We start from the raw sequence: 72,089 nt of genomic DNA, 5'->3' as shown, positions 1-72,089 counted from the left end.
GAAAACAGTATTTCTTTAAAACAATTAAAACAGAGTAGAATTCATTTAAAAGTAAACTATTAGGTTTCATTTTTAGGAGACATCTTAGCAGGGTTGTGTATCTTTGTGGGTTGTTTTTTTTTTATTACTTTTTTTTGAAGTTATTACCCATGATGAGGTGGGATTTTTTTCAGTGATGCAGCTTTTCTTGTGCCACCAATACTCCTGTAAATATCAATTCATATATATTCCTGTGGAAAACCAAACAAACTCATTGGCTCACCAAGTTGAACTTAGAAGGAATCCTTCCTTTGGTCTGTCAGTAGGGCCCCATCTGGGGTGAACAAATATCAACAAAACATCCTCCACCCTGAGTTTGAATCCTGTCCTAGCTATTTACAGTTCTGTCACCTTGGAGAATTACTTATCTCTTGGAGATCTTATAAATGGATCTGGGGCTGGAGTTCTGACCCAGGATCTTGTACATGGTTGGCAAGCCCCCTGTCACTGAGCTACATTCCTAGCTAGCAGAGAAGATTTCTGAGTTGAGGATTGCTAAAGGACTAAATAGAAGGGTTGTCATAGGTGTATAGAGCAAATGCCAAGAAAATGTTATATATTGTTAGATAAAAGGCAATAGAAAAAAATTCACTGCATGAAACACCAAACCCCAACTCTAAGCAGCTTGTCTATTTGCACACTAGAATCTACCCTCAGCCTTGTCTTGCTAAGAGAAGTTTATTCTGATTGGCATCTAATGAGGAGCTGCTTTTATTCCTACCCATGGCTAATGGTGAATTAAACCAACTTTAAATTGAGTTCAGAAATAAAAATGTCTTTCTTCCTCTCAGCTTTTTCTCTCTTTGTTATTCAATCACTAACAAGAGGTTTGGAGTATGAGTCTGCATATTTGAAGAGGCAGAAATCTGATTTCCACAACTGGTGTTCAGTCTCAAAGGAAAAAAGTTGGTGTAATTACAAAGCAGAAATGGTGGACAAATCCTACTCAAGAGTTCAGGCTGGATGCAGCTTAAGCTACCTACCCAGATGAAGCCAGAGTTGTTGGAGAGTCAGCAGGGAATTTGACAAATGTTCTCAATTGCAAATCTACACACAAACCTTGGTGTGTGCTCAGGTTGCTGGGGTCTGAATGACAGACCACAACCTTCAATCAGAAGGCATGAGAAGGGAAAGGGGAGCCTTATCCAGGGCTCTGATGGAAGACTTTGCAACAGAGAATTCCAACACAACTACCAGCTGCTCAAGGCATTTCTTCCGTCCCAGCTATAAACCTGTAATTTTCTAGAAATCTCACCACAAACTATGTTTATAAGAAAAATGTTTGTACCTATTATGTGACCCTAGTGGCTCCTGGTTTCAATCTATAAGATTATGATTGTATCCAAGGCATCTCTAGAGCCACCTCACATATTAAAAAACAGAAGATGAAAAAAATAGAGAGAATTTCTTAGCAACCTTTAAATATTTTTGTGAATTTGTTCTTTTTTATTTAAAAAATGTATATGGGTGTTTTGCCTACATGTATGTTTCTGTACCACATGTGTGCATGCAGTGCCTGTGAAGGCCAGAAGAGGACACTGGATCTCCTGGGACTAGAGTTACAGTTATTAGATGCATTGTGGGTACTGGAAATCTAATCCAGATCCTCTTGAAGAGCAGTCAGTGCTCATAACTGCAGAGCCCCAGCAATGTTTTTTATAAGTAATGTTTTTATTTATCCTCTGAAAATTTCATATATGTGCACAATGATCTTGGTCACATACACCTCATATTTCCCCTGCCCAAGTCCCCCAAGGACATCCTCCAACAAACTTCCCTCACAACTTCATTTATTTATTTATAATCCACCGAATCCAATTAGAGCTGCTCATATTGGCATGGGTGTTGGGCCAACAACTGGGACATTGTAGTCTACTAGTGGCCATCCACTCAAAGAAAAATGACTCTCATTCTCCAGTAGCTTTAAACTGCCAATAACAAGGATAGAGCCCCAGTAGTCTCTCCTGACTCCATGATGGATTTTTAACTGGTTCAGGTAAACATAGCTGCTGTGAGTTCATTTGTGCAATATCCAGGCCATCTCCAGAAGATGGCACTTCACAGCTCTTCTCCCCATCCTCTTTCCATATCATCTTCCTAGCTGTTACTTGAGACTCAGGATTGGAGAAGGGGTGGGTTGATAATGGTGTTCCTTCTGTGGCTGAGTGCTCATGGCTGCTTATTCTCGGCATGCTGAATAGTTATGAATCTCTGCCTTAACCAATACCCACCACAATGACAAGCTTTTCTGAGCAAGGTGGAGAGCATCTTGGATCTCTGGATATAAATGTAAATGTTTGGAAGGCAGTTTGATGATATGGCTACTTAGAAAAATCTAGATCCTCCTCTAGGGACTATGCTTTTCCTAGCCATGGGCTTTGACCATTTTATAGTACCAGAATGAATTCCTTCCTATGGAGCAGTCTTGCCACTATTGCATCAGTCTTGGCACTATTTTACCAGTTTTGCCAATATTGCACCAATCTTGCCAATATTGCATCTTGGCCAGCAGGTCAGTATTGTGGCATGCAGAGTAGAGTGCTTGATGAAAAATGTTTTTTTTCTCACTTAGAAACTGGCATAGCACCTTCCAGAACTATGAAAACTAACCCCTGGGAAGACAGTTTCCTGTTCTTTTAGGAGCCTTTTGATATGTTGCTTGATAGCCATAAAAATGATATATATGACTAGTGTTAAGACAGTGTTCTCACTCCCTTTGAGGATCCCACACTTGGATGTATCTTACGTTCTTCTCACCACCTTTCTTTATTCTTCTTGCTTAAGCCTTTATTAAGATACCTTTAGTAAAATTCTGACCTCTACTTTTCTGCATCAAACCTATGAACTCCAGTTTGGACTCAGTTGAGATCCCTTAATATATAGGGAGTCTCCTCAGTCCACTGAGGGTGACAACAGGAATGTGTGTCTTTGTCCCCTTGCCATTGACAGATGAATAATGCAGTTGGCTCCAAGAAATTATAGAGTAAACATCCTGGCAAACTGAAGCATGTATTCCCTGTGCTGAAGATACTTTGAGATGGTTAAGGACAGCAAGCATCTCTTCTTCACATGCTTATGTTCTATTTGTAAATGCCCCAATTTTCCACTTAGATACTTGTGGTCTTACTACCCACTCTTTGGCATTCTTCACATATTCCAAATACGAGTTCTAGGTCAGGCTGTGTTGAGAGCACTTTCCAAAGCTTTCAGTGCTACTTTCCTATTGCTGTTTTTCAAAGAGCAAAACCGTTAAATTTTGTTTGAGAGAGTTCAACTTATTAATTTTGAACAATATACCTTTGAGAAACAGAATTTGAATGGTGGGGAATGTACTGTGTATGTTTATCTTATTGATTGTTAAATAAAATACTGTTTGGCCAATGAGACAGCAAGTTAGACAGGACTAGGAGTCAAAGAGGATTCTGGGAAATGTAGTAGAGAAGTGGTGATCCAGGCAGGAAGTGACATAGCAAGGAGACTCATATTTAAGTGAAGGAGAAACAGGAAGGGCCCCCTTTTCCCGTTTGCCTCCTCCAGCAGCAGGATGTGAGCCACCGGCAAGGAGGAATGCCAATAAGGTGTCCGATAAGATAAGTCTTATAACATATATAGATTTATGATAGTTAAGACTGCACTAGCAGATGGAAGTCCTAGTCATTGGCCAAGCAACTTTGAACCTATTACAAGTTTCTGTGTATTCATTTGGGCCCTAACTCAGGCAGGCGGCTGGCGTAAAGCTCACACATGGCGGTGGGGCTCGGAGGCTTTTCATGGAAAGATTTATCTATTGTAACATTTGAAGAAAAGTTCTTCAACAGTCTGTGGGTAGTCTCAAAGAGTGTTGTAATTTGAACATGTCCCCAGAGAGTTCAGATGTTGGGAAGTTAATGATATTTTGAAGTAGGGATATGAAGAGGCAATTAGAACTAAATGAAGTCGTGAGAGTGGGGAAAAGAGGGAGCGATTTGAGGTAGCTTGCTGGCTTTGCCTCTTACCGTGATGGCCCCTACCATGTAACAATGAGACCAGGCCAATGCCAAGCAGATGTTGACACCATGTTTGGATTTTACAGTTCAGAACTGGGTGCAGAATAAATATCTATTCTTTATAAATTATCTAGTCTCAGGTATTCAGTTATAGCAACAGAAAATGGACAGAGACACTGAATATTTGAAGAAGCAGAAAGCCATTAAGAATGAAGTAGTATCTGGGCAATACAAAATGTTCTAAATATTAGAGTCACAACATTAATCCATTTTTTCTCTTTTTTATGTTTTAACCAAATAAGAAAATTTAGGTACAAAGAGGGTAAGTGATTTTCTCATAGTGGTAGTTTGAATAAGAATGCTCCCATAGGGTGGGCCTAGGCCATATCCCAAAGAATACCATAGACTCTGATGACACCCCATGGAAGGCCTCACCATCCAAGGGGAGCAGAAATGATATGTGATAGGTAGGGTTTTAGTTGGGGGAGGTGGTAGGAGAGGACAGGAGGGAGAAGGGAACTGGGATTATCATGTAAAACAATCCTGTTTCTAATTCAAATAAAAAAGTTGGAAAAAAAACCTTTGAAAATAAAAAAATGTAATATTGCATCAAAATTTTAGAGTAATAAACAAAGCATTCTGTTGTTTATCTAGCAATATATGAGATGAGTATAAACATATATTAACTTATTAAGTAGCACATAAATAACAAAAAAAAGAATGCCCCCATAGGTTCATCTGAATGCCTAGTTACCAAGGAATGGCACTATATGAAAGGATTAGGGGGTGGTCTTGTTGGAGGAAGTGTGTCACTGAGGTGGGCTTTGAGGTTTCAGAAGCCCATGCCAGATCCAGTGTCTCCCTCTCTGCCTGTGGATTTGACATGGAACTCTCAGCTACTTCTCTAGCACCATGTCTGCCTGCATGTTACCATGCTCTGGTTCATAATAGCCACAGCCTAAAACTCTGAAACTGTAAACAAGCCCTCAAATAAATGTTTTCCTTTATAAGAGCGGTCACAGTGTCTCTCCACAGCAATAGAACAGTAAGGCACTCAGTGAGCTGTTTAATAATTGAATCAGGATCAAATGTGGATTGTCTGATTCTCAGGTATTGCTCAATGAGATGGCTGGTCTTTCTATGTTCCTCTCTGTCTCTCTGTCTGTCTCTGTCTGTCTCTGTCTGTCTGTCTGTCTGTCTGTATGTATGTCTCTCTCTCTCTCTCTCTCTCTCTCTCTCTCTCTCTCTCTCTCTCTCTCTGTCTCTGTGTGTGTGTGTTTCAAAAACCAGTTTCTCTTAGCAGATGTTAAAAATTTATGATGGAAATTTTCACACATGTCAAATAATCGAAGATATAGGAAACTTGTGAGCCTTTAGTAACTCCAACATTAGTAACTGCCAACTCCTGCTGAATTTTATCCTTGCCCACATCTCTGCTCCTTTTATTGTTTTAAAGTAAACCATAGACATCATATTATTTCTTTCCTAAATATTTCAGTATATATCTCCAAAAGCTCTTAAAAACTCATCCCAATGCCATTATTACCCCATACAAAATTTGCATGAGCTCCTTAGTGTCAGAGAGTTTCAGGGGTACCTGCTGATTTATATGTGACAGCTCCCTACATCTGGCCATGGAAATGCTGCTCATAACAGTTGCAGGGCACTACAGATGGTGTGTACCAGGATTGACAGATAAAACAATGCTTGGTTGATGAAATTTGAATTAATTTTTGGTATCATGATTTTCAAAGTATTTTGTGGGACATATTTGTTCTAAAATAAGTATTTGCTGTGTATTAATAATTCAGGTTTTAGTGGGTGAACCATATTTCTATTTGGCAGTGAGGGCTAGTCTTAACACTACCAGGGAAGGGGATCAAAGCCTTCCCCAAGAAGGAGATGCACCTATAAAAAAGATATAGACACACAAATGTATGTGTAATATAATAGGCAGTTGGGATATGGAGCTCTGGGTACTTTGCCCTTTTGTTCCACCTCCCACAAGGCCTATGAAAGCCTTTTATCTCCTAGTTACCTGAGAAAGCAGAAATTCGTGTAGACAATACAGCTACTACTGTTGGAATGTTTGCTATTTGCCAAATGTCATTAGTTTGTCCCTGTCACCTAAGTCTCCTAATCCTACCACCAGGTCCCTGAGGCTGGAATTCTTATTGCAAAAATAATCTAAAGCTGGGTGAGTTGACATGGTCTTCTTTCTCATCCAGTTGTGCTAAAACCAGATTTCAGGCCCACTTCACACAGTTCAAGAATTGTGATGCTGTTAGTTGTTTCTGACCCCAGAGGGACAAGCTGGAGATTTGCAGGAGTGCACATGTAAGGTCATTTGATAGAGTCAGGCTTTCATTCTCCTGAACTCTTAAATCTGAACTTTGTGATCCAGGAGCCACTGTATTTCCTAACATGCTTAGCTGGAACGAAGACATCATTCATCAGGAGCCCAAGCCTGGCATGGGAAGGGATCAGGGGAATGTGTTGAGTCCTCTCTCCTTGATCTGACAGAGCTCAAGCAAACTAAAGGGTAGCAAGTCAGAATTGGGGGTTTCATTCTGAAAAATGGAAAAGTAGTGACTGGGAAAAAGCACAGACTTTGGAAGACATACCTTGTGTCTGTTCTACATTTGCAGTTGTATGACTGGGCAAGTTACTTGAAGTCTATGAACTTCACCTTCCTATTGTCAAGAATTGTATGACAGATGTACTTGAGACAGTGGTCCTCATGTTTTGTAAGGAATGTGTTTTAAAATCTCATGGAGGTACAATGTTAACTTGATAGTTATTACTATACCACCACCACCAACACATCATTATAAACCACCACCACCAATAGTAGCACCATTAGCACAAGCTCCATCATTAACACCATCATAATTACCACAACGACCATACTAACAATACTATCACTACAACTACCATACCAACGATACCATCACTACCACCATCAGCAACAGCAACACCACCATCACCTCCACCATCACCACCACCTTCACTACCACCACCACTTTTTTATTATTATTACTAAGAAACTGAGAATATTGACCTAGCTTATTCTGCATCTCTGACTCTGTGTATTGTTTACTTTCCCTATTTATTTAAACACTTGTTAATTTGTGTCATGCCCTTAGTGAAAATGAAAAGAAGAAACTCAGAGTCTCTTGAGGCAAATTAAAACAACAAGGTCACAGACTACAGGGATAGACCGAAGCTATTGGAGTACTGAGGAATAGTACTACAAGCATCAACTGTTTCAAGCCATAGGAGTAATATAGAGGTATAGGAGCAATCTGGTTTCATTAATTTTCTTCATCAGACTGGAGCTTGGTTCTTGTGAATCTCAGAGCCTTTTAAAAAGATATCTTTGTGTGTGTGTGTGTGTGTGTGTGTGTGTGTGTGTGTGTGTGTGTGTGTGTGTATGTGTGTGTTTGTATGTGTGTGTATCACTTGTGTATTCATGTGTAAGTACCATGATATGTGTGGAAGCGAGAGTATAACCTTAGGTGTCTGCCTTGTCTTTCACCTTGTTTGAGACAGGATGTCTTATTTGTTGTCTGTATGTGTCAGGCTAGCTGACAAATGATCATATAGATCAGTGGTTCTTAACCTTCCTAATGCTAATGTAACTCTTTAATACAGTTCCTCGTGTTGTGTGACTTGATGGAGGATGTCCTTCTGTATGCTGTGTATATGTGTTTCTCTTATTGGTTGATGAATGAAGCTGTTTCAACCAAAGGACAGGCAGGACAAGGTAAGGCAGTAAGTATAGGCAGGGCTATCAGACTAGGAGAATTCTGGGAAGAGGGACACAGAGAGGAGCTACCAGAGAGACACCATGTAGCCACTGAGGGAGAAACATACCAGAGCATTATGGGTAAGCCACAGCTTTGTGGAAATACACAGTTTAATAGAAATGGGTTAATAATTAAGAGAGAACTAGCCAAGAAGAAGCCTGAGCCATTGGCCAAACAGTTGATAATTAAAGTAGCCTCCGTGTGTTTATTTGTCTGGGATCTACTTGGGAGGAGGCAGTGATGGCTTCTCTAAGGTGAACAAAGTTGACCTCTCTATTAGAGCAACCATGCACATGTTGTAGAATCCTAGAGATTGGTGGAGCTGTAGGTATGCCCCAGACCAGAGGTCAGAAAACCATAGCTCATATGAAAATACAGGGTTTCATCTGATTCTACAAATAAAACCTTATTGGAACACAGTGGTCCTTTGAAAATTGTCTACAGATGTTTTGGGAATATAGCAAAAGAATAGGACTACATGGCCTTATATAAGCCAAAAATATTTAGTATCTGGTTCCTTTTAGTCCATTGACCAATAACTGTAATGAGAAACTCCAGCAGTTTGTCATGAAATACCCTTAGTTCTTCAGGCTGCTCTGTGCAGACAAGGTTCTCTGGTCAGTGCATTTCAAAAACATCCTGCCCTACCCACCCTCTGGACCTTCACACACTGTTCCACCACTGTGGGGGCCACCATCTACAGTCCATCTATAACCTCTGCAGGTTCTGCATCTTACAAGTTCGTGAGGCTTTTACACAAGGTGTTCAGTCTATTCTTTGTTTTCTTTCCTCCTCTCCCAGCAGGTTCCTGCAGTGGCCTGCAGGTAAAGCCAGAAATACCCAAGAGACAATGCCTTCTAAAACAGATTGCAGCCAGTAATTTAGAGTGATTGTGAGAAAAGTCCAAAGCTTTTTCTGTGTTGGCTGGGGAACTCCAAATTGTGCTCTATACAGTCTCCTGGGGCTAACCCAGGATTGAGCTCCAGGTGCCCAAAGTGATAATCCGATTCATTCATTGGCCCTGTGTTGCCTGACTCCACTTCCCATGGGGGATGGCTGTAGACTGCCTCTGGAATAAACTGTTGTGGGAGGAATCTGAATTTGGATCCTGACTAATTTAAAAGTTTGAGAAGTTCTGTAATAAACACATATGTTTTCTTACTTGGTACTTAAAGTGCTTTCATATCTGGCCTGTGTTCCATTTCGAAGACTGATTTCTTATATCTCCCCAGTATCTTTTCCTTACACAATGTTGTTGTCATATTTAATTCCTGTTTTCTCAATGTATAGAAACTTTCAGGCTTTTTTGTTGTTGTTGTTTTTCGAGATAGGGTTTCTCTGTGGCTTTGGAGGCTGTCCTGGAAATAGCTCTTGTAAACCAGGCTGGTCTTGAACTCACAGAGATCTGGCCGCCTCTGCCTCCTGTGTGTGCCACCAACACCCGGCCAACTTTCAGGCTCTCAATGATACCATTATTTAGTTTTGTTGCCTTGTTTATCCCTACTCATCTTTTGGATCATAGACAAAATCTTATGGAAAGGAGGAAAAACTCACTCAAAAGCCAGGCTGAATTAGTCATGTGCTGTTCTCACCACAGAAAGTCTCTCATATGCTTTTTATGTAGCAATAGGTTTCATTATGACTTAATGAAATATGTGTAAATGTTCGTCATTCTTATGTATCCCCTTTCCCATTGTCCTACCCCATCCTCAGCTACTCCTCTTGCTCATTCCCTTCCTCCCACTCCTAAGTAACCTCCTTTTCCCTTTAGGGTCACATTATTCTATTACCTTCCCTCCCCCCTCTTTAAATATGTGTTTTATGAATTCTTCAGGAATTTCATATCTGAGTTCAATGAAGTTTTCTATATTCATCTTCTTTCTTCTCCCCAGCTTCTCTATCCCATAACTACCATGCCAACCTTGTGTCTTTTTATGTTCTCAGTTTTATAACCTCAAGTATCCAATTCCCCCATATATCCATAGATATGGGCTTATCTTTGGGAGCATGGTTGACCTATCAGATGCCACACCCTTAAAGAAAACAGACTGTCCCTTCCCCTGAAGCTATCAAATGTTAATAGTGCCTCATCTGGGGGGGGAGCAAGCCCCTCTTCCTGTGTGCTGTTGCATTAACTGACTGATCTTGTGCAGGTGTTGTTATGTATGCAACCACAGATGCTGTGAGTTCATGAGAGCAATGGTCCTGTCACTTGTTTTCTTCCAATCCTTCTCAGACCTTTGGTATTTATGTTTTTTCTGCCTCGTTTTCCATGATGGTCCTTGAGGCTTGCAGGGATGTAATCTGTTAAAACGGTCATATTTATGGCTAACGCACTCCACAGAAACTTAGTCTTTCCACTTTGGCCAGTCTCAAGTCTTTAAATCAACTGATGTCCATAATACTTTCCTGATCAGGTCAAAGGGCTGCAGTAATCTATGAATGTACAGATACAAATTTAGAGAGCAGTTTGAGACTCTGTCCATTTGCTGGAATAAAGTAGTAAGCTTACCACTGGAGCCTATGAACTCCCCAGATATATGTTCTTAAGCTAGATTTTAGGCACAGCCTTAAAAATACAATAATAAAGTGGTTGGTTACTCCCATAACTTTCTTGCCACTATTGCACTCATGTGCATATTTTTCATCCTTATTATTATAGCTCACATTGATTACTGCTGGGGAAGATTGTTGATAATGTTTCTCTGCCAGCACTCTGCATAGCACCTTCAGGTTTTGTTATAGATATCTAAGAAAGGGGCTTCTAAGTCAACACCAATTTGATTTCTACATGCTTTGTATCCAAAATCACACATTTTGGACACAAAGCATGCAGATGGTCTTACCATCTACTTACCATCTATTTCAGGTGGACCAATAAAATTATTTCTCAAGAATAGCGTGCATTGTTTTATGTGTCTCCAGGATGTGCACGGCCAACAATTTGAGGCCAACAATTACCAACACTCACTTTTGGTAATGTACTTTTCATTTGGAAACCCATGGCTTTGGGAGGAACATCATCCACTGTGTAGTGTGGCTCCAATTCATTTATTCTTATAAAGTAAGCTTCAATTTGGCTGTTTTACTTTTCTTTATGGCAAAATAAAATTCCATCATGTATATGTTTAACATTTTTATTATCCACTTATCAGTTGATTGATATCTTCTTCATCACAATATTAGTTACTCTTCTATTGCTGTGATAAAATGTCTGAACAAATATTAACTTAGGGAAGAAAGGGTAAAATAATGCTTACAGCTCTGGGGGTTGGAGTTTATAATTTTGGGGAAGGTATGGTAACAGTTGTGGAAAATATAGTGGCAAGAGCAAGAAGCTGGACAATTACATTTTCATCCACACACAGAAAACAGAGAACAGGCAATGGAATAAGGCTCTAAACCCTCAAAGGAAGATTCTACCCCTTAAAGGTTCTGTAACCTACCCAATAGTGGCACTAGCTGGGGACCATGTGTTTAAATACTAAGTAAGCTATGGGAGACATTTATTATTAGGACACAAAGAGTCCCCTTTTCTTTATTCATGAACCACGTATGTGTGTATATGCGTGCACATGCGCATGCACGCACACACACACACACACACACACACACACACACACACACAGAGTTCTACATCTAGATTCATTATGAAAGAAAATATGATATTTTTATCTCTCTGAGTATGTCTTATTACACTTAACATCATCTCCAAGTTTATTCATTTCCTGAAAATGTCATGATTTCATTTTCCTTTAAGGTTGAATAAAATTCCATTTTGTATTATGTACCACATTTTCTTAACACATTTGTCTGCTAGTGGACACCTAGGTTGGTTCCACATTTAGATATTATGAATAGAGCAGCACTGAACATGGAATGCATCCCCATGGAACTTCTTCAATAACGTAGTGTGTGTCTAGACCTCTCTTAATCATTAAAGATACCCATTGGCCACACAGCTGGAAGGTTCCACAATCCATGTGGCCTTTGTTTGGGGGCACAGGTACCACACAGCTTCTGTGCAAGGTCCTTGGCCAAATTGAGGTCAGTTTCTCTTGGTCTTTTCCACTGTCAAACTTTACTCTGAACTGTGGAGGCCAGTTTATCATCATATGCAAAGCAAATTCTCCTCCAACTTTTAATTTATAACCAGTTACTCTAAGCAATTTTCCATGCACTCTCCCACCTTGGCTATTATCTGGAAGTCTTCTCTTGTTTCTACTCTTTTTAGAATTGGGCTCAATATCTCCTGAGTGTTGCAATAGCTGTGAGCAAATCCTTCCTTGTCCATTGAATTTGGGATTGACTTTAGCTCCATAATGCAAGCTGTCCTTTGCCATAGCAAATAAAACAAAAATCTGTCTTGCCTATTTTATCAGGTGTTTTAGTACAAATCCTGTTTCATTGTAGGCCTGTTCCTTCAATTGAATCCTGAGCAAGTCTGTGGGGGATGAAGACTTTTGAGTGGCTGGAATCTACACTTACCATCCCCCACCTGGTAGTCAATCTCACTGCAATAAGTCTAAAGGAGAGATATTTGACACATGTACCTTTTATAACTAATTCCTTAGCACTCCCCTTCAAACCCGTTAGACCCTCCTGCCCATCCATCACCCAGAAATACAGCCATCCTGCCTTCTCCACTCCTATTCCTGCTTCCCTGTATTGGCTCTTTCTACTTTGAAGGGATGGTTGTTCTGCCTTCTCTGTCTCACGGTCCCTGAATATATATCTCCCAAAGGACTACAAGGAGTATCTGGAATTTCCACTAAGCAGATTTTCCTAGATGTCAGGAGTACTTTTTGAATTTATGTGTTTGCAGTGCTGTCAGTGGAAGAGCTTTCTCAGTTTGGTCTTCTATCTAAAGCAGACTGTCCTTAAGGATTTAGGTGTAGAAGGTGTATTAGAAGGCAGTATCAGAAACACAAACTGAAGAAGATGGGAAATTGAATCAAGGAAGAGAAGAAAGTACAGTTCTGATATCTCAGTGAGCAGGCTGTTATCACATTGGGGATCTGGGAAGCTATGAGGGTTTTACCTCATAATCATAATGTGTAGAGGCAAGAAAAATTACAATTGATTTTTCACCTATGGAAAGCAGACCTGGAGAATTTGCACTCCTTTCACCTCTGCTATAGAGTGAACTACTTGGGCCCCAGAGAAGAACAGATATCTGTATTTGAAGTAAGTTGTTAATGCACTAAAAACAACGTACTTTGGTTTACTGTCATTTCAAGTGTGCTGAGAAGATATGGTATGGGCATTAGCATTATTTCGTAACCCAGTGACATTCAAAATATTTAACAACTTGTATGACATGGACACAGATCAATCTGAATAGGTGTTAACTATAGACATATGGTAGGATATGCCAAGGAATATAAGATATCGGACTAAGGATACACAGGAGAATTGGAATCTCATTCCTCATGCTAGGATTCTTCAAGAAAAATATCATTTCTAAGTTCACAAACAATGCCATAGCTTTTGAGTTATGTCTAAATCATCTCCAATCAGAGATCTCAGAAAGCATTGCCATCAAGTTGGTTTTATGTGTTACCTTGGAGTGAAGGCAAAGTCAGCTGCTTTTCCAAGCCTTGTAGCTTTTCTTTAGCTTAACTTCAAAAGAGTTCTAAGAGCCAAGAAATTCTGCTTCATTCCTGGATGATGACTTACAGTTTTTAACCTCTCCTTCCAGTGGGATTTGTATGAGAAGCTGAGTGGAGAAAAATATAGAAAGGACCACTCTTGAGTGATGAGCTCTATTACTGTGCAATTTAATGTCTTCACCATCACTCATGCTTTTGGGGGCGGGGGACTCAAACTTACTTTGAAGAACAAAGTATTGGAGAAATCAAAGATCCTTAATAAATCCACTGTTTCTTCTTTTTACATTTTAATTTCATTATTGATCTTCACTAAGCCCTTCAGAGATTCCCCTGTGTAACCACAGCTTTCTCTTCTCAAAGACTGACTTGGAAACAGTAGCCAGTTTCAAGCATTTACAGACCATTAGACATGTAGCAGCCTTACAACCAACTGAGCACCCATCCTCTTCCTGATGGTGGAAAGTCCAGAGAGTTTCTATGAACAATCTGTCCTGACAGTGGGCTGCAGGTATATATGAGGTGATAGTGTATTTTGGGGACAGAAGGCCAAGAAACTGAATTGAGCAGCACACAAGGTTGTTTGACTAAACACAGATCATCAGATTTTCAGTGACATTATCATATATATTTATATCTATCTATATCCATCTATATCTATATATCTATATCTATATATCTATTTCTATCTATATCTATCTATCTATCTATCTATCTATCTATCTATCTATCTATCTATCTATCTATCTATCTCTTGTACTGAGAGCATGGTTGGGTGTCTAAGTACCTCAATCATTAGAAACAGAATACTCATATCGCTTTTCTCTCAGAGGTTCCCTGTTGGCAGTTGGCTGTGGGTAACTCTCAGCCTGGGAGATTTCCCACTCTGTGAGGATTTCGTTGGCTTCCTTAACTATCAAAAGGCTTTATTCTTTAGGTCTGTTGAAATAAAGATATTTTATCACATTTATTTATTTGTGTGTGTGTGTGTGTGTGTGTGTGTGTGTGTGTGTGTGTGTGTGTGTGTTGGGAGGTTTAAAGTCTCATGAACTCAGGTGCCAGGGCAAGCACATGGAGGTTCGAGGACGACTCTTGTGAGTCAAGTCTCTTCTTTGACTGTATGGGTTCTAGGAATCGAACTTAGGCTATCAGGCCTGGCAACAATTGTGTTATCTTCTAAGCCAGCTCATTGGCTTGAGTCTTTTGTAAGACCATCTCTCACTTTGTAGCCTGGAATAGCCTGGAATTCACAATCCTGCTGCTTTAGTCTCCTTGATGCTGGGTTACAGTATGCACCACAACTCCTCATTTCTCGATAATATTTGATCCAGTTGCTGATTCTGAGTTGGGAATGACATGGTAGCCTGCTCCCCACATCAGTCTCTCCCTGGCATCACCTGGCAAATGCCATTGTCTTGCAAATATTTTTCCTTTCCAAGAATTCTGTATCTAATTTTTCTCTTAACTATGGCCTTCTTCATACCATTTGTATTTTCTTTAAAGTAAAGCCATGTGCAACAGATGACATATATTATAAGTATTCTATTGCCTTTCCAAATAAATGAATCTTCAGGAAGCTAAATGAAACAACACAGAGAAGAGGCTAGGCAAAATGTTATGTTATTATTCCATTGGCAAAAAAATGCCTCATTATTTTTTTGGTTCCTAGACACACGAAATACTCTTTTTCTTCTCCTTTTAGTTTTAGAGAAAAATTTCTTGTAGTTTTGATGGAATTGTAAATAATCAGCAGAATTTCTTGTTTCCATTCATGGTATCATAGAAAGAAGTGACATGCAATAAACCTGGATTGTAGTCCTGGATTTGGTCCACCACCTAGTGCACTGTGGCCCTGAAGAAGACATTAACACTTCCCTAATGAAAAAGAGATAGCATTGTCAGTCTTCTGAAGATGTGTCAGGAATCAAGCGAAAGACCACACAGTAATATATGAATGTACTAGGTGTTCAGGAAGGAGCTATTTGTTAATTAAATAATAATTTAATCAATTAAACAAATTTGTCTCATAATATCTTTTAAAGAAAATGCATTTTGTTTTCAACCCCAAATTTGAATTTGAAAAAAATGTGAGGCTCACTCAGAGAAGTGGAGAACTTTGCCTGAACCACACAGCTCTGAGTAGCAGATCTGGAACCAGAATATTCTTTATGTCCCTGTGTCCTTTGTTGTATTCAGTAAACCAGTATTCATAAGACCTTTTATTAGCTTTACTAGTGCCAAGGTTCAGCTGACTGTCAGGGCTCCCATTAGTCTTCTTCCAGCTTTCTCCCCTTATACATGACTATTTAAAGCACAAGTCTTAATCTTATACTTGGACCCACTTTTAGACACTAAAATAAAGAAAATTAGGGGTTCCAAGATTTCATATGTTCTTGTCATGCTTAGGAAATTACAAGGGTGTCACAGCCCTTATGTAGGGATGTCTTAGCTATAATTAATCATGGGAAAACCTCCCAGGGCAACTCAGGTTGGTTTTCTTTATACAATGACAATGAACAAAAGGTTTTCCTGCTAAAATGAATGAAATTGTTCCATCAAGAAACTTAATTGGAGTCATAGATGGGAAATGAATAGGGTGGTCTTTCTAGTGCAGGCTATGGATTTTCTTCTAGAAATTCTTATAATTTCTTCAGTTAATCTTCTTCTCACCTTCTCTCTTCCTTCCTTGACATCCTGCTCAAAGATGCTCTTCGAAGAACTGACCCCTGAGGTTCCTCTTCAGTAGGCATGTGACTTGTCTTCCTGACCCAGAATAACAACAGGACCAGGAACACTTGCTACTCATCCTTATTTAATTGAATTCTCTTTCTGAGGACTGGTGTTGGGGTGTCAGAGAACTGAGCATTTCAAGAAAAAAGAAGTCAGCAATAATTATGCATTACTTGGCTCTTGTATGAAGAACAAGAAAAAACTGGTTAAGAGATTAAGATAGATGACAGATAGATGATAGCTAGGTAGATGATAGATAGGAGATAAATAGATGACAGACTGATAGATGACAGAAGACAGATAGATGATAGATATGCACACAAAGACATACACACAGACTGAGGAAGAAATGTAGATAGTCTGCATGCAGAGAGTGAAAAGGGAAACCTTTTCCTTTCTATTTTTATTTCTGTTTTTAGTATTTTGTGGGCTTTCATTGCACTCTGCCCCTTTCATTATAGGCCATTGCTCCTCTATAAATTCACCCATTCTTTTACCCTTGTTTATATGGATAATCACAGTGGATATTGTTCCTTGCAACTGAAGGTTTCCAAGATTTATCTGTGTCACATACTCATCTGTGATAGTCAGCAACATTTTCAATATGGCACCATTTAAACAAGCAGAGCTCATGCTCCTGGGACTAGATTCAAGAAGTGGATCTACCTCTATTATCTGGTCACCATATCCCTTGAATTATCTGTCACTGATGCCTCAAAATACATGTGCTTTTGTTCTGTTTTCAATCTTTGCATCAGACGAAAATAGATTCTATAATTGATAGCCCTCTCAGAGGAGTGTGGCTTTCCATCTGCGATAGAAATCTGAAAACTCCTACTGGGAGTCCAGAGTGCTGGAATTGCTTCAAAATTCTTCATTACACCACTGGCCAGGCTCTCCTCTTTCTTTCCCTGAAAAGGTGTGAATTTGACCTTTTGATTGGTCATCAAGATTGCCATATTCAGCTACTTGTGACTGAGACACAAAGGGCTTTGCAAGAAGACAGCCCACAGAATTCTATTTGAGGAATGCCAAATGGTTCTCCAGGGCCCAGCTGGTTTTACAGTCTCTTGCACAGTGCCTGAAATGTGCACAGCTATTTTTGTTGAGTTATAATATTATTGCTCACAATGAAATCTAATATTAAAGCAGAGACCTGCTAGTTCTGTAGCTTTGGGAAAGAGCAAAACTTCTGTGCTTCAGTTTTCTCATTCTTCAGGCAGTTAAGTGTCCATGTCACCAGCTTCTTACAGGGTTAAATGTAAGCCCTAGAACAACACCATGCCATCCCTGTGTGTATCCAAAAGAGACAAAGGGGCAGATATGAAGAAATGTATTATGTACATATATGAAAAACTATTACCATACATAGTTAATACACACTATTTTTTTTATTAGCAATCAACAGGCTTGCCCAGCTGTAAAGCTTACAAACCATGACTGTGACAAGTCCAGTAAGATATCCCTGATACAGTAGTGGCACTTATGTCTCAGAAGGTAACCAATAGCTGTCTAATTGGACTTTAAAGCTTGTTTAGTAGGAGACAATTCATGCCTGGACTGTAGCCCACTACCTGGATGGTGAGGTCATGAACGTTAGAGGACAAGCTATTACCAACATTTTACAAACCGATATAATTTTAACTGCATTCTGAATACTATTTTATACCCACAGACAAGTGTATCTCTCACCGCTAAACAAAAAAAAAGCATTTTTCCAACAGATGCAGACTATTTTAAAAAAGCCACTGCTGGTTAAAATACAGAGAACAACAGACCATGGGGTGTCCAAACTCAACTGATACATGAATACCACAATCCCTCCACCCATAGCAGACATTGCAGAAAAGGAAAGGAAGATTGTAAGGGACAGAGGACCAGAACGTCTGTTGTGAGATAGTCTTCTACATGTGACAGGGAAACTGCAGCCATAAAGGTTCAAGAATATAGTTGTAAAGCAACACTTGGACAATGATAACACCAGTTCATGTGCCAAAGTGGAGGAGGGAAATCTTCCAATACCACACCTCTAGTGCAATAGGAATATAGGCAATCAATGATTGCTGAGATAGGGAGAATCATTTTTTCTCCAGTACTGAGCTCCTGATAGGTTTCCAATCCCAAGTGGTTATCCCAGAACACATATACAAGCTACTCTAAATGGACTCACTTTGTGTGTGTGTGTGTGTGTGTGTGTGTGTGTGTGTGTGTGTGTGTGTGGGTGTAATAATAATTAAAAGAGAAGAGGTCAATTATTTGAGAAGTGGTGGATATAGGAGTTTGGGGGGAGAAGGAGGGATAGAAATTAAACAATCTTGTTTGTAATTCAAATAAAAAATTTACAATCCTCAAAAAAGAAACTAAATTTAAAAAAATACATAGAATTTTTAACTAAAGCTGGATTCCAGTTGAAACACCAAAATGTAGAAAACAAACTAGAGAGAAAAAGCCCTTTCATCCGTGAAAATAAATTGATTAAAGAAAAAACATTTTCTATTTTTCTCTTCTAGTTGATTCTAAATAAATAGCATAAAAGCAGGAAAAATTTGAAAGCTGGACACAAAGAACTGAATTTTCTTTTCTTTTTTTGTTAGGTAATTGAAATTGAATGTGCTGGTTGAACACATCTACCTCCTTTTAAAACTTGAGGGAATGGTAAGTTTGGAGGCTTTCTTTACTCAGGCTAAGGTCTTAGACTGAAATGTGAGTTTTGGTAAGGAGAGCGCCAAGGACTAGGGTTTGATAGATTTGGTCCATCACTGGAAGAGGCTGCTCCTCACTGGGCTCAAAGGGTTGGTCCATCACTGGAAGAGGCTGCTCCTCACTGGGCTCAAGGTTTTGTCCATCACTAGAAGAGGCTGTGCTTGAATTTCTGGTAGAATTCTGGAGTGAAGCCATCTGGCCCTGGGCTTTTTTTTGGTTGGGAGGCTTTTGATGACTGCTTCTATTTCATTAGAGGTTATAGGTCGATTTACACGGTTTATCTGATCTTGACTTAATTTTGGTAAGTGATATTTATCCAGAAAGCTATTTAGATTTTCCAATTTTGTGGAGTACAGGTTTTCAAAGTAGGACCCGAAGATTCTCTGGATTTCCTCAGTGTCCATTGTTATATCCCCCTTTTCATTTCTGATTTTGTTAATTAGCATGCTCTCTCTCTCTGCCTTTTGGTTAGTTTGGCTAGAGGTTTGTCTATCTTATTGATCTTCTCAAAGAACCAACTCTTTGTTTCATTGATTCTTTGTATTGTTTTCCTAGTTTCTACTTTGTTGATTTCGGCTCTCAGGTTGATTATTTCCTGGCTTCTACTCCTCCTTGGTGCGTTTGCTTCTTTTTGCTCTAAAGTTTTCAGTTGTTCTGTCAATTCTCTAATGTGACTTTCCTCCAGTTTCTTCATGTGGGCACTTAATTCCAGTACTCCTCAAACTGTTCTGCACAATAGAAGCAGATGGGATATTGCCAAACTCTTTCTACGAGCCTACAATCACTTTGATACCCAAACCACACAAAGATATGACTAAGAAAGAGAACTACAGACTGATATCCCTCATGAACATTGATGCTAAAATACTCAATAAAATATTGGCAAACTGAATCCAAGAACATATCAGAAAAATCATCCACCATGATCAAGTAGGCTTCATCCCAGGGATGCAAGGATGGTTCAAGATACGAAAATCCATCAATGTAATCCACCATATAAACAAACTGAAAAAGAAAAACTGCATGATCATCTCACCAGACACTGAAAAAGCCTTTGACAAAATCCAACATCCCTTCATGATAAAGATCTTGGAGAGAACAGGAATAACAGGAACATATCTAAACATGATAAACGTGATATACACCAAACCAATAGCCAACATCAAAGTAAATGGAGAGAAACTCAAAGCGTTTCCTCTAAAATCAGGAACAAGACAAGGCTGTCCACTCTCTCCATATCTCTTCAATATTGAAATTGAAGTTCTGGCTAGATCAATAAGACAAGAAAAAGGGATCAAAGGGATACAAATTGGAAAGGAAGAAGTCAAACTTTCACTATTTGCAGACGACATGATAGTCTACATTAGTGACCCGAAAAACTCTACCAGGGATCTCCTATGGCTGATAAACACCTTCAGCAAGGTAGCAGGATACAAAAGTAACTCAAAAAAATCAGTAGCCCTCCTATATACAGATGATAAATACAACGAGAAAGAAATCAGGGAAACATCACCTTTCACAATATCCACAAGCAACATAAAATATCTGGGGGTAACACTAACCAAAAAAGTGAAAGACCTGTACAATAAGAACTTTGAGACTTTAAAGAAAGAAATTAAAGAAGATACCAGAAAATGGAAAGATCTCCCATGCTCTTGGATAGGTAGAATTAACATAGTAAAAATGGCAATCCTGCCAAAAGCAATCTACAGATTCAATGCAATCCCATCAAAATCCAACACAGTTTTTCACAGACATTGAAGGAACAATACTCAACTTTATATGGAAAAATAAAAAACCCAGGATAGCCAAAACAACTCTTTACAATAAAGGATCTTCTGGAGGCATCACCATCCCCAACTTCAAGCTCTACTATAGAGCCATAGTTCTGAAAACAGCTTGGTATTGGCACAAAAATATACAGATAGACTAATGGAATTGAATTGAAAACCCTGATATTAACCCATGCACCTACGAATACCTTATTTTTGACAAAGGTTCTAAATCTATACAATGGAAAAAAGATAGCATCTTCAACAAATGGTGCTGGTACAATTGGATTCGGACATGCAGAAGATTGCAGATAGATCCATACCTGTCACCATGCACACAACTTAAGTGCAAATGGATCAAAAATCTCACCATAAATCCAGCCACACTGAATATTCTAGAAGAGAAAGTGGGAATTACCCTTGAGCAAATTGGCACAGGAGACTGCTTCCTGAACATTATGGCAGTAGCACAGACATTGAGGTCTGCAATTAATAAATGGGACCTCCTGAAACTGAGAAGCTTCTGCAAGGCAAAGGAAACAGTCAGTAGGACAAAACGACCACCCACAGAATGGGAAAAGATCTTCACCAATCCCATATCTGACAGAGGACTGATTTCCAAAATATATAAGGAGCTCAAGAAGCTAGGCACCAAAATACCAAACAATGAAATTAAAGAGTGGGGTGCAGAACTAAATAGAGAATTCTCAACAGAGGAATCTGAAATGGCTGAAAGACACTTAAGAAAGTGCTCAAAATCCTTGGCCATCAGAGAAATGCAACTCAAAACAACTCTGAGATACCACCTCACACCTGTCAGAATGGCTAAAATAAAAAATATCAATGACAATCTATGCTGGAGAGGATGTGGAGAAAAAGGAACACTCCTCCATTGCTGGTGGGAGTGAGAACTTGTAAGACCACTCTGGAAATCAGTATGGCGGTTGCTCAGAAAAATGGGAATCAGTCTACCTCAAGATCCAGCCATTCCTCTCTTGGGTATATACCCAAATAGTGCATAGGACTATACAACAAGGACATATGTTCAACCATGTTCATAGCAGCATTGTTTGTAATAGCCAGAACCTGGAAGCAACCTATGCCCCTCAACTGAAGAATGGATTGAGAAAATGTGGTACATTTATACAATGGAATACTACTCAGTAGAAAAAAGCAATGGAATCTTGAAATTCGCAGGCAAATGGATGGAACTAGAAGAAACCATCCTGAGTGAGGTAACCCAGTCACAAAAAGACAAACATGGTATATACTCACTCATATATGAATTTTAGACATAGAGCAAAGGATTACCAGCCTATAATCCTCTTCACCAAAGAAACTAGGAAACATGAAGGACTCTAAGGGATAAATGGTCCCCAGGAATGGGAAGTGGCATGAACTCCTGAGCTAATTGGGAGCATGAGGGTAGGGGAGAGGGAGCTGCTACAATAAGAGCAAGAGAAGAGGAGTAGAGGAGAGGAAATGGAGGAGCAGAAATATTGAGTTGGTGGAAGAATAGAGGAGAGAGAGCAGGATGAGAGATACCATATCAGAGGGAGCACTATAGGTCTGAGAAGAGATCTGGAACCAAGGAGATCTCCAGAGATCTACAAGGATGACACGATCTGATAATCCAGGTAATGGTGGAGAAAATAACCTAAAAGCCCTTCCCCTAAAATGAGATTGATGACTTCTCTTTATGCCATCCTAGAGTCCTCATCCAGTGGCTGATGGAAGCAGAGGCAGACATTCACAGATATACACTGAGCTGAATTCGGGAGTTTAGTTGAGGAGAGGGAGGAATGAAGAACGAAGGGGTCTGTACCAGGATGGAGAAACCCACAGGAACAGTTGGCCTGAACAAGGGAGAGAACATCGACCCCAGATGCTATCTGGGAGGCCAGTACAAGACTGACCCAGACCCCTGAACATGGATGTCAATAAGGAGGCCTCTGCACTCCAGGGAGCCTCTGTTGGTGGATTAGTATTTTTCCCTGGTGCTAGAAGGGATTTGAGAGCCCATCCCACGTGAAGGGTTACACTCTGGCCCTGGACACATGGGGAAGGGTCCAGGACCAGCACAGGAAGATTTGGTGGATTTTGCAGAGCCCCACCCTGCCTGGGGAGTGGTGGGTGGATGGGGTGGGAGGTAGGCTGGGGGTGGGGGAGGAGGGATGGGGTGAGGGGAGGGAGAGGGAGAAGGGACTTACATGTGAAACAAGCTTGTTCCCTAACTAGAACTAATAAATAAATTTAAATAAAAAAGAAGAGGCTGTGCTTTAGTGGGCTAAAGTGTATTAAAAGTGTTATCTCTTAGGAAAGGGTTTTCATGTTATAGGTGTTTGATCCTGGCAGTGTTGGTCTGTGGAGAATATGGAACATGAGAAAAGGACTTGGGAAGTTATTATAACTTTAAAATGAATAAAACTTTTTTTATCCATCTAAAAAAGATTTATTTCACACTTAAATGACACACGTGTTTGTTTGAGATTCTTTTCTCACCCAGCTCTTCTCAGGAGCCAGGTTGTTAGAGTATTCTCCTGAGGGTTTTCCTAGTTGGTAATCCAGGAACCTAGAAAAATAGAAGCTCAATCTGACAAAACTTCTACCTGGAACTGTTTTAGACAATGCTGGCTATGGTAGTTTGGATGTATTTGGCCCTCATAATCTCCCAGGGAATGGCATTATTAGGTGGCGTGGTTTTGTTGGAGAGAGCATGGCCTTGTTGGAGGAAGTGTGTCACTGTGTGGGTGTGCTTTGAGGTTTCCTATACTTAGTATACCACCCAGTAAGTCAGTTGACTTCTGGTACATGCAAGATGTAGCACTCTCAGCTCCTGCACCATGTCAGCCTGCAAGCCACCATGCTGTCATGATGCTAATGGACTAAACCTCTGAATCTGTAAGTGTGCCATCCTAATTAAATGATTACTTTATAAGAGTTATTGTGGCTTCCAGTGCCCTCAGGGCCTGGAGACTGGACACTAGGGATCCCATCCTGGCAGAAAACTCACCCAGAGACTGCCAAGGCCCCAGTACTAGTCCTGCCTCCAACTACTGGAAGAGGAGAGCAATCAGAGTATTAAACTTGATTGCACCTACCAGGCAGGAACCTTGGACCAGTACCCACCAGGAGAGGAAGAGACTCCTCCTGCACCCACTGGAAGAAGGGATGGGAAAAAGACAATATAAAAACACAGTCAACAACAGAAAAACCAATATGACACCGCCAGAGTCTAGGGACTTTACACCAGCAAGACCTGAATATCCCAACACAGATGAAGCAGAAGAGAATGACCTTAAAAAAATTCATAAAAATGATAGAAGCCCTCAAAGAGGATATGAAAAAAATCTTCCATTTCTTTAAATGGAAGAAAAAACAAACCCAAAATTACAAGAAATCTCTTAAAGAAAGCAAGGAAAGCCAAGAAAAAACAATGAAACAAATGAAGAAAACAATCCAAACAGTTCAAGACCTGAAAACTGAAATAGAGACAATAAAGAAAACACAAACTGAGGGAATGGCAGAAACAGAAAATCTGGGTAAACTATCAGGAACTACAGATGGACGTATAACCAACAGAATACGAGAGATGGAAGAGAGAGGAGGAAATCCACACACAATTCCACCACCAATAACAAATCCAAAACAACAAGAATGAACAATCAATGGTCATTAATATCCTTCAATATTAATGGTCTTAACTCACCTATAAAAAGACACAGGCTAACAGAATGTATACAAAGTCAGAATCCATCTTTCTGCTGCATACAAGAAACACACGTCAACTTCAAAGACAGACTGTAACTCAGAGTTAAGGGTTGGGAAAAGATTTTCCAATCAAATGGACCCAAGAAACAAGCTGGGGTAGCAATCCTAACATCTAGACTTTAAACTAAAATTAATCAAAAGAGATGAAGGAGGTCATTTCATATTCATCAAAGGAGAAATCCATCAAGATGAAGTCTCAATTCTGAATGTTTATACCCAAATACAAAGGCACCCACATTCATAAAAGAAATATTACTAAAACTCAAATCACACATAAAACCTCACACACTTATAGTGGGAGACTTCAACACCCCACTCTCACCATTAGACAGGACCACCAGATAGAAACTTAAAAACGAAACAAAGGAACTAACAGAAGCAATAACCCAATTGGGATTAACAGATATCTGATGGGGAATGTACTATGTATGTTTATCTTATTGATTGTTAAATAAAATACTGTTTGGCCAATGAGACAGCAAGTAGACTGGACTAGGAGTCTAAGAGGATTCTGGGAAATGTAGTAGAGAAGTGCTGATCCAGGCAGGAAGTGACATAGCAAGGAGACTCATATTTAAGTGAAGGAGAAACAGGAAGGGTCCCTTTTTCCCGTTCGCCTCCTCCAACGGCAGGATGTGAACCACTGGCAAGGAGGGACACCAATAAGGCGTCCGATAAGATAAGTCTTATAAAATATATAGATTTATGATAATTGAGACTGAGCTAACAGATGAGGAATCCTAGTCATTGGCCAAGAAGCTTTGAACCTAATACAAGTTTCTGTGTATTTATTTGGGCCTAACTCGGGCAGGCGGCTAGTGTAAAGCTTACACATGGCGGTGGGGCTCAGCGGCTTTTGGCAGAAATATTTATCGTAACAGATATCTATAGAACATTCCATTCAAACACAAAAGAATATACCTACTTCTCAGTGCCACATGGAATCTTCTTTAAAATTGACCACATACTTGGCAACATAGCAAACCCCAACAGATACAAAAAATTGGAATAATCCCCTATATCTTATAAGACAATCATGCTTTAAAGTTAGAATTCAATAGCAACACAAATTGCAGAAGACCTACAAACTCATGGAAATTGAATAATGCACAACTGCATCATTCCTGGGTCAAGGAAGAAATAAAAAAAGAAAGTAAGACTTCCTCGAATTCAATGAGAATGAAGACACAGCATACCCAAACTTATGGGACACTTTGAAAGCAGTGCAAAGAAGAAAGTTCATAGCACTAAGTGCCCACATGGAGAAACTGGAGAATAGTTACACTAGAGAATTGGCAGTAAAATTGAAAGCTCTAGAACAAAAAGAAGCAAACTCACCCCAGAGGGGTAGACACCAGGAAATAATCAAATTGAGGGCTGGAATCAATAAAGTAGAAACTAGGAAAACAATCCAAAGAATCAATGTAATGAAGAGTTGGTTCTTTGAGAAAATCAACAAGATAGACAAACCTTTATCCAAACTTATCAAACAGCAGAGAATGAACATACAAATTAACAAAACCAGAAATGAATAGGGGGACATAACTACAGACACCAAGGAAATCCAGAGGATGTTAAGGTCATACTTTGAAAACCTGTACTCCTCAATATTTGAAAATCTAAAGGAAATGGATAATTTTCTGGATTCATATAATTTACCAAAATTAAATCAAGAACACATAAGCAGTTTAAATAGACCTATAATCCCTAATGAAAGAGAAGCAGTCATCAAAAGTCTTCCAACCAAAAAAAGCCCAGGACCAGATGGCTTCAGTGCAGAATTCAACCAGAAATTTAAAGAACAGCTAATACCAATTCTCCTCAAAGTGTTCCACACAGTAAAAGCAGAAGGGTCATTGCCAAACTCCTTTTATGAGACTTCAATAACCTTGGTACCCAAGGCACACGAAGACATAACTAAGAAAGAGAACTACAGACCAATATCCCTCTTGAACATTGATGTAAAAATACTCAATAAAATATTGGCAAATTGAATCCAAGAACACATCAGAGAAATCATCCAACATGATCAAATAGGCTTCATCCCAGGGATGCAGGGATGGTTCAATATATGATAATCCATCAATGTAATCCACCATATAAACAAACTGAGAAAGAAAAATCACATGATCATCTCACTAGATGCTGAAAAAGCCTTTGACAAAATCCGGTACTCCTTCATGATAAAAGTCTTGGAGAGATCAAGGATAGCAGGAACATACCTAAACATAATAAAAACAATATACATTAAACCAACAGCCAACATCAAACTAAATGGACAGTAACTCAAGATGATTTATCTAAAATCAGGAACAAGACAAGGCTGTTCAGTCTCTCTCTCCCTTTTCAATATTGTATTTGAAGTTCTAGCTAGAGCAATTAGAAAACAAAAGGAGATCAAGAGGATACAAGTTGGAAAAGAAGAAGTCAAACTCTCACTATTTGCAGATGATATGATAGTCTACATAAGTGACCCGATAAACTCCAACGTGGAACTCCCACACCTGATAAACACCTTCAGCAAAGTGGCAAGATACAAGATTGACTCAAAAAAATCAGTAGCCCTACTATATACAGACAATAAATGGGCTGAGAAAGAAATCAGAGAAAATGTTTCTTTGGGTTTCACCAACGTGGTCTTGACCCCTTTGCTCATCACTCCTCCTTCTCTGCTACTGGATTCCAGTTCAGTTCAGTTCAGTGTTAAACTGTAGTGTCTGCTTCCACTTCCACCTGTTGGGTGAAGGCTATAGGATGTCATAAAAGTCAGTCATCAATCTCATTATCAGGGGAGGGCATTTTAGGTAGCCTCTCCTCTGTTGCTTAGATTGTTACTTGGTGTCATCTTTGTAGATCTACAGACATTTCCCTAGAGCCTGATTTCTCTTTAAACCTGTAATGGTTCCCTGTATTATGGCATCTCTTATCTTGCTCTCCTCTATTCTTCCTTCATCTCAAACTTTCTGCTGCCTCATGTCCTCCTTACCCCTCCTCTTGTCTGCTCATTCTCTTAGCTCCTTCTCCCCTCCCCCATGCTCCCAATTTGCTCAGGAGATCTTGTCCCTTTCCCTTTCTGTGGGGGACCATGTATTTCTCACTTAATGTCATCCTTGTTTCCTAGCTTCTCTGGCCATGTGGATTGTGGGCTGGTAATCCTTTGCTCTATGTCTAAAATCCATATATGAGTTAGTACATACAATTTTTGTCTTTTTGTGACTGGGTTACCTCACTCAGAATGGTTTCTTCTAGCTCCACACATTTGCCTGCAAATTTCAAGATTCCATTGTTTTTGTTTTCTTCTGAGTAGTAATCCATTGTGTAAATCTACCATATTTTCTACATCCATTCATCAGTTGAGGGGCATCTAGGTTGCTTTCAGGTTCTGGTTATTACAAATAATGCTGCTATGAACATAATTGAACAGATGTCCTTATTGTAGGAATGTGCAACATTTGGGCATATGCCTAAGAGTGGAATTGCTGGATATTGTGGTAAACTGATTCCCATTTTCCTGAGGAATCTCCATACTGATTTCCAAAGTGGCTTTACAAGTTGGCACTCCCACCAGCAGTGGAGGAGTGTTCCCCTTTCTCCACATCCTTTCCAGAATAAACTGTCATTGGTGTTTTTGATTTTAGCCATTCTGACAGGAGTAAGATGGTATCATAAAGTTGTTTTGATTTGCATTTCCCTGATGGCTAAGTATATTGAGCACTTTCTTATGTGTTTTTCAGCCATTGTAGTTTCCTCTATTGAGAAATGTATATTTAGTCCTATACCCCACTTTTAAATTGGATTATTTGGTGTTTTGGAGACTAGCTTCTTGAGTTCTTTGTATATTTTGGAGATCAGCCCTCTGTCAGATGTGGAGTTGGTGAGTATCTTTTCCCATTCTGTGGGCTGCTGTTTTCTCTTGCTGACTGTGTCTACTGCCTTACAGAAGCTTCTCAGTTTCAGGAGGTCCCATTAATTAATTGTCGATCTCAGTGCCTGTGTTACTGGTGAACTCTTGTTTCCCAGACTGATAGCTGGGAAACCATCATGGGACTGATCCAGACCCCATGAATGGGGGCATCAGTAAGGAGGCCTCGGAAATCTATGGGGCCTTTTGTAGTAGATCAGTACTTATCCCTAGCCTAGGAATATACTTTGGGAACATGGTCCCTCAGACAAAGGGACAGGGACAAGATCTCCTGAGCTAATTGGAAGCATGGGGGGAGGGAAGAGGGAGATAGAAGAATTAGAGGGGAAGAAATGAAAGGGAGAGGAGCACATGAGAGAGCAGGAAGATTTAGTCAGGGGATGAATTGAGGAGAGTTAGAAAAGAGATACCACAATAGAGGGAGCCATTATAGGTTTAAAGAGAATTCTGGCACTAGGGAAATATCCAGAGATCTATGAGTTTGACCCAAATTAACAATCTAAGCAGTGGTTGAGAGGCTTCCTTAAATGCCCTTCTTGGATAATGAGATTAATGACTACCTTATATGCCTTCCTAGAGCCTTCATCTTGTAGCTGGTGGAAGCAGAGGCAGACAGCTAAGCACTGAGCTTATCTCTGGATTCCAGTGTCAGAGAGGGAGGAGTGATGAGTGAAGGGATTAGGACCAGACTGGAGAAACCCACAGGGACATTTGACCTGAACAAGGGGGTTGCTCATGGACCCCAGACTGATATCTGGGAAAACAGCATAGGACTGTTTGAGACCCCCTGATTGAGGATGTCAGTTTGGAGGTCTGGGCAGTCTATCGGGCCTCTGGTAGTGGATCAGTATTTATCTCTAGTATACGAATGGACTTTGGGAGCTGTCTCCACATAGAAGGATATTCTCTCAGCCTAGACACACAGGGGAGGATCTAGGCCTTGCTCCAAATGATATGACAGATTTTGAAAATTCCCTTACTCTTCCTGGGGAGCAGAAAGATGTTGGGATGGGGTTGGGGTCAGGGGACGATGGGAGCCAGAGGGAACTGGGATTGACATGTAAAAGAAGCTTGTTTCTAATAAATAAGAAATTAAGTAAATAAAAAGAAAAAAGTTTTAAGAGTTTGAGAGATGCTCTCATTCATTTATATACTACCATCAAAAGCAATATAGGGACTACTGTCTTCCATTTAAGATCTCCCAGGTGTCTGTTGATAGACAATCTCACTTGTAACTCAGATGCTGGCAACCACTCAACAGGTATTTTTTTCTTTTATAAGTTAGGAATGGTCTGATCTTTGAACATAGATCTTGTAATAAACTGTTAGTATTCTGTAACCATTGTCTTAATTATAATTATAGTGTCTTTTAAACTGATCAAATAGTTGTTCAGAGCTTGGGAGATAACTCAGTGGGTGCAGCACTTGTCATGCAAGCATGAGCATCAGAGTTTGATCATTAGGATCCACCTGCAAAAGCTGAGCAGGGGGAAATCTCAGAACTTGGAGAGAGAAACTGGTGAATTCTTGGGTAATCACTTATTGGCCAGTCTATCCTCCCAGCAAGCCTCAAGCCAGTGAAAATATTAAGGTAGACATTATTTTGGGCACAACACTGAAGATTGGTCTCTGGTTTCCATATGTACAGGTATGATCACCTTCAAACAAAAACACATCTGCATACACAGGCACACAAATTATTGTATGTCTATTTCTTCTTCTGGATTATGTAAACATGAGCTAGAGAAGAGGTTATTTGGCCATTTGTTACTGTATTTTTAACAATGTTACTAAGTAAATGCTCACAAATATCATTGCATGGTCAATGAATAAATGTGATTCCACATTCAGTTGTAAAATTCTCTAAGTCACTACTCACTCATCAAAATTAGTATCCAACTATCCCTAGTACATAAACTGGCTTTTTGGAGTCCATTTCCTATGGAGAGATACCATTCTCAGTCTAGACACAGCAGGGGAGAGGACACCTTGGTCAGGCTTCTTCTTGGTGATGAGACAGACTTTACTGACTCCCCATGGGAGGCCATACCATCTCTGAAGTGTGGATGGGGGTTGGGGTGAAGGCAAGGTGGGGAGATCAAGATGAGGGGAGGGAGGAAGAACTGGGATTGATATGTAAAATTAAAAAAATAAATGAATAACTCCCCCCAAACTGGAGCATCCAATTTATCATGTTATTGGAACATTTCTGAAGAGTGACGAAATGTTTGGAGTTACATTGAATGAACATCACCAATGTGAACCATCCCACACTCATTACAAATCAAACAGGAACATCTTTTATCCTGTGACACTTGCTTTTGTGATCATTTTGCCCATTCACATATTTAAAATTATTTATTTCATAGTTTTACACTCAATATATCTTGTAGCATATCTGACACGATGGCGAGGCTCAGGAGCAGGATCATGAAGTCCTCGAAGTCCAGCTTATTTTCTGTGTGTTCATCAAGCTCAGAAAGGATATCTTGACACTTTGGCTTGGTTTCTTCTCTCTGAGAATAAAAAAAATAAGAGAATCTATCCTGTATATAAACATTGTATTTAGAGATGGTAATGAATACGAATTATGTTATTAACAGTATAGCATGGCCAGTGCCACCACATAATCACTGTGCAAAACCCTTCATGACTTGCCTCTGAGAACCCATCCAGTGATCTTACTGTATATGTACTTCCACTATTTCCCAGCTGTGGGTGAACCATCAGAGAAGTAAGTAACTTGTCTCAAAGTAAGCAGCCTTTGCTGTGAAGCCAATATTGTGGTCTTATCAGCCTGATTCCAGAGCCACACTTTTTTTTTTTTTGCTAGAAGCAGAATTTTTTTGTATTTTAGTAATGTGCATTTTTTATTAAATTATTTTTTAACATTCCAACCCCAGTTCCCCCTCCTCTCCTCCCACTTTTCTCTCACCCCACCTTTCATATGCTTCTTGGAGAAGGTAAGGCCTCCCCCTCTGCTAGGAAGTCTGTTAAGTCTGTCCCATCATCTCACTGAGGCAGGACCAAGACACCTCTCCCCCCACCTGCACCACTGTGTCTAGGCTGAGCAATAGCCCATATAGAATGGGCTCCACTAAGTCAGTTTGTGCTTCAAAAATTGTTCCAGTTGCACCATTGTCATCACTATTAAAGGGATATAGTTCGGTCTTATTCAGGTTCCCCATTAGTCAGACTGGAGTCAATGATCTCTCATTAGCTTGGGCCAGCTGATTCTGTGGATTTCCCCATCATAGTTTTGACTCCTTTATTTCTATTATTGCAGAGCCACACTTTTAACTAGTAAGTTATTTCTTTAGGCACAAAACTTCCTATATTTTCAGATTTTAAATATATAATCTCTTAACTATAGGAGGTACCTTTTATGTGTTCCCTGGACTGTCAGATTATTCAGAAATATAGACTAAAATGTGCTAGAGGAAAACACATTGCTTTGTGGGATTGTTCAGCATTTAGTCTGATTGTCAATCATATCCAAGCTCATAGCTGTCATACAGAGATTTCAGGAAAACATCTGAACAGCATAGAAATGGAGAGCATTTTCAGTACCAAACATTTCGAACAGCAGCTGGAGGCTTTGACATTAAGCACACAAAAGTCATTTGAGGCACTCTGATCCAGAGCTGTGTGTGCATTCAGTTTAATCACAAATGCCTAGCCATGCAATGGCTGCAAAAATCCCAGAAATGCTTGAGACATTTTTGGAATGGCGATATTTTTCTTTTTCAGTCTAAACCACCTTTGTTTCTCTATGCTGGCTCTCCCCAGGGGTCACATCTTCAGTCTGAGCCAAGGGAACTCTTGACCTATTTGCTCAAAGAAAGCAGAGTACTATTTGGACAGGGTTGGAGTTCAATAACAGGACTTCCCTGTGGGACTTCCCAGTTTCCCCAAAGATCATGGAAGCATATAGATCCATCCTCTCCCTCTGTTCTGCATAGTGAAGGACCAGGGAGCTGGCTAAGCACTAGTCACTCAAGGGTTTGACCAATCATCTTCTTTTAGCATCTTCTTGGCAGTGCTCCTCGGTGCTAGGTTTGTTCTATCTTTCTGGTGATTAAGTGTTCAGACTGGCCATTGTGTTTAGGCTTATGAGAAAGGTGACATTCTTTTTAGGACCTAGGCTTAGCAAATTGTGCCACTGCCACACAATTTACCAGAGAGCTCCACAGAGGGTTTAGAGTGGCAATTCTCAACCTGTGGGTCATGGCCTCTTTTGGGGTTGAATAATCATTTCAAAGGGTCACCTAAGACCATAAGAAACCATAGCTATTTACATTACAATTAATAGTAGTACTAAAATTACACTTATGAAATAGCAATGAAAATAACTTTGTAGCGGGGGCTGGGGTTACAAGAACATGAAGAACTGTATTCAAGGGCCACAACATTAGGAAGGCTGAGAACACTGTGCATTTAGAAGTCAGAGTACAACCTCGGGTGTTCACCCTCATCTTCCACCTTGTCTGAATCAGGGTCTCTTGTCACCAGGCTAGCTGGCCAGAGAGCTTCCTGGGATTCTCCTGTCTCTACCTCCCATCTAACTCTGTTAGTTCTGGGATTAAATATGTGTGATATTACTCCTGGCTTTATATGGCTCTAGGGATTCAAGCTCAGGACCTCATGCTTAAGCAGCAAATGTTTTACTTAGTGAGACATCTTTCAAGGTCCCTCCAGTCTTTTGTCATGTGCATTATACCATGCAGGCACACTAACACACACACACACACACACACACACACACACACACACACACACACACACACACACAGACGAGAGAGAGAGAGAGAGAGAGAGAGAGAGAGAGAGAGAGAGAGAGATACTTTAGATAGTATCTCTACACACACACACACACACACACACACATATATATATATATATATATATATATATATATTTACATATAGATACCTGAAAGGTCCAGGCATTATGCTGGCCTGACCCTGTCACCTGGCAGAATCCACTCGGGCAATACCTTGGTCAGCCCAGGGTTCCATGGGAACTAATTCTGCATGCAGGTGTAGAGGACCCCTTTAAAAGACAGACTCCTGCCCATTTACTCTTTCTTCTCTTCCACTCTCTTCTCCCCTTCTCCCACCTATGCCCTCTTCTGCCTTCCTCTCTCTCTTCTCTCTTACTCTCTTTCTCTCTGCTCTGTTCTTCCATTTCTCCCCCCACACACCTGTAATAAACTCTGTTTAATGTACTCTCCATGGTTCATGTTCCATAGAGTGCACCTTTAATTTAGGCAGAAACCTAACAATAACTATCACATTTCTGCAACATATTCCATATGTATTATTTATAGAGTTATACTATATTATATACATATATATTATTTACAGAAATGCAATAGTTATCTGTGTCTCATAGCATACTAGGAACTTATAGACAACTTATATTTATTTGTTCTATCTGTGAGTAAATATTGGTGGTTTAGGCTTGGGTGTAGCCTTCTTTGTTTCTTACAAGATTTCCATAGGTTAGTATTGCTCAAAGTATAAGCACATGCATATGACACCAGGCTAGCCAACTGTAGAAGTCATCAGAAATAAAATAAATAAAATAATAGGTAGGTCTTGCTCACATTTCACATATAATCTGTATTTTAATGTTCAGAATCCCTCCTTTGGTTTCTCACCCCAAGATGATATCAGTGTCTCACTGTCCCACTGCATCCTCTACTCAGCTAAATTGCAGCTATGGGCCACAGTGCCCACATGTTAGCTTGTTCATCAAATTCAGTGGACAGCTTACATACAGGAGATACTCAATAAACATTAGTTGATTGAAATAATAAGATGTCATCCTGGGGCTTGAGTTCTTCGCTGTTTGGTGTGAGCCTTATTTATTCACACAGGTTAATTCTCTTACCTCTGTGAAATTCCTAAATTGGGTTTGTAGCAGATTCTTGGCAGTGGTTTTCCCAAGTTTACCATCAGGGTCAGAAGAGTTTCTGAAAATCAGAGCAATAGTAGCAATGGCCTTTTCCAGGTCTGAGCCTTTCTTCAAAGCTGTGAGAGAAGAAATGTGAAGAACCAGAAGAATGATGCTTTGTGCAGACACAGGGATGTCTTCCAAGGGAACTGTGTGGAATAAGTATGGGATATGTCTGTAGGTCTGGCCCAGTGCTTAGGCACATTGCACTGTTCTTACAGTGGAATTTGGGGTTCCTTTCATAGCATTTGATTTAGAATTAGGCCAAGATTTGACACCAGCTTGCCATGTGGCCCCAGGGAAAATCTCCTATTTCACTAAGCCTTGGTTTTCTGAGATGTAATGTTATTCAGTATGTTAAAGGGAAATGGGATCAGGGTAACCTGTGGCATAATAATAACAGCCACAACATGCCTTTGCCTCAAACCTTGTGATGTTTCAGTTATTTTCTCTGATTTAGGAACCTTGGTGGGGAGGGCAGTGCTAATTCCTTCCTTCCCACGGAACAGCACCCAAGTGCACACAGAGAGATGAAAAATGAACCATTTGAACAGTTCTATGTGCTAAGCTCCTTTAGTCAGCAATACATCTGCAAGGACAATCACACATTATCTCTATGACATGTTTACCTTTCTCTCCAACTAGACAACCCTCTTCATGAAGCCAAGAGTCATAGTTTCATTTTTCTCCCTATATTCCCAATACCAGCACCAATGCCTGCTGCATAGTAGGGCTAGTTAGTGCTGTTGAGTGAATGAGTAAGAGGAAAAGGAAGAAATCTTACAGCTTTCAGCCCAGGCAATATACAACCATCATGGGTTCCAGGGATGCTCAGGTAGAGGAAGGATCAGAACAATGAGATGAGGAGAGTAGATGTGATCTCTGCTCATATACAGCTTATGATTTAGTAGAGAAATTAACATTAATCAGGATAATACATATATATGCATACACACACACATACACACACACACACACACACACACACACACACATATATGGCTTTATATATATTTAACAATGTGTGAATGACATCTATTTTTTTTTGTCTTTCCAACATTTGGATTTGTCACTATTTTTATTGTAGCTACTTTTGGTAGGTGTCAGTAATATCTCAGTTTGCCTTTTATTTGTATTTCTGAGACTAATGGTGCTCACAACTGTGTGCAGCCCCAGTGCCAGGAATTCTAACACCCTCTTCTGGCCTCTATAGGCATTAGACACACACATGGTATGCAGATGCATGCAGGGAAAAGCCCGTCCACATAAAAATTTCAAAAAACAAACAAAAAAAGTAAAAAACAAGAACAAAAGAAAAGGGGAAAAAACAAACCATGGGTCAGAGGGGGAAAAAAGATCTTAATGTAAGACCCAATCTTAGAAAAAAAACAGGCAAAACACCCCAAGATGCAGTGATAGACATAGATGAGAACTTATTTTTTTTAAGACAGGTTGTCTGTGTAGCCCTGGTTGTTCTGGAACTCATTCTGTAGACCAAACTGGCTTTGAACTCAGATATCACCCTGCTCTTGCCTCCTTAGTGTTGGTTTTAAAGGTGTGAACCACTATTCCCAGCTAAGAACTTTCTGAAATTGAGTATAATAGCACAGCACATAATCCTAAAAATTGGCAAATGGGACAATGTGACATGAAAAAACTGTGAAGTAGCAGAAGCAATTGCTAGAGGAATGGGCCAGCCTACAGAATTGAGGAAACCTTATGTGATGGGGGAGGTCCTTCTGTGTATGTGTTTATCTTATTGGTTGTTGAATAAAGCACCTTTCAGCTAATGAGGCAGCAAAATAGGTGGGACTAAGAGTCAAGGAGGATTCTGGGAAATGTAGTAAAGAAGTCTTGTGATCCAGATAGGAAGTGACATAGCAGGCTGACTCAGAATATAAACAGGGACAAGAAGGAAATCATCCTCTTGCTCTTCCTCTTCCTCCTGCTCTCTTCTCTATGGAGCTGCCATGTGATCCTGGGAAAAGGACACCAGTGGAAGGAGTCCTCCATAAGATAAGTCTTATAAAATATATAGATTCATGATAATTAAGACTGAGCTAGCATATAAGAAATCCTAGTCAATTGGCCAGTAGCATTGTAAACTGATATAAGACTCTGTGTATTATTCTGGGCACCTATGTGGCGGCAGAGCTCTGGCGGATGGAGTAAAGACTTATCGTTATACTTGTGTCTGACAGGAATTGATGTCTAGAACCTACAAGACATTCAAAATTCAATTTAAAACATCAGCCAATGAATAAATGGACTAATGAGTTGAACAGGCAATGCCCAAAGGAAAAAAATACAAATGATTAAGAAATGCTGATAGAAGTTCAACTTTCTACAAAACAAAAATAAAAAAAAATGAGTTGAGCATGTATGTGTGTGCATGTATGTGTGTGCTTGAGAAAGAAAAAGTATAAAAATATGTGAGAATGAGTGTGTGAATGAGAGTGTGTGTGCATTTTCAGACTTCTGGTCTGTTTCTTTAGTTTCTGATTGACACCATACAATCATGGTTTCTGTAACTTTAAACAGAGTCTCACCAATGAGGAGTGTGGCTCTTGTTGCTTCATCTTTTTTTGTATTTTTTGGTTTTTCGAGACAGGGTTTCTCTGTGTAGTTTTGGAGCCTATCCTGGCACTCACTCTGGAGACCAGGCTGGCCTTGAACTCACAGAGATCTGCCTGCCTCTGCCTCCCGAGTGCTGGGATTAAAGGCGTGTGCCACCAACGCCCGGCTGCTTCATCCTTTGTAGATATTATTTTGGTTATTGTAAGTTGCTATTGGGTCATTCTATGGCCTTTTCTTTCCAAACAAGGTTCAGAATAATCTCATCTGTCTTCAGAAACCTTGCTGGGACTTTAATGCAGATTTCACTAAAGACCAGTGGGTGGCAAACCAGTGTCTTTACTTTTTGACAACCATTTCCAGTCTGAGTTGACTTTCCAAATCCATGAGCACAAGGCTTCTCCCTGACTCTATCATGTCATCAGTGAAGAACGGATAGGTCTTTGTTGGTGGCAGGCTAATTGTAAATGGGGGAGCTGGGATTGGAAATGACAAACACATGAGCTGATGCACTCAGGGAACTCTTGGCTTGTTTTGCTTCCTGTTGAGTCTGTAACACTTTGGATAGTGCCAAACACAAAGCAGGAATCTTGCAAAAATTTGTTATTTTAACTTCTTCCTCCTTGGTCTCCTTTTTGGTTTTAGATTCTCAATTTTCTGCTCTTGTGAGTTATGCTTTCTGCTTGTAGCTTCTGCTTATCCAGATCTGCCATGCCATCTTCCCCAGGATGCCAGACTCAGAAAAATGCCCCTCTGTTCTCAGCTCTTTCTTATCCCACTCCTAACCACCTCTTCCCCCCAACCCATGCCATTCCCAGGAACCCATTTTTTCTATATGCTCAAGTGTCTAACATGTTACTGCTCATTAAATACTGGGGGACGGGCATATTTCTTATAACTCCGATCTGTTTGTCCCTATGTGTGTGTATACACATGAGCATACATGCAGTGGTGCTTTCTCTCAGCCTGCTCCAGTTTTAATAATTTTAAACTTACATTTAAGATGCTCAAGAATGAATTTCATGTATACATAGTCTAGTTTTGAAGAAACAGTTGCCTTGATGATGTATTTAGAAAAATACATGAATAATTTGGATGGATAGATTTATTCATCAATAATCAAAAATAGCTGGATATGCTTTAGGAAGGGCTTATCTTTTGAGTGTGATACTGTTCTTGGAGTACAGGAGTCAGTGGACTCTGCTGGATATGCCTGCCTGGTGAGGAAGGAGAACAGGCACTGAGTGAGTTTGTTAATAGTGTCAGACACCTTCCTTTGTTACTACACATTTCAGGTGCCATTCAAACATAATCTTATTTAATGCCTCCTCAAACTCACAGGGGAGGGTGATATTTGTGTCTTAGCTTTACACATTAGAAACCCATACTTGGAGAGATTAAGAATAGTAAAGTCACACTGCTAGGAGATGACTACAGAAAGGCTTAAGGGTTTGTCTGAAAGCTTAAAGAAAGATCAGCTACTTTGGAATATGTTTGTGCAAGGTCATCCATGCGGGTTGTGGAAGCTAGGCATTTCCCAGCTCTGGTGGGGTTCAAGTCTGGCTGTTCTCTGAATTGGGACTCCATCTGGACTGTCCAATTTCACATTCTTATCCTACCTCTCTTAAAAGACAGCATGAATCTTTCTCCCAACTGTAAAATAGCATATGCTCATGGTAAAAACTCAACTAGAAGTATTTAAAATAAGAGATAGCAAAGAGTTGTTTGTCTTACCAATATTCATGATATTTTTCTAAGGCTTTTTCTTGTTTTGTCTTTATAGTTCGCTTCTTCCCTTAATAAACCAGCAGGTTGCCACCTGTCTTTTTCACTGACTGCTTCATATAGACTTGTGAATTAATATGTGAAGCATATTGTAAGGGGCTAAGTAGGGTTAATAAAGTGGAGGTTGCTGTGTGGGTGTCTTTTATTGGCCCTCCTGTCTTTGTTATTGGGCATGGGATGTCTGAAAGGCAGCCCTTCAAGACTGCTTCATGTTCCCCTCATCTGTTCCATAGGCCACTGAAATGAATGTGTAGTTCATTCTTACTCTATGCATCTCACAAGTATGTAACACCAAACATTTGCCCTGGGCAAGGAACACTGAGTCACTTCAGAACATCTTTGACGTCTTGGAGATCATAGCAGTGAACACTCTTCCCTGGGAAGTGGAGTAATGTGACTTATTTAGTCCTTGTGTCAATCCTTTGAGGTAGGTCCAGTTTATAGATGAGAAAACTGAGTCATGGAGAGATTAAGTAGCTTACCCAAAGTCAGAAAACCAAACTGGCTCTTTTCTCAAATGCTCACTACCTCTAAGTGCTGCTTTTCAGGAAGGTGTATTCTTCCAGACTCTTTCCCAAACCCCCAGAAGGGGCAGCAGGTCCCTCTGTTTTACTTCTTTTGTTTCCTGAACATCACATCTCTATAACTCTCACACTTGAAATTCTATATTTTCTCATTTGTCTCTTACATCACTGTTGCAAAGCACAATCATAATTTAAAAATTTCCCAGAGACAAATTAAAAATTACTAAAGAGAGTAAAATTGATTTTAATAATATATATTACTCAACTCAATATATTAAAAATTTCAACAGGTAGTTAATACTAAGTTCATAAGAGATTTTATAACCCCTATTTATTAGTTTCTTTCAGTTTTAAAATCTCTATTCAAATTAATTACTTTCCTAGTACTCAGTAGCTCTCTATGGCTGGTGGATACTATGTGGGACCTGGATCCAGGTCCAGGCTGCATGTTTTCTGAGATCAGTGACGTCATTGTAATTACTTTTACATTCTTTCCGATATGTTGCAGGTCCCAGAATATGTGCAATATATGTGCTAAACTGAACTGACAACTTCAGAGCCATTTTCCACATTTGTTCCTGCTTGTCCCTAAAACATGGGACCATAAACATTAAGCATTAGGGATTTCCTAGCAAGTTAGTACCATAGAAACAGTACTCTAAACACCATGAGGTATAAAAATCACCTCATTTTAGAAATTTTCCTCATAAGTTACTTTTGCAAGTGAAATAATGGAGTCTTGTAGAACACTCATCATCTGCCCAAACCCATACTGATAGTTTAGGCAGTACTGACAGTTACTAAGATCCTATTCCACATTTGCCCAGACAACAATTCCCCCAAAACTCTACTACCTTGGCATTAAATACATATATGTGCTTACCCTATATCACTTCCCTCTAAACACTCAAAGTATATAAGACCAAACAACATATAGAGAGAAAGGGTTTCATGAACATTTCATGATCTATCCAGAAGTTTCTCACAACTCAGGTATTCTTGATCCTATTAATCTTAACTCTCAGCCAACTGTTATGGAGCAGTAGAGACACACATATTTCATCCATTCTGTGCCTTACCTCTTCTTTTGAAACTTTTATTTGAATTAGAAATAAGATTGTTTTACACGTCAACTCTAAATCCCTCTCCTCCCCTCCTCCCCACCCACCCCCAACTAACACCCCACCTATCCCGTACCCTTTCTGCTCCCCAGGGAGGGTGAGGCCTTCCATAGGGGGTCTTCTGAGTCTGTTATATCCTTTGGGATAGGGCCTACTGTGCCTTACCTTTTATTGAAGCCAGTTGTTTAGATATTGAAACACTGTAAACAAAATAAAAGAAATGGAGTCTTTCAGAGTTTGGACACTGATCTCTGTATTAAGCAATACATGATTGTTTTCACTAGATGTCCTCTGACCCTTCTATTGGGCCATTGTAGTGGTTTGAATATAATTAGTCCCCATGAGCTCATAGGGAATGGCACTAATAGGAGGTGTGGCACTGTTGAAGTAGGTGTGGCCTTGTTGGAGGAAGTCTGTCACTGTGGGGGCAGACTTAGAGGTCTCCTATGCTCAAGCTATGCCTACTTCACTTTACTTCCTGTTGCTTGTGCGATCAAGATGTAGGACTCTCAGCTCTTTTTCTCCAGCACCATGTCTTCCTGCATGCTACCATGTCACACCACGATGATAATGAACTAAATCTCTGTGCTATAAGCTACCCCAAATAAATGCTTTTTCTTAATAATAGTTGCTGTGGTTATTGTGTCTGTTCAAGTAATAGAAACTCTAATAGAAATAAGTTGGTATTGCTGTGATAGTCCTGACCATGCTTTTGTTTGAACTGGGGATTAGAAATGCAGATGAATGCTTTGAGTGCTGCTTAATGGGCAATACTAGCAGGAGAATGCCAGAGAGTGATGCTGACTATGATTTGACGAATGGTGGGGGTCCAGCTCAAGAGGTTTCAGAGGAGAAGAATATGAATATGTGGCCTAGAGATTGATCTTGTGATAGTTTGTTTAAGAATGTGACTGCTTTTTCTGCTTGTCTGAAGAGTCTGACTGAGGCTAAAGTGAAGAGATTTGGATTAATTCCATTGGCAGAGGAAATCTAAAAATAACCTAGTATAGACTCCATTGTGCGGTTACTAGTGTTAACTCTAATAACCGTGTATAACAAAAAGAAGTGAGCTGAGAAAGTAAAGATACAAAATATAAAATTTGAGGAGAAAAAGTGCACCAGGAATTGGAATGGAACTAACTCCTGTGTTCAAGGAGATAAACAGAATAAGAAATGAAACAAAGGGAGTGGTGACCACAGGGCAAGATCCCACCCAGATAAGCTTCCAACTTGTGAAAAGGAATTAAAGAAAAATGTAGAACCGGATATGGTGGTACACACCTTTAATCCCAGCACTTGGAAGGCAGAGGCTGGTGGATCTCTGAGTTTGAAGCCAGCCTGGTCTACAGAGCAAGTTCCTGAACATCCAAGTTCCGGCAGTGAAGGAAACTATTGAAAACAGAAAGCTGGTGAAGATGTAATTGAACAAGGAGGCCATGTTCCATCCCCTTCAAGCAACAGGACTTGGTAGGCTTGTTCATGGAGCTCTGGCTGTGAAGTCAAGGACAGAAGAAAGAGATATGGAATCTCCCTCTGTGACTAAGGAAAGCTGCTGAGGCCAGACATGTGTAAGGGATGTCCCTGCATTGAGGTCCAGAGAAGGCGTTTTGTGAAGTTGTGAAGGAGAAGCCTGGATTGCTTTGGAGACCACAAGATGTTGGAGATGCTAGAGTTTTGGGATACCTGCAAAGGAGAGCTACTAAGAGGGAGTGGAACCAGCCCAAGAGAAAGAAGTGTGCCACACACAGTCAACAAAGCTGAAAGGAATTGGAGATTTGAAGAGTGTTTTGACATCAGATATGAGATGAAGGGTTTGGGGTTTGCCCAGCTGGTTTTGGTCTTCTTTTGGTCTATTATTTCCTCACTTTGCTCTCTTCTCTATGTTTTAGAATGGTAATGTATAATGTATATCCTGTGCCACTATATGTTGGAAATATGTGATCTGTGTTTTTTTTTAATTTTATACTGGATTACAGTTAAGAGATTTCATTAATCTCAGAAGAGACTTTGGAATTTAGAATTTAAAACAATGTTGAACCTATGATAGAATTTAAAAACAATGTTGAGATTGTAATACCCTATGGGAACTTTTGAAGTTGGATTAATGCATTTTGCAATATGATAATGGTTACAAGCTTATGGGGGCCAGGGAATGGAACAGGTTAGTTTGAATGTAATTGGCCCCCATAAGCTCATAGGGAATGGTGCTATTATAAGGTGTGGCCTTGTTGAAGTAGGTGTAGCCAAGTTGGAGGAAGTGTGTCATTGTGGGGGAGGCCTTGGAAGTCTCCTATGCTCAAGCTATGCCTAGTTCAATTCAATTCCTGTTGCCTGTGACACTCTCAGCCCCTTCTCCAGCACCATGTCTGCATTCATATTGCCACGTCCCACCATGATGATAATGGACTAAATCGATGAGAGGTAAACCACCCCAATTAAATGTTTTTTCTTTTGTGATTACTTCTAATAATAATAATAATAATAATAATAATAATAATAATAATAATAATAGAAACCCTAAGACAGGCATTCTTATGTCAACTTAAGTACTTGCCACACAGTAAAATACTGTATGGGCTATGGCTGTAGCCCACATATCCACATAGTCCTGGTTCTTATACAGCCCTGTGCCTTCAACTTGGAAAGGGACAAAGGAGAACATTTTTTTTCTTTTTTCCTTTATTTTTTATATATTTGAATTACAAACAAGATTGAGTTACATGAGAATCCCAGTTCCCTTCTCCCTTCCTTCCTCCCCTACCACCTCCACAACTAAAATCCTACCTATCATATGTCCTTTCTTCTAATCTACACCTGACTCAACCTTTCTGCTCCCTCATGACCTCTGCATCCTTCCTTTTCTTCCATTCTCATTCTCGTAGCTCCCTCCCCTGTCTTCCCATGTTCTCAATTTGCTCAGGGGATGGTGACCCTTTCCCCTTCTCCAGGGGACAAACTTTCTCTCTTTTAGGATCCAAGGAGAACATTTTACTGGAGGCTTCTCTGTGCCTTGGGAAGATGGAAGGCCACAGTGATTTCCAGAACTGAGAAATCACTTGTAGATGTTTGGGCTTCCATCATTCCCTGGTCCTACATGGCTATGAGGACTGAAGCTGTCATATACCTGGAACTCTACTCAGGTGAAAAATAAAAAAATAAATTCTTGTTTTAGAACAGTTATTGAATGCTAAGTCTTTAAATGTACGTTCTCTAGCTATTTAGCATACCTACCTAGCCCAGGAATGAGATGCATTGTTTGGTGGTAGAGACATATTCTCTTGCAGTTTAGTGTCTAGTGCAAAAAGACAGAGATCAAACAGGTATTGCAGTACCGAGCAGCAGAAACACATACAAAGAGAAGAGAAGGGCTAACCTTGTCTACAGTCAGGATAATGAAATGAGCTAAATGAATCAGTAAAAGAAAGGGAGGAATGCTTCCAGTAGAGGGAACACTGTATTGAGGTTCTGAAGTAAGAGAAATCAGTGATGGAAGAACTCAAACATGGAACACAGTTGGAAACTAGAGAAAGAGACAGTGAGGGAAGGGAAGACTGGAGTCAAGGATTAGGTTCTGAAAACACTGAGACTTAGAGCCTTATGAAGTGAAGAGGGTGGGGGCTATGTATCAGATAAGCATTTGGGCTAATCTGAAGTAGGTTGAAAGTAGCCCCATTGGAGGCAAGAGAAGGGCAATTACTTTATAAACAGTAAATCAAAATTTGCATGATTTCATAACCCACCCCCAAAGGACTGGTAAAGATAAAAGAACCATAGAATACAGTCAACAGCAGAGTAGTACTGGCACCTCCTTAGAAGGAAATTTGGGGTTTGAAATCTGGGGTTGGAATTAACTAGTAGAAGCATTATTATTATTATTATTATTATTATTATTATTATTATTGTGGGGGGCTTCACTTTTCTCATTTAGGAGCTAGCTGCCTGCCTCTGTTATCTGTTAGGACCTCTAAGGACCTCTAGGCTCTTCTCTATTAATTTCTCCTGATTTCTGAAACTGCTGCACCATGATGGTGCATCTACAGGATGGAAGGGGTGTCATCTTTTCACTTTTCAAAATGTGTGCTTGCCACATAGCACATGCTAGTTTTTATCACCCTGATTGATTTTCTCTCTCCTCCATTAGCAAGTGAAGACCCTGACAAGCCAGAGCTCTGCAGTTTATCCCCACACCTCCCACCTCTTCCCCGAAGAGCTCCTTACCCTTGTTAGGTGTTCCAAAACTGCTTTTGGAAGTAAAGTTAGTATCCATGAAAAAGAACATTTTTCACTTGTTAGACCCAGTTTGCAAATTGGAATAATATGCAAGTTTCCCATCATAGATGCTATAGAAGACTATGCTGTAGTGTAGAAATCAGTACAACGTTTAGTTTGCAAGTATTTCTCAAGAGGTAATCAAAGATCTTTCTGTTAATTCCATCTTTTCAGCTCATTGACAAAGCTTCAAGGTTGTTCTCTTTGTTTCTCCATTTTAATTTCAACCTGGACTTGGGTGGCAATAGACAGCAATTTTTCAATATTGTGGCTCCCAAGTCATGGATAGGAATAGGTTGGAAATTCATCTGCAAGTTCGCTGAAACTCAGTAAACGAGAGTCAAGTGCCACTGACCTTTTAGGCATTTTGCTAGGTGTTCAAGTGGATGCTGGGGCTTCTGAAAGCCTGGGCTCTCCTCCTCGTGGATTGTGTGATCCTGGGTGCTGTGCATACAGCCTGCTGTACTCTACCTTCCTTTGTTGTGCATTAGCTCTTCCTAAGCAACAATCACCAGCTCACTGCTTCTATTGTCACCACTCCATGGCAATCACACAGTGACACTTGAAAAACCTTCCCTAGTGTTATTGTATGCAGACCTTAAATCATTCATATGTTTAATCAACATTCGAGTGTCTTAGGTGGGCCAGGCACTATGCAGGCTTCTCAGAACACAATCCTGATCTCAATGTGTTTACTAGAATGGCCAACATTAATTAGCAAGTATTTAAAGTGTGGGAGCTGTAATGAGTTGTCCTACATAAGCTGGGGGTCAAGAGGTCAGTCAACCATCAGGTGGAGCAGAAGCTGAAGAGAAGGAAGCTATCTGGGCTATACAGAGACCTCCAGACCACAGTGAAGAATTCTGCATCGAAGTCAAAATAATGGGAGCTCAGTGAAGGTTAGTGAAGCTAAGTTCACAGTTTGGAAAGATTATTGCAGTTTCAGTGATAGTTACTTTAGAGAGACGAAGAGAGTGAATGCAGAAAGACTGTTATGTTCCTGGTAATTTTAGAGTTCTTTCTGTGAGAGCCTGGGGATGCACTATTGCAACTGAATGAGTCTACTTCTGAGTGAGTCTAATTACATGCTCCATAGTTGCTGAAGTCACTGATGAGGCAATGAGAGCAAACAATAAGAGAAGCTGTAAGAGTCGTCATTCAGGGTGCACTTTGACCTTAAGATGCTGTTTTGTCACTGCTGTGTCCCCTCCTGTATCACTATTGCACAGTCAGTATGACCATATCACACTCCCATTGTATGCTTCTTTTAAAAAGTGTGTGTGTGTGTGTGTGTGTGTGTGTGTGTGTGTGTGTGGTGTGTGTGTGTGTGTGTGTGTGTGTAAGCCAGGGGCCCTTCTTGATTGCTGTCCACTTTACACTTTACTTTTTGAAACAGAGTCTCTCACTGAGCCTGGACCTCATAGACCACCTGAGCAAAGCTCTGAGATTATAGCCACATATGCCTATGCCTGGCTTTTTATCATTGGTGGTAGAGAACAAAACTCAGATCCTCTTGGCTATATGGGAAGTATTAATTGACTGAAGCCGATGCCTGCTTCTTTTTATAGGCTCTCCTTTTCTCTTGTCCCTCTAGTTTTTCACTAATATCCTTAAGAGTTTTCATGCAGCCTGGGAAGGTGAGGGAGAGTTTGTTTAGCTCCACTAATTACAATTGCCCACAACGGCCTGTTTCACTGCCAGCCCATCCTCTAGATGGCCAGTTACCCCACACTGCTCTTGTGAGCCTGAATTGATTTTGAGCCAATTTCACTGCTCAGATTAAAGCTTCAGAATTACACTAGCCCCTCATGGTGCCTGTGGATCTTGCACTTTAATTGCAGAGGCAGGAGGACAGCATAGTTTGTTTGGTTTTTTAGCTGGGCTGGGTTGCATAGTGCAACCCTGACTCAAAAACTAAGAGATAAACATGTTTAGGGTTTCTTTTCATGGCAAACACCTTGGCTAGGATTTTGGGATCTGGATCTTTGTGAACAACTCAGCCCCTTCTGATATGTACCGTCAAGAGCTGTAGTCTGTAGGGCGCTGGCAGTGGAACTAGTATTTATCCCCAGTGCATGAATGGGTGTTGGGAGCCCATTCCCTATGGAAGGAAACTCTTCAGCCTAGATACAAAGGGGAGGGCCTAGGTCCTGCTGCAAATGATGTGACAGACTTTGATGATACCCCATGGGAGGCATTACCCTCCATGAGGAGTGGAGAGTGGATGGGATGGGAGTTGGTGGGGGAAGTAGGGGAGCAGGAACTGGAGTTGGTATATAAGATTGTTTTTAATTTACATAAAAATTAATTTTAAAAAAGGTCTGCTCATAACACTCATAGTAGGCTTTAAATGCAGAAGGGTCTGGGTTTTCATGCCAATTCTGCCACTTCCTACTTGTATTTTCTGAGACAGGGACATTCAAAACTGTAAAGTCTGATTTCTCATCTGTAAAACAACACATTTTTTATGGAGCTATTGTTGAAGCTGGATGGCCGCATGTAGGGGAAGCACTTAACACTGCCTGATATGGAAAAGGAAATCAATAAATAATGCTTCCCAAGAGGGTGATGTTGGGGATGATTTTATCATTAGAGTCCTGGCAAGATGCAGGCTCTGACTGAGATGGTGCCAAGGGTGTTCATCAAAGGATGCTCAGTGGGAAGAGGAAGGACACTGAACACATGGGAGGCACAGGAAGTTGCTGCCACTCTTTCCTGATGGGCACCAGCACTGTGGAGCCTGGGGAGAGCTGAGTTCTCTGAGCAGAGACCACTTGACAGTCTGCGGTGGGAAGCAGGCAGCCAGTGCTGTAATGGAAGTGGAGCTGGGAGGGGCTGGAATGAAATTTCTCATCCTCTGACCTGATCCTGTGCCTCCCATTATCTAAGCCCACCTGTAAGGCAGTAGCAAAGAAGGCTTGCAGGAATAGCTGCAGGGATGGGTTACCTGGGGCATAGCAAGGGTGGGGGATGGAGTGGAAGGGAGAGAAAAACAAAAGCTATAAATAGTGGGAGAAAGGAGGTGATGGTGATGAAAGTAGAATGACAGGAATCTGAGGTGTGTTGATGGGCTTAATAGGTTTGAAATGAAACTGGTGCATTCTTTGAAAAACACGTGTTTCTAAAGACAGGTGGCAGTGGGCCATTTTTTCCACCTCAGAGTTTCATAAAATTCTGGGACATTTAGACTGTTTATAATAGACAGTCTTTTTGTGTATTTTATTAATTTATTTTTTTACATTACAATTCCTCCCTCTACTCTTCCTACTCCCTCCACTTCCCCTCTCCTCCTATTTGCTCCAGGGAGAGGCTAAGCCCTCTCCTAGGAAGTTTACTAAGTCTGTCCCATCATCTGGTTGAAGCAGGACCAAAGCACCTCTCCACCACCACCCCCCTGTGTCTAGGCTGGGCAAGGTATCTCTCAATATAGAATGGGATCCACTAAGTCAGTCTGTGCATTAATCTTAGATCTTGGACCCACTGCCAGTGGACTTATATATTGTTCCAATCATACCATATAATAGACAGTTTTAAGCAGTTTGGGTAAAATCTTTTTTTTAAAAAAAAATAAATCCCCTAGACAACTGGACCTTGGGACAATTTGAAGACAGTGTATTGAGTATACTGAGTAGATGCCAAATTGTGGACAGGAACTGTGTCTTTGGGGGCTTGACAGATGATTCTGTGTGGGTTTACTGACAGGCACACAGAACCATCTGTACAGAGGTGGCAGCAGTGGGATTCTAGCTGCAGGCTGGATGGGCATAGATATTCCTGGGACTTGGGGTTTTGTAAAATGAATGAGAAAAAAAATACCATCAGAGAGAAAAGGGATTTTCTTTTTAAAACTAGGTTTGCTTTCACAACTGTATTCTTTACCTTCATGCTATTCAGCAAAAATGGAATAGCAGGTTATGGGCAGGTATGAGGCCTGCCTGTTGGGGGTTGGCTGACCCTCTTTGTTCATATGGTGCCAAGTCATTCACATGGGCTTCAGAATCAGCAGCCGCATGTATTGTTTAGGCCATTTAGAAGTAGAATTTTGCAAAAGTTTTCACATGTGCTCATTTCCTGGCTATAAGAACTTTTAGATTCTTGAAGTGACCAATAGCTATGTAAGGGCTGTAGCTGGAGGTCACTATGCTCTCTGTCTGAAAAGACATGCACCAGCTTCATCTGAAGAGAGACATGATTAGACACAACTGCTCACTCAGTCAGGGTGATTGTCAAAGACCCATGCTTTGGATAGTTGGTGCTATGCTACCCTTTTGCTAAGCTCTTTGTTACCCACAGCAACCATTTGAAAGATCTGTCATCACACACACAAAAAAATGACTTTAAGACTTAGAAAGATTACAGTCTCATCTAAAATTCTGTCTTATCCTCAATGGATGAGGCTAGATTCAAACCTAGAATTCCAAACTTGATGTTTTTATTACGTTATGTTGCCTCTTACTGATAATTTGGTCACGATAATAGCTTTGTAAATATGGAGAAATGTGACCAGAATTTTCTCACTTAAACTTGCCTCCTCCTTTCCCTGAAGCACATATTATATCTATTTAACACCTTAGATGGCCTGCTTGTGACTTTCTGCTCTTACTACACTTAACAATAATGCAAATGATAGAGGACATCAAATTGAAGCATCTCAAATCCCTGCACCCTTCTCACCGATCCTGTTCAGGTCCCCTGGTGCTTGTAAATGGGCCCTTATAGTGTTTGCACCATGCAAATCTCTTATATAGTGGGAGACCTGGGTTTGTCCAAGAACACACAGCTAATAAGACCTGGGAGTCAAGTATGGAACTTCCTGAATGTGTGACACAAGCTCTTAACCCCTGTCTCCTCAGAAGGGACCATGAATTAATCACTTTGTCTTCTACTCAGGTACTAGCATCCCACTTATGAACCTGGACACTTTGGAATACAATGTGACAGCCACTGAGTTAGACACTTGCAGTGCCAGTGTTCTTTCCTTTTATATATCCACTCTCCTGTCTATAGAAATTCAGGTTATTTAGTGGTTTGGTACAATTATACACACAGCCGCTATGAACATTTTTCTACAGTGGCATTTGAATGGAAAGGGATTGAGGGGCTATAAGGTTTACTGATCCCAGAGATTTCTGGACTGTTTTACAGAGGGATGGTTCCATCTTATTCTTCCACCCCAGGATCTGCTTCCAAGTCAGCACTGGCATTGTCATGCCTTAGAGCTTGAGTCATTTAGGCATCAGCATGATTTTCATTTGTATTTCTTTGATGACTACTGATATCAAGGATTTCTTATATGTTTATTAACTGTCTGGTTATCTAGGGAATGGTATTCAGCAGTAAAAAGAACAAATTACCAATATCCACATCAGCATGAGCAAACTGCATTATTAAGTTGAATAAAACATCCAGATACATTAAAAGAGGAATCATACAATATTATTCCATTTATTTTTCTGGCATCTCACAAGACAAGCAAAACTAATTTGTGGTGATAGACGTTAAAATAGTGATAGTCTCTGGAGTAGACTTTGGCTTAATAGTATAAGGGGACGCTCTAGGATAAAGATAATGTTTCAGATCTTGATGGAGGGGGTTCTATGAGTATAATCTACATGTAAACCAATTTTATTAAAAACCTTGCCAGTATGTTTATTAATTAAAGCATGTGGATTTTTATTTCCCACCAAACAGAATCACTATTCCCATGTCGGAGTTGTGTTGGGCTTGCTCCCTGTGGATGCTCAGGTTCTGTCTTTGAACACCGTCCCTCCCTCCACGAGGTGGGAAAATACCCCTTAGAATTGAGGACTCACCTCTCCAGTAAGTAAGTCCTCAATTCTATCACTGAAGATGGCTCTTCTTCCCAGTGGGAATTTGAGGGGATAATTTAATTTATTGAATTCTTCAATTTTGTTCTCATAACTCCTGTTAAATAAACTACAAACTTGGGCTCGAGGCATTTGAATAGTTTCTATTGATTCTTTCCCAGAACAAAATCTAATTCCATGATTTTGGAGTCAGCTCATTTCTTTCTATCCAGCAGAAGTAAGCCAGAAGTGCACATTATTTCCTCCAGGAGCAACATCTTCTGCAGTCAGGCACTTCTCCTTCCAATGGTGTGTTATATAACCACTGACATCGGCACTTGCCTGCCTACTTGCTTGATCTTACCAAGGGATGAAACTGGTGCTCATATAACTAGCTATCATTTATTTTCAAGAACCACAAGCTTGTTCTGAGATGAATTTTACACTTATCTGGCAGCCTAGCTTTTATCAAGTACATATGATGCCAATAGAGTGGAGGTTGTGGGGTGTGATTTTGTTTGTTTGTTTGGTTTTGGATTTTGGTTCTTTATTTTGTTTTAACTTGAAAAGCACAGGAGATATTTCAGAAAAGCACTTGCCCCACAAGCATGAGGACCTGGATCCCCAAAGCCCCAGTAAATCCTGATGTGGGAGCATTTGCCTGTAATCATAGTACTCCTATGTTGGATGGGAGGGAAAGACAGCTATGCCAGTGTACTTAGCCACAAATAAGTGGCCCCATCTCAAAAAAGGTAGAAGGTGAGGACCAAAATCTAAAGCTATCCTCTGTTCTCCACATGTGTACCCACACTCACATACAAGAACACATACATATGTACACACATCATAAATACATACATATACAAAATTGAGGCAAAATATACACAAATTTATTTGTTTAAAATGTATCCATTTTTAAGTGTATGGACTGTGTGGCAGTAAGGGCCTTAATACTGTTGTATTTATCTCCATGATCCATCTCCAAAGCCCTTTTCATTTTGCAAACTGGAATTCCATGTTCATTTAACATTGCTCCTCTCCCCCCCACCCCAGATCCTGAAGCCACCATGCCACCTTCCATCTCCATGAATGTGTCTGCTATTGACATCTCTTACAAGTGCGATTATACAAGCTTCAGATTTTTGTCACTGGCCTTTTTCACATAGCACAGTATTCTCACAATTCATTTATGTCATTCCATATATGTGCCTTTCCTTTGTAAGGCCCTATACTAACCTGTAGTGTGTGTAAGTGTTGATGACATTTTGTTTAGCCACTGGTCCTCCATGGACATCTGGGTGGCTTCTTCTCTTGCCAATGATGATTATGATTATGAGCATGAGAGTGCAAATCCTATCTAAGTACCTGCTTTCAGTTTGGGGTATGTCCAAGTACCTAGAAGTAAAATTGTTGAAATGTATAATAATGTTATTTTAAGTTATATTTTCAGGAAATGCCAATTCTTCTTTGTTTTTTTTTTTTCATAGTGCCTGTACCATTTAGCTGCTACCAACAAAGTATGAGGATTCTGATTTCTCCAAATCCTGGCTATTTTTATGTTTTATTTTTGTTCTTTTTTATAGTATCTGTCTAAATGAGGGAGTAATTCATTATAATTCCTTCACAGTTGGTAAAATTGAGTCTCTTGTTTATTTTCCTATTGGCTACTGTGTATCTTTGTAGAAATATTTATGCAAGTTGTTTGTACACTTAAAGATGTGGTTGGTTGTTTTCTATTGTTGCATTGTAGAAGTTGTTCACACAGTTGTGTGTTTGAACATTACCCCACTTTGTCTTCACACTAATACATATCCATAACACACCTTTGCAGTTTCACCCTAGAGTACAAATAGTTTACTTTGCAATTCAACTGCAAAATATTTGCAGAGCACCTGTTTCAAGTTTGACATTAGTAAAAGAAATGGGATGCTACAATGAAGTAAAACTGACCAGGACCTCTGCCCTCCTCCTGCACACATTCTGTTCAGAACACAAGAAACATTAGCAACTAAACTATGACTATGAAGTGCAACTAATGCCATGGGGAAAAGCTCAAACAGGAAGAGGGAACACGAAGTGTCAATGGAGGGGACAGGTAGGGAAGGTGTCTTGAGTCCACAATTGATTGAAGACTTAGGAGAAATGGGAGGGAAGAATGACAGTGTGTGGAGGACAATTTCACAGGAGAGCAGGAGTGCAAGGCAAGCCTCTCTGAGTTCAGGCAATAATGATTGGAACTAGTGGGATAATGACTGAACTTCTACTTACAGTTGCCAGTAATAGTCATTTTCCTTCCATTGTTCTATGTGGTTTTAAATTTTTAATGCTTAATTTTGAGATAATTATAGATTGACCTGCAGTTGTGAGAAATAACAGAGTCAGTTCGGTTTCTCCCACGGCAACACCTTCAAGAGAATGCTGAATGTCATCACCTTGTCTGCGCACAGTCATGGATAAATACCTCATGTTGTCTCCCAAAGCCTCATTCTTCCCACCTTCACCCTCCTGGACCTCAATCTGCTATATTTCTGTAATCCCATCCTTGCAGCAAGGTTTTTAAGCATAGTTATGGAGTTCAGAATTTAAGAGTTGGAATTTTTGTCTCTGCCTACTTCATCCAGGTTGCTGAATGTTGTTCTTTTACATTTATTGAATAATAGTCCATACTATGTAGCTGTAACTGTTTGGTTCACTGTTCACTCAATGAAGGACCTTGTAGATGTTATCAGTTTCAGGATATTATGAACAAAGCTGCTGCAAATTCTCACCTGCAGGTTATTGTGTGAACTTTAATTCCAATGCCACAGATGCCCAGCAGTGTGATTGCTGCGTCTTTTTATAGTGGTTTGTTTGGTGTTGTAATAATCTGGATATGCCTGGTTTTCCTGTACTGCTTACACTGCCAGCAGTGACGTGAGTCATGCATTTCCTTGCATCCTCACCTGATTGTTGCATTATTGTTTTTTTTTTTTGCCATCTTGATTGGCAAGCAGTGACATTTCACTCTAGCTTAACTATCCTTTCCTAATGGCTAATTATATTGACCATGGTTCTCCTTTAAAAATCTCAGTGACAGGAATTTTCCTCCATTTCGTAATTAGATAAAAATAAACCTATTCTTGACTTTTGACAGTACTTGATATAATCTAGTTACTTCTTTGTTGGATGTATGTTTTGTAAATATTTCTCCCATGTGTACCTTGCTTGTAGTTGGTTATTTTCTACTCTTTTGCTCTTTGGTCTATTGGGGGGTCCACCACCCAGATCCCAAATAAATGCATACACTGAGGTTTATTCTTATTTATATGCCTGGCCTTAGCTTGTCTTGTTTCTAGCCAGCTTTTCTTAACTTAAACTATCCCAACTACCTTGCCTCTGGCTTTTTTCCTTTTCTTAGTTCTGCATTTCTTATTTTCACTCTTATTCTGTGGCCGGCTGGCTGGCTGGGTAGCCATGTGGCTGGCCCCAGTAGTCCTTCGCCTGCTTTTCTCCTTCTCCTGCTCCCCTCTCCTTGTTCTATCTTGTTCTTTCTCCCTCTTCTCAGGTTTCTCCTTCTATCTATTCTCTCTGCCTGCCAGCCCCACCTATCCTTTCTCCTGCCTCACAATTGGATATTCAGCTCTTTATTAGACCCCATCAGGTGTTTTAGACAGGCAAAGAATCACAGAATTAAACAAATGCAACATAAAAGAATGCAATACATGTTTGTATCATTAAAACAAATGTTCTTTAGCATAAATAAATGTAACACAACTTAAAATAATTTTCCACGACACTTGCTTTCTTATCTTCTTAGGGAATCTTTCATCATGCAAAAATTCAAAATTTTGATGAGGTTCTACTTTTCAAATCTTCCTTTTATAAACTGTCCATTGTACTTAGCTTTGGTGTCAGCTTGTCACAAATTAGAATTGCCTGAGTAGGGGCCTCACCTGAAGAAGAGTCCTGAATGTGGGAAGAGCCACAGTGATTGTGATTGTGGGCAGAGCCTTCTAGTTTCAGTACAGATACCTGGGGATAGCAGAAGGGAGATCATCTTGCCTTTCACTTCTCAGCATTCCTCTTGTTGCTGAGTTAGTTTGTCCTGTTGCTGCTTCCTTCGGTGATAAAGAACTAGAGTTTCTAAGCTCTCACATGGGGCTAGGGACCAGAAGATCTCCAGGAACCTTCTGGACGTCCAGCAACAGATTGGGACTGATAGGGTACCCAGCCTTGGGAACTGAGAAGTACTATTTTAGGCCTCGATCAGTGAGAGACAGCTATTGTGGAACTATTCCACCTACTGTGACTCCCAGCCTCAAGGACAAAGTACCTACCATGCTCTCAGCTGACTTACAAAATTCTTATTCATCTCTCTTGTATCATCTATCTATCTATCTATCTATCTATCTATCTATCTGTCTGTCTGTCTGTCTGTCTGTCTGTCTATATGCCATCTATCTCATTGATTCCATTCTTGTATAGATCCCTGAATAATCCACTTTCTTTTGGTATCAATTAAAAGGCTGTTTTGTGCATTTATAAACACTGAAGATTTTTCAGATTGATTTCTAGAGGTTTTATAGTTCTGAATTTCACATTAATATCTGCTATCTACTTCAAGGTTTTCTGCTGAGGTCTGGGAATAACTGCCCCACCTCTGACCTAGCCAGGGATGGATGAATGTACAATTGCTCTAGGACCATTTATTGTAAAGGTGATCTTCCATTCATTCCACTTTGTCAAAAATAAGTTTTGACAAAATAATAGTTAACTCAAGGTGACAAGGATGGAGCTCAATTAGAAGAGTTTTGTGTTGCCCTAACAATGGGATAGTTTTCAACCTGAGTGGTGGTTGTGTGTATGCTAACTTTATTTATTTAAGAGTACATTTTAGGAAGGTTGAGTTAGGGGAAGAATAGAGGAGAGCAGGATGAGAGATACCATAATAGATGGGGCCGTTTATTGGTTTGAGGAGTGTGAAATTTCCAGAGATCTACAAGGATGACACCAACTGGCAATCTAAGCAATAGTGGAGAGTCTAGCCTAAATGCCCTTCCCCAATAATGAGATTGATGACTACCTTATGTGCCATCATAGAGCCTTCATCCAGTGACTGATGGAAGCAGAGTAAGTCACCCACAGCTATACACTGGACTGAACCCCTGGAACCCAGTTGCAGAGAGGGAGGAGTGATTAGCAAAGTGGTCAAGACCAGGCTTGTGAAACCCACAGAAACAGCTGACCTGAACAAGGGAGAGCTTATGGACACCAGACTGATAGCTGAGAGGCCATCATGGGACTGATACAGACCCTCCTGAATGTAGGTGTCAGTGATGAGGCCTCAGCAATCTATGGGGTCTCTGGTAGTAGATCAGTATTTATCCCTGGTATACGAATAGACTTTGGGAGCCCATTTCATATGGAGGTAGGCTCTCTCAGCCTGGACACAAGGGGAAGAGCCTAGGCCCTGCCCTGGATGATATGACAGACTTTAGAGATCCCCCATGGAGGGCCTCACCTTCCCTGGGGAGCAGAGTGGGGATAGGGTGGTGGGTAGGGGGTCTGGTGGGGTCTGGGGAGGAGGGGAGGGAGAGGGAGCTGGGATTAACATGTGAAGCAAGCTGGTTTTTTTGCAGATTTTTTACTTGAATTAGAAACAATATTGTTTTACAAGACAATCCCAGTTCCCTTGTCCCTCCCATCCTCCCCTACCCCCCCAACTAAAACCCTACTTATCATATACCCTTTCTGCTTCCCCTGGATGGTGAGGCCTTCTATAGGGTGTCATCAGAGTCTATCCTATCCTTTGCGATAGGGTCTAGGCCCTCCCCGATGTGTGTTGGCTCAGGGAGTACTCCTCTATGTGGAATGGGTTCCCAAAGTCCACACCTATGGTAGGAGGTCCTGTAGATTTCCAAGGTTTCCTCACTGAAGCCCATGTTCCTGGGGTCTCATGCTGGTATCCCAGCTACCAGTCTGGGGAGCAAGAGTTCCCTGATGTTCAGGTCAACTGTTTCTGTGGGTTTCACTAGCTTGGTCTGGACCCCCTTGCTCTTCACTTGTCCTTCTCTGCATCTGGATTCCAGTTCAGTTCAGTGATTAGTGGGTGTCTGCTTCTACTTCCACAAGCTGGATGAGGGCTATTAGGTGGCATATATGTCAGTCATCAATCTCATTATCAGGGGAGGGCATTTAAGGTAGCCTCTCCTCTGATGCTTAGATTGTTACTTGGTGCCATCTTTGTAGCTCTCCAGATACTTCCCTAGTGCCTGATTTCTCTTTAAACCTAAAATGTCTCTATTATGGTATCTCCATTGTTGTTATCTTCTATTCTTATCCTGACTCAACCTTTCTGCTCCCTCATGTCCTCTGCATCCCTCCTCTTCTCCCCTTCTCATTCTCCCAGCTCCCTCTCCCCTCTTCCGGTGCTCCCAACCCAATCACAAAAAGACAAACTTGGTATGTACTCACTCATATGTGGATTTTAGACATAGAGTAAAGGATTACCAGCCTACAATCCACACTGCCAGAGAAGCTAGTAAATAAGGTGGACCCTAAGAGAGACATGCATGGTCCCCTGGAGAAGGGGAAAGGGTCAAGATCCCCTGAGCAAATTGGAAGCAAGCTGTTTCTAATTTAAATAAAAAAGGAAAAGAAAAATAAATAAAAGTACATTTTACTTTTACATATTTTTTCTTTGAGTTGTACTTTAGAACAAAAAGTTGCAAACATTGTGCTTAGTTATTACTTTATGTGTTTGAATTATTCAGACACAAGTTATACAATTTTCATATATATATATTATATATTATATATATATATATATAATGATTCATGCTCAACTCCTGTAAAACTGACATTCAACTTTTGCTCCTATTGTGTTATTTAATGATGGAAAAATTTTAAAATATTACTTAATATTGAAAAATTTAAATGTGAATGAATTGCTACAACAATTCAATTGGATATATCATATATGGCATTATATATGATAGACATAATAAAATGAATGAATTACCATGCCACCCTGAGGATCTATTTAAGTCCCTGAAACTCAGAGTGGAAGAAGAAAACCAACTCCCAAACATTGTCATCTGACCACCACACATGAACCTTGACATGTCCTCCCATGTGTCCCCCCATACCCCTACACACATCCATACACTGATAACTGATAAAACATGCCTTTAAGATGATTATTAGCTTGTTTCATTTGGATATGTTTGGGGCTTTTCTGTTCTTTCCCACTGATTCCTATATCTATCTTTCTGTGAACATCACAGAACTGTAACAACTGAAGCTGTGTAATATGTCATAAAGGAGACAAACTGATTCCTTCCACTTCATTATTTTTGCTTATTAACTTATTTATTTTGTTTCTGTTGCCTTTCTGTGAAAGTCTTAGAACAGTCTTGTAAATAACTATGAAAGACTCCGTGCAGTTTGGATGGGAATTGCATGGCATTATAAAGTAGGGGGCATCTGTTATATTTACCTGTAGCTTTGCTTGTCAATTTTTCTTCTGTTCTGATGTTCCAATTATTTATTCTCTCATATAAAAATCCAGATTTAAAAATATAAAAAACAACAGTGTAGGGAAGGAGGGGAGAAGGAAGGAAGGAAGAGAAGGTAATTGGGGAGGAAAGAGCTATAGCACATGTTTATGTTCAAATAAAGAATCTAGCTTTAAAAAGGAGTGTACATGGAATAATAGATGGACTTCTCTTGAGGAGATGAAGAGCAAAGGAGGCAAGTACTCACAAAGTACCATTATATAATGTTACCCATGTAGGAGTAATTCAGAATGCAACCCACTTTGGATGATAACTAATATGCAATTTCAAAATCTTTTTGCGGTTTCTTTTATTTCACAGAATGTCATTTAATGCCTTTTTGTGTGTGGGATATGCTATATACTAAGGACAAAATTAATGTCCTTCCTTCCATCTTTCTCCCTTTCCCTCCCTTCTCCTTCCCTCACCTCCCTTCTCCTCCCCTCCTCTCCTCTCCCCTCCCCTCCCTTCTCCTCCCCTCCTCTTCCCTCTCTTCTCCTCCCCTCCTCTTCCCTCTCTTCTCCTCCCCTCCTCTTTCCTCTCTTCTCCTCCCCTCCTCTCCCGACCCTCCTCTCTTCTCCTCTCCTCTCCCATGTGTGTTTGGGACAGGGTCTTCCTATTTGGCCAAGATTTGTTTTCAACTTGTTATGTACTCAAGGTTGACCTCTAACCTTTTCTCCTTTCTCACAAATGCCAAAATTAAATTTCTAAACTACATTATCTTAGTTTTCCTTCATCTGAGAATACCAAGATTTTTCTAGGAGGTATTTTATTTCCAAGAACCATACAAGTAATTTTATAAAATATCACAGTGCAGGGCAGAAAATTTGGCAATTGAATTTGGGACCCCTTCAGAACCCAGACAGGTGGCATGGGCAAGTGCTTGGCTATCAGAGAAATTGTGGCTTATAGCCATTGGGCCAATGGTCCTTCTTCCCAGAGTTAACAGTGCAAGGAAAGCTGTAGGCTCTCAGAAGATTTCACTCTGCCTTTCTGTTTCATGGTCTAGGTGGTTTACAGGGTCTTTCACACCTTGGTCTTCCCCAGCTCCACAGTGTCCATCTCACTCCTCTGATACTTTCCTGGCTGTGACGGGTCTTGCTGAAGCAAAAGACTTCTCTCTTTTTGTTATTAGTGAGTTATTATTTGACAGTTTTGCATGTATATAATATATTCTGGTCACATTCGTACCAGCACCCTCTCTTAGCTTCCTCCCACTCCTAGACACCTCCTTAGTTCACCTCTCATTTACATGACTTTCTGCTTTGTTTCTGGTTTTGCTTTATAACATGCTTATTTTAACTAGGTGCAGTCATGTCAGCATGGATGTGACACTATCCACAGGAGTATGAGTAACTCACCAGTGCCTACATCTCTACAATGACTCCCTCTCCTTCAGCAGCCCTAGACACTCGCTAGCTTCCTTGGGTGGAACAGACCCATTAGCTTCTCCTCTATGACTGTTTCCTGGTTTAGTCTTAGATGTACGCTGTGTAGACAATTATAACTATTGTGGTTTATGAATGTCGTGGCAATATCATGCTCATAGACAGTGTTTCATGATCTTCCTCCCTGTGGTTTGACTCATTCATTCTTTCCATTTCCTCTTCTCTAATATTCTCTTGTCTTTGGCATAGGGATATGTATGTCTTGTTTAGTGCTGAGTACCCACTAGTTACTTGACCTTAGCATCTTGATCAACCATGAGTTTCTACCTCAATTTCTTTTATGTCTGAGGACAGCACTAGTCTATAAGTATAAACATAAATATTTAAGTCAGTTTGACACCATGTCAAAGTAGCAACACAGAAGTAGTAGGTTCATCCTAGTTTCTAGGTTTCTAGGTCTCTTCAGACATGGGGCTTTTACTAGGTCCATAGTACAGTCTATGAGCCCCCTCCTATGGAGCAAGATTCAGATTTAATAAAATAAAGCAGTTGGTTACCCCTACAATAGTCTTGACACTACCGCACTAGAGACCTTCCCTTCATTCCCAAGGGATCTTCTCATGTGTTTGAGGATTTGGTGTTGATATGCTTCATTATTTGAAAGATGTCCCATTTTCTTTCTGAGATCCATGTTTTCTGATGAGGAATCTACTGATATTCTCTGTGTTTGTTTCTTTGTGTTCAAGCCATACATAGTTTCTTCCTCCCCACTTTTAAAGTTATTTCATTACTGCCTTAGTTGGGGTTCTGTTGCTGTGATGAAACACCATGACCAAACTTGGGGAGGAAGGGGTTTATTTCATATTATAGAACCACATCAGTCCATCACTGAGGGAAGTCAGAGCAGGAACTCAAACAGGGATGGCACCGGGACACAGGAGCTGTTACAGTGGACATGGAGGAATGCTGCTATTGGCTTGCTCAACCTGCTTTCTTCTGGCATTCATGGCCATTGACTGGCTTTGGGGTCGTATTGTCCACAATGATATTGTCCCTCCCACATCAATCACAAAAATGCACCACAGGCTTTCCTACAGACCAATAGGCTGCGAGCATTTTTTAAAATGGAGATTTCCTTTTTCTCAAATGACTCTAGCTTGTTTCAAGTTGCCATAAAACTAGCCAACATTGCTCTGTTTAGTTTCTTTGAGTATAACATGGTATGTCCCAGTCTCTCCAACTTGTGGCGCTACTAAAGTTATATTTCTTATTAAATTTTGGAAATTATCAGCCACTATTTTTCTTGTACTTCAGCAAAAACACTTTTCTCTTTTACTCCCAGGACTTTGGTGATATGTTAAAGTTATAATCGTTGTTACAGTTTCATAGTCCCCCAGGTTCCCTTCAAGGCTCTGTTTACATTGTATGTTTATTTGTTGTTTTACTTCAGTTTTCTGGATTTTTTTCTGTTTCCCCATTCTGCTGTGGAGAAAGTTTTCAGTATTTCATAAATTTCCATTTGTCTCTTCAGCATATCTTCTGTTTCTTTTCTGAAAGTATTTAAAAATTTTAATTTGACTCTGTGGTCTGTGCTGCAGCCTGAAGCCATGGTGATGTCAGTGATCCCTGCTGCTGCTGGACCTTTTCTGGGTATTAAGCAGTGTTTATGGTCTGTGCTGCCACCTGAAGCCCGGTTGCTGTCAGGAGTGCTTGCTGCTGTAATGGCCTTTTCTGGGTCTGTGGTCCTATCCTAGCTGGTGTGTTCATGGCCCATGCTGTTGGCAGAAATCAGGCGGAAGCTCATGATCTGTGCAGCGCCGCTGACTGTAAAGAACAGGGAAGCTACTTTTGCAGTGATGTCAATGACTTCAAACTCACAGTTGAGAAAGAGGGATATGGAAGGCTCTTGTGACAACCCATAAACTCCCTCCCTAAAGTAGCAGCCTAAATGGGAAGCCACTGGAGTGTGATGTGGGTGCTTTATGGTAGCTCTCCACAACTGTGGCCTCTGGTAGGAGTGTGGGAGTGGCAGGCCACTGAGAGTTTGACCACATGTCAGTGAATACATAGATAATGAAAATTGGGCTTTTTCTGGTTGTTGTTTGTTGTGGAGGGGGATCACAAAGGGGTGGGTATGGGAGGACTGGGAAATTGGTCTATGATATGAAATTCCTAAAGACTCAATAAAAATATGTTCAAAAAATAAAAACAATCTTCAAGAAAAAATTCTAACTTGAATGTGTGCATAGTTGCTTAAAAACATTTCAATATAGTATTTTGTTAATCTTTGATATTTTAATGCAATGTATTTTGATTATATTCACCTCCACCTCTCTCTAACTCCTCTGAAATCCATGTGTACTCTCTATTCGCCCACTGTCTCCCAACTTCATGTTCATTTTTTTTTTCGTTCATATAACTCCCTGAGTTCAATTTGTGCTGCCCATGTACTCATGTGTGTGGGGCCACCCACTGGAGCTTGGTTGACCTCCCTGGGCACACCCTTAAAATAAACTGACACTTCCTCTCTCAGAAGTCATTGACAGTCAATAGCTCCTCAGTTATCGGGGAGAGCTAATGAGCTCCTCTCCCCTCTGTGCTACAGTGTTGACTGGGTTTGACCTTGTGTAGCCCATGAGCATCAACCATAGCTGCCAAGTGTGAGTGTAGTGCTCCTGTCATGTCCTGATGATACTGCTTTCTCAGGTCCTCTCTGATTTCTGGCTCTTGGTTACTTTGAAATCCTTGTCAGATAATCCCTTCAGCCTTGATAATAACCTTGGTACTGGTATTTATCGACATCTTTTGTCATTCAGTTTAAGAGATTTGGGGTTCTGAATAATGATGGATGGTTTCTATGTATGTTCATGTATAGAAGGTATTTGAAGGATAGGACTAGGTGTTAGGTGTCTTCCTCAATTGTTCTTCAATTTAGTTGTCTACACTGGACCTCTGGCTGTCCTGGAGCTTGCTGATCTTTGGGGATAGCTGACTTGTCTCTGCTACTCCCGGGTGTGGATTACAGAAGCCTGCTACTGCACCTGGTTTTGATGTTTGATGGGTGTTGAACTCAGATCCTCAAGCTCTCATAACAAGCATCTCTAGCCACTGGATGATTTTTTAAATTGAAAAGCCATTTTGGTTATTGTTTTATGAGACCATGAATCATAGTTAACTTTCTATTTTAGACAGTTTTCTCTGTCTTTCTGCCAGAGACTGGAGAGGCCAGCTTTGAGATTACCAGCTCTGTGTAGAAATCTAGACTACCAGTTGGAGTCTGTTGACATTAGAGGCAGGAGGTCATGTTATATGTGATTGAGAGTGAGAATTCTGGGTCTCTGCTATGTCTTAGTAATATTTCCTTGGCTGAGAGACAGAAGGGAGCTATGATGGCTTGAAACAAATGGACCCCAAAGGGAGTGGCACTATTAGGAGGTGTGGCTTTGTTGGAGTAGGCATGGCCTTGTTGGATGACTCCTGTCATTGTGGGGGTGGACTTTGAGGTCTCCCACACTAAAGCTATGCTCAGTGTGACACACAGTTCACTTCCTGTTGCCTGCAGATCAACATGTAGAGCTTTCAGCTCCTTCTCTAGCACCATGCCTGCCTGTATGCTGCCATATCCTGCCATGATGAAAATGGAGTAAGCCCCTGAAACTGTAAGCCACCCCAATTAAATGTTTTCAATTATAAGAGTTGCCATGGCAAGTATATAATGTACTTTAAGCATATTCACCTTTATAAATCACAAAACTCCCCTACTAGTATTTTAATTAATGTTTATTATTATTATTTTATGTATCTAAGTGTTTGTATATTAGTTTATGTATCTAACTATATGTATGGTTATGCATTATGTGCATGCCTGGTGCCCTGGGAAGCCAGAAGAGGGTATGGAATCCCCTTAAACTGAAGTTACAAATAGTTTTGAGCTACAATGTGGATGCAAGAATCAAATCTGGGTCCTCTGGAAAAACAGCAAGTGCTCTTATCCACTGAACAATCTCTCCATTCCCTTTGTTTTGCTTTGTAGTGGAAGCTATGGTCACAGGGAGATACTGTTCTCATTTAAAAAAAAAATCCTAATGATCCAAATATGGTGGCTCACACCTTTAATCCCAGCACAATGGAGGCAGAGGCAGATGGATCTCTGCTTTGGAGGCAATCTGATATACAAAGGGAGTTCCAGGACAGCCAAGTCTATACAGAGAAACCCTGTCTCAAAAAAAAAAAAAGAAAAGAAAAAAGTAAAAACTGAAAAGTAGTTGTAAAATTATGAACCTATTCCATCCTGTAAATAAAATTAAGAATAAAACAAAAAAAATGAAACAGTTGACATGGTCATGGTGTCTCTTCACAGAAATGGAAACCCTAAGACAGGAGCCATTATAGGTTTACAGATAAAGTTAGAGAGTTCTATCTCTAGTAGGGCTCCTTTTACACAGCCCCAGCAGTGCAGGAAGTGTTTCTAGGTTCATCCTCTGGGATCTGCTAACATTACAGTGGGGTTAGGCATAAGGACTTTCTTTTGCAACTTATTCACCCCCCACCCCACTCGACCGCCCATGTCCTTTCTCTTTTTCAGAGTCTCAATATATAGCTTAGACTGTCTTCAAGCTCTGAGTCTTCCTTTCTCAGGGTTTACAGGCATGCACCTCCATGGCCAGCTCTTTCTGCAATTGAAGAATAGAAGTCCTGACCTCCTTAACTTTCTTTGACTCAATGTTTGCTCTGGTGGGGTAACCACAGGCTCTTGTCACAGCTTAGAGAGGTGCAAGTTTAGGCACATCCTGGAGCACACAAGTGTTGGTTGCAATGATCCTTAGCTATAGCAGAGTTTGTGTTTTCTAGACATTTTTCTTTTTGGTCCTGTAGCTGCAGCTTTTGTGTTTCTTTCATTAAGGATTCATTGTCTTCTCCATTAGGATTTCTGGAGCCTTGCTTCCCTAGCACTCAGGCTGAGGTCTGAAAGGCAAAAAGAAACCATGGGGCACTCCCTGTCATGAAGGTTTTTGAGTCCTAAAAGCCTGTCTGTGTTCTTGTAGAGTCATGTTTGTTTTACCTACAATGCCTAGGGTTTTATTGTGTTTAGCAGGAAAAATGAAAAACAATATACTTATCCCATGTTTCTGTGTATTAAAGTATCTATATAATTTCCAAAAAATAAGCCTATTTAAATATCCACTATATACTTACGGCCCAGCTCAGAAAGGTTAAGTAACTTTCTGAATTGTGTCTATGCTGCTGGCTGGAACAATCTGTCTTTTTTGTTTGTTTTATGCCAATAATAGAATCTGCATTTATGGAACTCCATGGCATTATTGTCCATCCCTTTGCCTTCATACTCTATGTATCTCTGTCTAGTAATCTGCCTGTAGTTATCTAATCCTCCACCCCCCATCTCCATCCATAGTCTACCTTCTTTTTTCTGTTGTCATTGCCTACTGGTCTGCTCTTGGACATACTGTCTTTTCAATGAGACCTGGTAGCACAACACCTATACAGATTGCTGGCATACTCCACAGCAGAGGGTCAGGTTTTATGGAAACCAAGCATATCAGAATTGGACCCTCTTATTTAATACATTTTATATAACATCTCCTTCTGCAGTTTGTTTATATAATCTCTCCTTTTGGTGGTTGGTTTATTTTTTAATGAAATAGTTCTTTGGGGGTTTGTTGCCAGAGCTGGTGGGTATTGGAGCTCAGACATCTCAATAGAGTCAGTGGGTTTGTTGCCAGGCCTTTCTTCCTCTTTGTCTGGATATGAGCAAAGCCAATTTGAAACATGGTGTTTGTCATCACCCTGCACAATGGAATTGCCAGCAGGTGGCCTAAAGCATTTTGGTGCTTGTCTGAGATAGTGGAAATTAAATTTCTGAATAAGGATGGTGAACATTTTGTTGGAGTAGGCTTTAATTATCTTCCAGTGCAGCATGGGGAGGGGAAAGCCTTTAACTGGTGGCTGTCATTATATGGACCTTTCTGACATTTGTGAGGCAGAAACTGGCTTGGATGATCCCTGGAGCAGTCTGTGGCCTCTCTCATGAATAAAGCATGTAGAGTAATCACAGTGACACAGCCAACACACTCATGCATGGAGTGCTTGTTAGACCATCAATTAGCAAGAAAAGGAAACAAAATTTTAGGCTTATTTCTGTTAGCAGACCACCATTCATTTAAGAGACTGTCCAGAATGTGTTTGGTTAATCCATGAATTCTGAGTTTAGGATTTTAATGCCCACTGGGTAAAGAGATTGTCAAGAACACCCAGCTCAGCTTAAATATAGCTGTTTGACAAGAAGACTGAAGGAGCTGTCTGCCCAACAAGGAATGTCCACTTCTGTTTCCGTGAAATGGCAGCTTGGGAGAATAAGGACTTATTTTCACCATTGTCTGAAAGGGTTCCACAGTTTACACTCAAACTCTAATTATTTTTGAATAAATGAGATTTTTGCTTGCTTTGTAAACCAAATGTATAAAGACATAGGTGAATGAAAATTACTTTCCCATTTTGTGCCCATCTGTCCAGTTCTTCTTTTTTCTAGTTTTAAGTACAATAGTCTGAATTCAGTACATTTTTTTCTCAAGAAAAATCCATGTGTGATTTGCATACAGAATCAACATGATCTCCAAACCTTTAGGACATGAGGCACAGAAGAAATGTGCAGCTCTTCAAATAGATACCCAGTGGAGACCAGATAGAGTGATTGGCATCCCCTTCCCTCTCTTAGAGGCTGTCTGTGTGCCTGCTACCTGCCTCCTAATGAGCCACTTCCTGGACGTGTGGGAGTGGGAGACACTGCAGCACAGCTCCGTTCTGTAATTGGCATCGTTTTAAGCATTTGCTAGTGCCATGGTGGAGTTAGTGGCTGTCCCTCCCTCTGACCCAGCAATTAGTCTTTCCCTTGCTACTCCATGACATGTCTCTTTGTGTCTAGCCCTGCCTTTCTTTGGGGATTCCAAGTGCTTGGTCTTCTCTTAGACCCTCAGTTTTCTCATTTTGTTTCTCCAGCACACAAATTTTTCAAACTAGGTGGAAAATTTTTCTATGTTGGTGTTGGAGTCTGAGGCTAATCTGCATGGAGGATTACAGTTGTGCCTTATACTCTTGCCAGCTTCCATGTGAAGAACGTATGGTTTAACCTGGAGAGATTTGAGTTTTTTAGGATACCAAAAAGATTATTTTACTTTTTAGAGAACTGATTTTACTCTTTTTTGGATCACAATCTCATCATAGTATCCAGGGCTTAAAGATATTGTGTGATGAAATTGTTCTTTTAAAACTCAAAAATAGCTGGAAATGTGTCTTTCTTGTGGCATGTTTGAAATTGGACAGACACAAATAAAGATAACCAAATTGTAAGCAGAAATATCCAATCTTGAGTTCAACAGAGGTATTAATATACTGAAGAATCTGTTTGGGGGGTTCTAATTTCCTTAGCAAAATATATGCCCTTCTGGGATATGACTTAGGGAGCTAGGGTACCAGCAAATTTCCTTGAACTCCTCTATGCCTGTCACAATGACAAATTGTTACAGGGCTTGTCTGCCTGAGAAAATCCACAGCCTATTTCAAGGTGCAGTCTCTTTTCAGGTTTTCAGGAACACAACCTACCTTAAAAAATCACACCAAACAAATATTTGCAGACAATCAGTACCTCTACCTGACAGTCATTGACATGGTTGGTGATGAAGAATCCCTATCTCTTCATATAATACCATATTCTTCAATTATCTGGTTGAGATGAGCATCACTTTCAAGAGGAACACTGTGGACACATCCCTTTGCAGTTTCTGGGGTTAGAAGAGATTCTTGCTTTCTATGTTATCTATCTGTCTGCTCACTCATTCTCAGAACCAGTCATCATTTGGCATCAATAAACCAACAGAGATTGAGTACCAACTGCATACCAGGCACTCTAGCAATAGCTACCCATAGGGTGCTTTCCTTTGGAGGCTTGTGCTTTAGTGAGAGTAAACCTGACAAAGAAATTGCTGTTTGAGCAACACATAATAAGCAAACATGGAAAATACTGATTTTGAAAAAGAAGTCAGATATGTCATTACGGGGTAGGACGAGATGGCAGGGTAATCTGGGGAACAACTTTAGGTAGTGGGACCAAGAAAACTTTCTCTGATGACATTCAAAATGAGTCTGTAGAAGAGGGAGTAACAAATACTGATCCCTGAATCATGGGAAGGAGGCTGTGGGAGTGGCAGGAGGGTGATTGGGAAGTCACAGTGTGGTGGCTCTGCCATGCTTTGACACAAGTGTTTTCCTGGAGGGCCACAGAGAGTCATGGAAATGTTCAGAGGCAGCAGGAAGTAAACAGCAGATGGATGGATGCCTCTGGGCTTATGAGAAAAGGTGAAGTAAGATTAGAGACTGATAAAATAATCCATGTGTGATAAATTGTCTGTGGAGCTGTTAGTGATTCTCAGATTCCCAGACATCAAGACAGCAGGAGGGTTAACAGGCTTGTGGAGAGATGAGGAGGTGAAGAGGGGGCAGTGAAAAGAGAACACGAGAGTACACACACACACACACACACACACACACACACACACACACACACCAGAGAACACCCCCATGTAGTTGACTGTGGTGCATCCACATGGAAGAGTATTATTCAGCCATTAAAAGGACTATCTCTAGGATATATATTTTAGTTGGAAAATCATGTTGTATTAAGCATTGGGAGTATCTCTGTGACCAACACTATTCTAAGTGCTTCCCACACATGGAATCAATGCTCCTCAGTAGGAGCTCCCCTCTTATTACCCCATTATTGTTGGAAAAAAACAAGTATTATATATTAAAACACTTGACCAACTTCCTACAAATAAGTAGTGGTGGACTCTGGACTCAAATTCTGCTTGAACCCAGATTATGTTCTTATCCTGCTCATGAGCTTGCCTTGACCAGCACAGGTGTCTCTATTCATGTGTAGCTGAAGTCTTTCAACGTCCTTGCCATTCGCTTTAAGGATGTGGTTTAGAATGCCTTTCTCCCTAGTCACCTCTCCCCTATGGACATTTTAGTACACAGCTACACAGTGTGTGGTCATGTCCTACTTTACACAAGGAGTAAGATTTTTCTGTCTTCTTTGCCCTTGAGCAGGTATATCCTTTTTCAGTGGACATAATCCCTGGGTTAAAACCACTGCTATCAACATGCATTGGTAGCACACACCTTTAATTCCAGCATTTGGGAGGCAAAGGCAGGCATATCTCTGTGTTTGAGACCAGCCTGGTCTACAAAGCAAGTTCCAGAACAGCAAGAGCTATTACACAGAAAAAAACCTGTCTTGAAAAACAAACAAACAAAAACAACAACAACAACAACAAACCCACCACTGTCTTCACAGATCATCTCTTGAAGTATCTAAAGGAAACTGAGAGTAGTCATTGCTTCTAGGGGTACAGTTGGAGGGTCAGAAGTAGGAGACCTTATATTGCATTACTTTAAGTTAAAAAAATAAGAAAGAAAAGACCCCAGCTGACTTTCCTCCTCCTGTTTATTTGAGCAGGCAGATGCACAGGCACACTAAGCACCTCTGGATCTGCAGGCAAGTTTTTCATGGGAGCAGCCAACCCCACATCCAGGAGGAGTTTGTTTGCTAAATCCCTTCTGAGGTTGTTAGAGTGAAATCTATGTCCAATTTTCTCCGAATCTGGCTGGACTAAGACTCCAGGAAATCTAGCAGTATGTTTTGGAAAATGGGGAGTGATGGCAAAGAGAAGGAGAGGAGCAGTGTAAGAGCTTCCATCTAGGCTCTAAGCTTTGCCCTTTCCCACTTACAGAGGCTTCAAGCCCCTAGTGAATCCTTTATGCATCTGAATCAATAAAAAGAGTGGAAACCAGCAATAAACAACAAATGAGCGAGTGCCATCCTGTTAGATGAGCCCAGTGTTTTGGTCTTGTGAGGCCTGGGCTTGTAGCTTGTGCAAATGAACTGTTTAGGCTCCCTCTATCACATCCAAAATTTTCATAGATGCAGAAATGTTCAAACTTTCCACCAGAAAGTAGTTAAACCTATGAAATTGATGGTAAATTAACAGGGGAATAAACAAATCTACTAATTATTTGTGTGTGTGTGTGTGTGTGTGTGTGTGTGTGTGTGTGTGTGTGTGTGTTGGAAAATATGAAATTTAAAGAGGGACCAGATGCTTGAGACATAAATAACTGCAGGTGAGGGGAAGCAGGAATGCTGTACAGGCTCCCTTGTGGTAGCAAATAGTTTCTAGAAGAGAGATTGAGGCTCTAGGACAGTAGCTGGGACAGGTCACTAGGGTCTTTGGTGGTAGGAACTGGATCTTTTTGGGTTAAGTATTAGCACCAAGACTGGAGGGTGGCTGGTCCTGCTGGCAGCTTTGCTCTGTATGTTGTTAGAAGAACTGGAGAATGCTTTCCCTGGGTTTGCCCTTCCCTATGTGCTCTAGGCTGAAGTCCAAAGGAGCTGTTTGGTGTGTTGTTTTCTGAGCCCAAAGAGGAGAACAAGAAAAAGCATCCTGGAGCTGAGCCACCAAGGGACAAGGTTTTCAGGCCCTGTGGTGAAGGAAGCCTTTTCTAGATGGCCATAAAGAAAGTAGAAAATGCATTTGGTTAACTTTCCCCAGGAGTCTCAAGATCATTTTCCTTACTAGCTAGTTAATATTTCACTTATACTAGTTTGCATGTTTTGTGAAGTAATAGACTACTTTGTATAATACAATAATATACTGTATTTATTTCATGTGTTTGAGTACCTGTTATACTTCAATCACTGTTCTAACTACAGAGAGGGTACAGGCATGCAGGAATCTAGTAAAGGCCTAGCCTTACAGAGACTTAATAATTGTGTGAGGGCAATATAGATGACAGGGGACTAAAGACCTTATGTCATTTCAGACCTATATGTAAGCTATCCTATTAGTCTATAGACAATGAAGCAAGCACTGTATGGATGCAGGAGAGCGTGTAGTACCCCATCCCCAAGTGACACATTTCATTTGAGGCTATTTCAGTAGGGAACAGAACAAGCCTTCAAGTATTCCTAACAAAATGGTCCAAACAAATGATTGGACCAACTGTCAGTCTTCATTATGTTGATCTAAGACTGAATCTTTTATAAAAAAATGACTTGTATCCTTTTTTTTTAAAAAAAAAGATTTATTTTATATTTGTGTGTGTGTTCACATGAGTAAACATGTTGTGTGTGCCACATGTGTGAAGGTTCCTGTGGAGGCCACATGGGATTGCTGTGTTCCTCTGGAGCTGGAGTTACAGGCAGAGGTGAACTGTTAGAAGTGAGTACAGGGAATGAACTTGGGATGTATGGAAGTACAGCAAGCACTCTCATTCTCTGAGCAATCTCTCCAGCCCCTCCCTGTGCTGTATCATCTTGTCTTTGATTTTCCAGATAATGTGGTAGGCAATATGAGGGTTAAGGTGTCCATATATCTCATTCTCACTGGAACACAGCCATTTGTTCAATGAAACAACAAAGGGGAATAAGACCACTGATGGAAATGGAATTGAGGATCAGTTGACATTGAAATTGAGATAGTATCCAGGTTATACAGATGGGCGAAATGTAAGCACAAAGATCCTTAAAACAGAAGAGATCCCATGTAAGCTTAACTTGAGCTGCTTTTCATAGATAGAGAAGGAAAGCCAAGAGCCAAGGAATGTAGTCGATCTTTAAAAGTTGGAAATGGCGCCAGGCATTGGTGGCACACACCTTTAATCCCAGCACTCGGAAGGCAGAGACAGGTGGATCTCTGTGAGTTCAAGGCCAGCTTGGTCTCCAGAGAGAGTGCCAGGATAGGCTTCAAAGCTATACAGAGAAACCATGCCTCAAAAACAAAAACAAAAAAAGGTTGGAAATGGCAAAGAAGTTGATTCTTCCCCAGGACCTCAAGAACGGAATCTAATCCTCTTGGTCTTCAGATTCTAGCACAGGGAGACCTGCATGGTACTTCCAGCTTGCAAAGTTAGAGAGACTATGGATTAAGCCACTAAGTTTGTAGTAATTTATTTGGAAGCAAGTGAATAATACAGGTCAAGATCATTATTTTAATTTATGTAGATGAGGAATTGGAGACTCAGAGATGCTCAGGGAATTTCCTAGGATCAAAGTGTTTGCTCCCAGGGGTGAAAACAAGGTCTGACTTGAAGCTAATACAACCTGCTTCTCAGGGTATACATGATCCATTTAATGTAATACCTACGAAAGTGTTTACCAGTGCCTAAAGATACCATGCACTGCTGAGCTCCCAAAATGAAGATCTATCCATAGGTTCCATCTGAGGAAATTGTCAGTGTGAAAAATGTGTTCCTTGCTGACTCTGCTGAGATCGCTGGGCTATTCCTGCCACCACAAAGTGCAGAGGTGAGCTGCTTAGGCCCCTGCCTTGGGCCCAACTTCCTCCTGCCCACTCTGGGAAATCCCTGACTCTGCTGAGATGACTGGGCTACTCTGCCCCCAGGCAGTGCAGATTGCAGAGTACAGAGTGCAGAGAGTGCAGAGGTGGCTGCTTTGCCCCCTGACTTGGGCCCAACTTCCACCTGCCCACTCTGGGATCTCCTGCCCAGGGGTCTGCAGGCAGGTCTATTCGGCCCCTGAGGACCAAGCAATCCAGAGTCTGCTGACATCTCTGCGCCAGTCCTGCTCTCACCCTCCCCAGAGAGCGAGTGCCTCAGACCTGTCTGCACCCACCTTGAGACCCATTAGAGTATTGGAGCCAATTGCACCCACCTGAAGAGAACCCCAGACCCATACACACCAGGAAAGGAAGTGACA

At 40.5% G+C, this 72,089-nt stretch overlaps 1 protein-coding gene across 1 annotated transcript; it reads right to left on the bottom strand.

Annotated features, from left to right (window-relative positions):
- Positions 1-30,704: 30,704 nt before the first annotated feature.
- Sntn (sentan, cilia apical structure protein) lies at positions 30,705-48,457 on the bottom strand. The gene is given in 6 exon segments (XM_027389354.2): positions 30,705-30,857; positions 34,237-34,376; positions 40,469-40,503; positions 44,928-44,994; positions 44,997-45,039; positions 48,452-48,457. Coding segments are annotated over 6 exon segments (444 nt in total).
- Positions 48,458-72,089: the final 23,632 nt, after the last annotated feature.

The sequence above is a fragment of the Cricetulus griseus genome, assembly GCF_003668045.3.
Source record: "Cricetulus griseus strain 17A/GY chromosome 1 unlocalized genomic scaffold, alternate assembly CriGri-PICRH-1.0 chr1_1, whole genome shotgun sequence".
Lineage (NCBI taxonomy): Eukaryota > Metazoa > Chordata > Mammalia > Rodentia > Cricetidae > Cricetulus > Cricetulus griseus.
Note: the sequence above shows the minus strand (reverse complement) of the source record. Positions and strands in the feature narration are given on the sequence as shown.